The following is a 56,413-nucleotide window of genomic DNA, read 5'->3' as shown; positions in this document are numbered from 1 at the left end:
AACTTTTCTGTATGTTTTAGAGTGAAAAAGTATAATTACATGATAAAACTGTTTACATCTACTAGCTATGCTTTAAAAAATACATAGAACACAAACAGCTATGAACAACCTGAAATTTCATAAGAAAAATAAGTGACATTTTGATGATATTATACCTCAGTTTCTCAATTACACATGTGCATTTTAAGTTACAGATTATATACATATATGGGCCTGGTCAAGCAAAAGTGAACATCAGGGTCCATTTCTTTTTTCTCTAAAACAATATTTTTGATTACTCAGGATGAAAGACATATATCTCTAGTTTCTAAAACTGTGTCTTTAATAATATAAAATAATTTAATTTGTACCTGAATTATAACTGGATATATAAGAAAAATGTAAATTCTATGTAAATAGAATGCAGTGTAAATTAAAAACAGTAAAGATTGTAAAAACACTCACTTTATTTAAATCCAGGTTAAAGACCCACCTGTTCTCAGCTACATTTGAATAGAGTTTGTATTCATCAGTTCAGTTCTGCACTATTCCTTTTAAGCTAAAAGCTTTTGTCAGTTTTATCTGCTTGTCTGTTTTATGTTTATCTGATTTTTGTTTGTTTGTTTGTTTGTTTGTTTTTCTCATGCCTTCTGCTGTAATGCTTTTAATGTTTTACGTAAAGCACTTTGAATTGTCTTGTACATGAAATGTGCTATATAAATAAACCTGCCTTGCCTAAATTAATGTATACAGCATAAATTCAGAATGTAAATAGCAATGTGTAAATAAATATGTTCAAAATATATGCCTGTGTCTAATCTTATATTTCATAATAGTCATATACTATAATGACTTTGAATGTTATTTATTATAAAAACAGCAGAAAGATGTGTATTAAATATAGTGATGAAACATATGAAGCCAAAGACTGATCATTTTATCAGTGTCTGAAAATCTTTGATTATTATTATGATGTATCACTCTGAACAAACACCTCACTCTGTTACTTTTTTGGATTCTCACTGCATTGGCAATTGAATTGATATCTTTTTAAATTAAAATAAAAATGATATCAGGTTCATTTTTGGATATAATGTACTCTCATATATTAAGAAAAGTGTGGTATGCTAAATATTTGCTCTTTCCTTGAAGAACAGTTTGGGGTATTTTTTCCAAACCTTGAATAATTGCTATATATTTTTCCTCACTCCATAACTTTGCCAATGATAATAAATTCATGTTTTTATTAAATATTTGGTTATTACTCCTTAATAGTATGTAAAAGTACTTGCTTAGACCTACAATTTGAGCTATTATGGTTGCTGCTAAATTCATTTTTAAAAACAGATATGGAATGATTAGTATTGCTGCACAGTGCTTTCTCACTGTTACTCGCTTGGTCAGGCCCTTTTACTAAGGCACAAAACCTTTAGTATCAAGCAAAATATTGTCAATATTGCACTTCTCTTAATACATTTCAGGTTCTTCATATTTATTCAGGTTATTCTCATTTTTTGTGAAAGGATAGTTTGTAAATGTAAAAAAAATTTAACACTATAACAAAGACAAAAATTTGGAGTCGTCGATATTTATAGGTTCTCATGACAGTATTTTACTGGGCCGACCACTTGAGATCAAATTGGGCTGTATGTGGCCCCTGAACTACAATGATTTCAACGCCCTTAATTGTGAATATCTTCAGTGAAATTTTTGCATCTCACAAATTCATCCCACGATTGGACTTTTGGCAGGCTGGTTTTGCTCTTTTTTGTATGACACCCACACAAAGCGTTAGATCTTTAATATTCTGTTTGAAAGCATGGTATTAAATTACTTAAAATTGTTTAACTTCGCAAAAAACGAGTGTACCGATTTTCATGAAACATTGCAGAGAGGGTAGACAAGGACAAACTCCTTTACAGTCTGCTGGGAATTGTTCTTCACCTTCTTTTGCAACACTGACGACAGACCCAGGACTATGGCAACAGTGGTGAATAAGCGAACAGCTGATGAATTCAGTCTGAGCTATGGTTTCCATGGTAACATTCCATTATGTTAAAGCACTAACCGACAGGAAAAGTGGTAATAGTTCTGATTATTTCACTACAACGGCACATTCCACTGGGTTGGATGTATTAGACAGAAAGTAAACATTTAGTCCTTGAAGCTGATGTGTTGGAAGCAGCAAAATGATCACCGAAAGGAACTGAGTGACTTTGACCAGGTCCATGTTGTAATGGTGATGAGTGGGTCAGAGCATCTCCACAGCTTTAGGGTGAATATTCCTAATGTGGGACACTTAAGCTTTGCATTATATATTATTATTACATTACCATGTTGGCTTAACATTATAATATACTACAGAAGTCCGAAATACAAAAAATGTCCCACATTAGGGCTATCCACCGTAGGCGTTGCTTGCGCCTGGTCTGCAGTGGTTGGTGCCTATCATCTTTTTTGTGTTTCTAACACATCAACTTCAAGGTCTTCATGTTCACTTGCTGCCTAATATATCCCACCCACTGACAGGTCCCATTGTAATGAGATAATCAACATTAACACCACTTTGCCTGTCAGTGATCATGATTGATTGATTGGTTTATTTCGACCTTGTGCACTCTATGTAAAGTGTTGTTTCAATTTCACAGTAAGACAGAAATAGTATAACATCCACATATTATATATACACATCATAACGTGCGCACAAATATGCACAACTATACAATAATTCACTATTAATGTACAACTCTAATAGCTAAAAGGTAGTGAGAAGAAGTGAAATATATTTACTCCCACCCCCAGTTTAACTTTTAAATTGTATGGTTGCAGTTATATCAGAGAAACTAGTCGTAAACATACATTAGTAAATAATGACAATGACTAAAGTAAAAAATATAAGAGAAAAAAATCAAAGCAAAACACACACACGAGAAGAAACACCAAATGTCCTTCAAAGCCCGTCATCTATATATTGTTTTAAGACCATTTCCTTATATTTTGATTTAAATAGAATAGACTAGAATAGACCAGAATAGAATAGAATAGAATAGAATAGAATACCTTTATTGTCATTATACATATGTACAACAAAATTAAGAAGACAACTCTACTGTGGTGCGTAGTGTAAAAATAGTTTAAAAGAAAAGTGTAAATATAATATAAACTGCTGTATAGCATTGCTTTAGTTGAACCCCTAAACTGTTCCCCACACACAGACACACACAAGCTTTTCCTGCTGGTTCTCAAAGCTTTGACCTTAAAGTTACCACATCCCCTTAAGTTGCAACCTCCTTCTCATTCAGTGAAACACTTTTGAATGTTAGCCGGTAATGTTTGTTGACTTGCTTTGTATAAGATTTGTGCATTATAGAAATTGACTAAATCAGGGAGCTTTAATAGTTTAGAATTCAGGAAAAAAAAATATTAGTATGATATGTCAAACACTGTTATGAAAAGCAGTTATGATATGGACAGAGTTTATTTTTGATATGTATAATGATTTTGTGTTTTGTGCAGGATTGTTTAGAATTTGTTTTGGCATGTGTAAGATTTGTTAAGTTATTTTAGGGAACTGACATGGGACTTTGTGATCACTGGAAAAAGATGGGGTAAGGGGGCGGGAGTATATAAGTTGTACTTCATCCCACTCCTTTTTTAATGTTTTTTTTTTTTTTTCTTTTACTTTTTTCCCTTCTTTTTTTAATATTCAAAAAAATAATAAAAAACCCATAATGAATAAATGAAATAACCAGCCTTGAGAATAATCCGAACTGCTCGTTTTTGAAGTTTGAAGAGGGGATGCAGTCAACTCTTATAGGTGTTACTCCATATTACAATACCATAAGTTAAATACAGCAACACATGACACCAAAACAACATGTAGAGAGCATTATAATCTAGAAAATACTGTGCTTTGTTTATTATGAAGATATTTTTTGACAGTTTACCTTGCATGTGTCTGATGCGAGCTTTCCAGGTTAATTTACTATCTATAATTATTCTCAAAAATGTATATTCTGTCATTATTACAACACCATCTATATTGTTATCACAATGTTGTGTTTGCATAGACTACTTTGAGCACTTTGCCTTGTATTTGTGGAGACCAGGGGCATAACCAGGTGGCTTGATCCTGACCACCTTGAGGCTCAGACTGACTCATAGTTCACCATCATGTCTGAGAAATACTGGGGTGTAGCACGAAAAGAATCATCTTATCACCACTTACAGGTCCATTTACTGCAGGATGCTCTTTATCAGCAGATCAGTGCACTTGGATAAGGAAATGTGTTATACGTGTTTTTAGTTTCCAATTTCCATTTCCCTGAGCATCACTTTAAATATCTGTACCAACCCACTCGACTGAGTTAAATATTTAACATCTTAAATTCCCAGTGTTGCAAATGGCTGCACCAAATGATAACTTCAATTTCAAGTGGATCATTTTGATGTAATATATGTGGTACATTTGGAAAATCTGGCACGTCCTCCAAAGTTTAAAACAAATGCTTGAGAGTTCAAAGGTATTAGACAACCAATGTCAGCCTGAAAAGACTGAACCACAGCAGGTTTAAGAGAGTGCAACATCACTGCTCACCTTCATGAACACATTTTTTATCTTGTCTTTTTCAAATTATGTTAACAAGTTGTCGTCTTCAGTTGCTAATAGGATCAAGTAGGATTCACCATTTTCACTCCAGAAATCAGTGTTTTATTCATTGCGGTGTTACCTGGCTCCAGGTACCAAAGAGAATAAAATATGGATTCATGTCGTTATGCTGCATGATAATCTCTCTCCTGTGACCTGGACCAGAATAATCCTCTAATTAAGTCTGTTATACTTCCATAATGAAACACCAAGAACATCAGAGAAGGCATTTTTCATGAGGGCTTATGGCGGGGGAAAAAACAAAACAAAACAAAACTTCAAATTAGTAGCAGAAGTTTTAAATTTTGTACTTTTTCTCTGACAAAATTTAAGTTTAACATTTTCAGATTTCAGGACAACTCTGAGGTGCAGCAGAAAAACATCAACTGAATGTTTATCATTAAAGACATCTGAGTTTAATGCTATGATTAAAGTAATAATTTGAATGCATCCCACACGTCAACAGAATTTCCTTTGGAGGATGTACTTGTATAACGTTTAGTAAAACATTGCTCAGAATAAATAAGCTGCTGGCATCAGCAACTCATTTACATCTAATATCAAGTGCAAACATATTTCACTGACTCACTCTAAATGCAAGAAGCCAAAAAATATTCTATTAAAATAATTTATTTGGAACAAATTCAAATCATTTGACATTACACAACATGACTAAGTGCGCTTTGATAGTGAGTATGTCTATGTTTTGACATATTTAATTAAGTGATTATTAACCGTGTTAACAATATTTTTGACATATAAAACACTCATCAAATTATCAAATCAACCTGAATAGAAACACTCTCACCGTATAAAAAGTGCTCAAAGTGACAAACATATTTTTGGAAATTCATTCATTAAACTTAAAAAGGCCAAAGTCAAACATGGCTCCTCTGAGTTTATATTCAAAGCCAGCGCTGATGTTTTAATTTCACACTGGAATAAACCAGGATTAATCACATCAATAAATGAATGGGGATAAAATAAGAAAATAATCTATGCAAAGTAAAAACTGAAGGAATATTCACAGCATGATTGATATGTTTGAGGTAAAAACTGCAGTAAAGGCGCTTTGCCTTCATTTAATACACAAATGTTGGCAAATATTTTAAGGCATTTAAAACATTTAGTACATAATCTAAATGTAAAAGGTACCATTAAAAACATGATTCACAGATCAGATGTTGGTCACTTTCTGGAGGGCAGCAACGCTCACATTTACGAAATGCTCATTGGGGAGAAATTCCCTGAGTAGGAATGACAGGAGCATCTGTCAAAAAAGCAGTAAGAGAACAAGAACACAGTTTTACAGCATTAAATTAAATATTAACATGAAAAGTAGACTAGAGAGACAGAGTAAAGCTGAGCTACTCACATATACCAGAGTTTTATTTTCTTCACTATCCTGGAAAAGATTGAAAACAGCGTCCATATCAGTCTTCTTTAAGATGAGAACATTTGAATCTGCAGAAAGAGCATAACAAAAGTTTTACACAAATTTTACACGAGAACATTTCCTATTCAAGTGTGAGGCCATATGGATTACATCGGGCACTGATGAGGCTGTGCGCTCGTTCCCTGCTCTGATTTTTGTCTTCATCTGTGCGAGGAGGTGACGGAGCTGATGGTGGACTCTCAGGCCACTGTTTGTTTCTCAGAGTGTCGATGTATGCAGCCATCTGCTCCTCTGTTGGATTAACCTTGTTCAAGAAAGAGTTCACTTTCCTAAAGGGCAGAAAACACTCCATCACACACAGTAATTGACACACCAAGAGACACAGAGTCTAGTAATCTGCTATTATTTTAACAGCAGATTAATCCTTAGTCACTTTCATAAAAAAAAAAGGAGTCAGTGGTTTAAAGCAGGGGTCACCAATCCTGGTCCTCGAGGGCTGGTATCCTGCATGTTTTAGATATTTCCCTCTTCCAACATACCTGATGGTTATCAGGTTTCTGCGGAGCTTGATAATTGGCTTATCATTTGAATCAGGTGTGTTGGAAGAGGGAAATATCTTAAAGCATACACAATACCAGCCCTCGAGGACCAGGATTGGTGACCCCTGGTTTAAAGTCTTAAGAATAGCATTAAAATGTAAACTACGCAACATGTCTCACTTGTGTCTGTAAAGAGACAAGACCCTGGTTCGGCAAAAGAGGGAGAAGTGAGAGAAGAGAGGGAAAGTGACATGTGATACAGAGAAAAAAAGATGTAAAAGAGAAAAATCGAACATTATTACCTGACTGCAGTTATAATTTAAATCATATAACAACATGCCAAATATCACATAAGTCTACAGGCAGGTTCTAGAGGGAAAATCAGAAGAACACAGCTGTGTGACAGGCCAAGATATGTGTGTCATTTGCCCTTTCTCTCAGACGGAACACCACCACATTAAATTGTACAGTGAATGATAAGAACAGGATTAACCAGAGTAACTTCACATTTATTCTGGTCCGCATGTACATGATGTGATGTGGTGCTATTGGCTGAAGGCAAAAATTCACTGTTTATAAGTCGACACAGAAACATCCCTAACATAGTGAAATGAGGAAAATTAATGCATTGTCCACACATATTGTGCAAAACAGACATTTTCTTGCTCTTTGGGCCCATTGACCACACATTAAGAGTGATTCTGGTTACTAAAATGGAGACTTCTTTTAATGCCTTCCAAAGTAATGATTTTTTAAAAGGGTATTACAGAAAGATGCCATAATTCCCTGATTAACGCATGTCTATAATTGCTTTGTGTAAAGAAAATGCACACGAATCATCAAAAAAAACTCATATACATCTATAGATTAATCAGCCATAACATCCTGGCCACTGACAGGAGAAGTGGTAATAATATTGATTATTTCATTAGAGCAGTTCCTTTCACTGGGTTGGATATATTAGGCAGCAAGTGAACATTCAGTCCTTGAAGCTGAGGTGTTAGAGGCAGCAAAATGTTCAATGTAAGGAACTGAGTGACTTGTGTCATATTCCTTCTTGGAACAGTGATGACTGGGTCAGAGCATCTCCACAACTGCAGGTCTTGTTGTTTGTTCCTGGTCTGCGGTGATTAGTACCGACTAAGAATGGGCTAAAAACACAACCCAATATCAGGACAACTGAGCATCTGTGGGAGGTGTTGGACAAATATATCTGATCTGGTCAGAGCTATTTTTGTGGAAAAAGAGAGATCTAAACAATATTAGACAGGTGGTAATAATGTTCTGCTCCAATACAACTGGTTGAGATCTGGTTGTTGTTCTTTAGTCCACTTTTGGTAGGTACTAATCACTTTACATTGGGAATGAATAACAAGATTTGGACATTCTCTGGCCCAGTTATTTGGCTCTTGTCAAAGTTGCTCCCTTTTCTTGTCATTTTTGCTGTTTCTAACACCAACTTCAAGACTATAAACAACACATAATAAACCAAGACATCTGAATACATTAGCGATACCTGAGGAAAACTGTAGATAGAACTTCTCCTATTTAGTGAAATTTTAAATTACCTAAACTAAACCCATGATGGAACACTACTCTATCAAGAGAAAAAAGTGTTAGCAGACCCAAACTTACTTCTTTAAGATAGGCATAACCGGTTTCAAAATGGCATCAAATATGTTTATCAGGATGGAGTTCCCTGTAAAAATAAGAGAAATGGACATTAGGCTTTGAAGGTCATCTTATGAAAGGATCAAAGCACGGTACCTTTTCACTTTTATATTTACTATACACTTGCAATTACCATCATTTTCCCGAATAGCTCTTCATCTTTTTAATTGTTTTGTATCTAAAATTACATTACAGGAGATAATCCATCACAGTGATCCGATAATTTCATCATCCTCATTTCATTTTTTCATCATTACTCAGTGATGTAGTTCAGTAGATTATCTGACAAATCCTCCAAACATTTTTAGATAAAGAACAAAATGTCAGAACAAACCAGTCGTGATAAAACTTCAGATATCACCTTGGATGAGTGACAGACCTTTCAAACTGATAAAACTCCTACAATGACAGTTCTCTCTTTGTAGTTTTTGTTTAGTCTGGTGAGTTTCTTTACCTGAATCAAATGCTGCTTTGCCCTCTATCTGTCAGTGTCTTTTGACAAACATGTGAATGCATGACAAAGAACACAAAACCATCTTCACCTTTAATGCAATGTGAGGTTGAATAAAGACAAATGTGGAGGATTTATTTTTCTCTGATAAGTTTCAAGTCCCTGCAGCTTTACTTTTTCCCTAATAAAAGAAGTTACATTCACATGAAGAGAAAAGCAGATTAATCTGGATGAAAAGGTTCATTGTGCTTAAAAGAAAGTAAAACATGAATGTGATTCCAGCTCAAGGTTGACAGCTGACTGTGAAAAATGCACAAAACAAACCTGATATTTCTTTGAGTAGATCAAATATGGCTTTAGTAGTTTCCAGTTGCTCCCAGTTGGCTTGGCTCCTCTGGCACTGGGACTCCTCTCCTCTGGGTAAAGTGCCTTGGTCCTTCCCTTTGGTCTTGCTCGCTGCACCCGACACTTTGAAGCTCAATTTCTCTTTTTTGTTCCACCACGGTGGATGCTGTGAGGGAACATCTGTGCTTTCTGTCTGCGTGCCTCCGTTGTGGCTGCAGTGAGGGGTAGAGTCTGATTTACTCAGGTCTTCGACACTGGTGGTTTTTGACAGAGACTCCTGTGACCTGGACCGGCTCAGTCCTCTAAAGAGCATTTTAAAGTGAGAGGTTAAGGGGTTATCAGAGTCCTCTGTTTTATCCTGAAAAGAGTTAATGGAAGATTGTGACTCCTTTTCCTCTTCATCTTCTTCTTCTTTATGTGGTTCTTCAGATGATTCAAACTGGGAGATGATAATAGTTGGTAAAGAAGCAGCAGTAAACTCACTGACATTTTCAGTAGAGGCACCAGGGCTTTCTGAAGGTGGTGTTGTTGATTCTGGAGATCGTATCACAGGGCTTTTCGGGGCTTCTGTCTGAGGGCTACAACTCTGCAAAAAAAAAAAAAAAAAGAGCAGGGTATGAGAGCTGTAAACATCTGTGTTTACTTAGACTCATGATGTTAGGGTGAACAGTTATCGTGGTAAAGATTAGGTTTTCTAAGGATGAGGTTTATGTTTGTGTAAACATCATGCCTGGATAAGCTCTTATCCCAGTTTGGTTTACTCCGAAGGAAACCAGGATTCTGTTTTATGTACACACCTGTTCGCTTTCGACTACCTGTCCAGACAGGCATGTGTTTATAACCTTTATTTTATCAAGAAAGACATTAAGAACAGTTTGTCTTTACAGTGTCAGCCTGGCAAAGACCAGTTTCATAGGGAGAACAGGCAGATTTGGCCAAGTGAAGAGACAAAGACACAAACAATGGCAGCAACCAAGAAGTTTCACCTCTGGAAATTTGTCTTTTTGTGATGAAAAGATTAAAGGCAGGGCTGTGCAATGTGGCAACATTAAACAAAACAGTTTTAATTAAAACCATACACATGCAAAATCAATGAAAGCCACTACAAACAAACACCACTAGGGGACGTGTCTGTGTGCATTATTTTTTGAATAATAAAAATTATTATAATAAGGCACCACTGTAAAGCAGTTATTGGAGAAATGACAATTCACAATGAATAAATTGTTTACATTATAGTATAACACATTAAATTTATTCACATTTTCAATTTTTGAGGACTAAATATCTCCAGAGAAAGCATTAATATTGATTCTACAACATTGTTCAATAAAATGTAATTGAATTTGTTGATATATTGTCTAGTCAAATTCATTTGAGTTCCGTTACATGAATGTCAAATTTAATTTAGTTTTGATTTGTGTCATAAACATTACAAGTACCTGCACTAACATTGTACAATATTCTGTACCCACATTACAAGTATTTACTATATACATATAAATAAATATATCTGGGGGCACAAGCAAGTAGATTTCTCTGAGTTTCATGTAAACATCATATCCCCAGGTAATCCTCATGACAGGGATACTGATGCACTTGTAAATACAGAAAAAACAACACATGTATCTTCTGTAGTGCTCTGAAAATGCAATGGATAATATGAACATGACAAAAGTAACATTCACTTTTGGTTAACATGGAATTATCCACAACTGAGGTGATATTTCACTTGACACATACTTTCAAAACACATGACTGACGTTCCTGTCAAGCCAAGTGGATTCATGTGTACACTTTTCTTACAGTGAAATATCTGGACATATTTTATCAAATGTAAGTCAGTGGGAGTATTGTGTTTTATGATAGAAGAGCTCCATCAGTCTGCATGTAAGCATTGTTGATTTTTAGCCTTTTTACAATGGAATTTGTCAGACATAAAACAGAATATAGTCTTCTTTCCACTCCAGATGTTAACATGAGAAACTACTGTATACATCCAGTTTTACCTCTTCTTCTTCATGACCTGGTGTCAGGAAATAGGCCAAGCCACTGAGAATGCCCCACACTCCTCCATAATTCTGCTCCTCATTTAGCAACGTGTCAAGAGGACAGAGAAACTGAAACACCGGTTGAGTGTGGCCGATCAGATTATCAGAGACCAACTCCTAGAAAAGAAAGCAATACAATACTGAGTGAAGAAACTGCAAGTGTTTATCTGTCAACACACTTAGATGTTCCTGCTGTCGTCCACCTGCAGAAAGCGCTCCACTGATGCTCGAGCTTCCTCTTTAACCTCATCGTTGACCTCGTTTTCTTCAAGGACCAAGATGTTGGGCAAGCTGGTCGAATCCTGCAGACAACAGACAGAGTAAACAAGTGGTACCAGGCACAACAACCCCCGCCCATCACACATATTTTACCCATTAAATAATGGGCAAAATATGTAAATGGGAAGATTTTAAAAATTCATTAAAAATTTTAACTTTGACCTACTGTTCCCAAAATGTAATGAGATCCATTCTGGGTCACTGGCAATCTTTAGAGTCAATTTGGTATGAATTCACCCAATAGTTTTGCAGCTCCAAACATTTGAAATTTTGCCAATTGTAAGTAAATGGGGAAAAAAAAGATTTTAAGAATTCATTAAAAAAATGGTAACTTTGACCTACTTTTCCCAAAATGTAATGAGATCTATTCTGGGTCACTGGCAATCTATGATCAAATTTGGTATGACTTCAACCAATAGTTTTGTTGCTAGAGTGTTAAACAAATAAACTGAACCAAAAACAACACCCCTTGCCTCCTCTTCAGGGGCAGGATAATAAAAGAGCTCCAAGATGTAATCATCTGTAATTATCTGACAATAATATAAAAACCATGTCCATATGTACACTACTGTGCAAAAGCTTTAGGCATCCTTTAGATTTGTTGTTTTTGCAGCTTTGAAATGAACAAGCATATTTGTTTCTCAGTCCCTTTTCTTCAGATACAGCAAGAAAATACAGGAAATATGTGCACAGCCTTAAAAGACACATGAGAAATGGAACTAAATGGGTTCTAAAGGTTAAAGTCAATATTTAGTGTGACCCTTGACCCCATGACAAGAAGCAGCAGAAACCATTAGAAACATCTGGCATGTGTAAAATGAAATCTGGAATAAAAAAAATCTGGAAGTGAATGCCAAAAATTTCATATTGTCTGAACAAAAGGATTAAAGACATTAAGTGTAAAAGGAAGGTCATACTAAATATGACCACTTTGGTTTATTGAAGCTGTTCTTTATTTTCACTGAAACGTATGTTTTTACTGCTGTATATACTTTACTGTAGTATGGACAGCATGTGATTTTTTTTATTCCAAGTTTCATTCAACACATGCCAGATGTTTCTAACGGTTTCTGCTGTTTGTTGTCATGGGGTCAGAGGTCACACTAAATACTGACTTTAACCTTTAGAACCCATTTAGTTCTGTTTTTTTGTGTGTCTTTTAAGGCTGTGCACATATTTCCTGTATTTTCTTGTTGTATCTGAAGAAAAGAGACTGAGAAATAAATATGCATGTTCATTTCAACACTGCAAAAACAACAAATCTAAAGGCCACCTAAAATTTTTGCACAGTACTGTATCTAATCACATTTTGTAACACACAAGTTTCAAGACAAAGCTGTGGTTAAGTAATGCCTTTAACCAGAATATAATGGATAAATTCTTTATTTGTGACACGCATAATGCTCGTCTCTCATGGGGTTACAAGATTCCAAAACCAGACTGTAATGTTAAAACATTTCACTACATTTTATTATAAAACCACAGATTCTTCTATAACTCAGCCCTTGACAAGTACTTCATTTCCTCTCCCAAGTTTAGCAAATAATATCTACCACAAATAATGCACAACATGGAAGCATGAGATTTTGAGATGTAAAAAAACCAGCCCTACTTTTTTGTTATTTTATTCGTCTTTTAGGTTTAATGCTGATATTTATGCTATGTTATTTGTAATATAAATGTTTATCATCATTATTCAAACATGACATAATAGACCAATTTCAACTTATGTTTTCCAATAAAAACCTTGTCTTTAAAATTCAGTATTGTTGGCTCAGTCTGAAAAGAAATTACATTTTACTCAGAGGACACACTCTCCTTCCCACCCACTTACACTCATCCTGACAAGCATTTTCTAAATTATGCACCAACGAGAGATAAGATGAAATGGTGACTGCAATTACTCCTGGAAAAATGTTTCATGACAAGAATTATTTATTTGTAACCAGTTCCTTCGGATGATAGCTATCTTGTGTGCAACACAAACATTATGTCAGTCATTTAAGTGTTTATTTTAGTGAGACCGATGAAAAATAGTAATAAAAAAAACATCAGATGTAGTTCAGTGGATTCGTAAAATAAAGCCAAACACAAGAGTGTGACGAAGTGAATGCCAGATTTGTACTTGTCCTTTCACTTGTAAAAAATGTGGGTGATGTTAATATGTACAAAGTGGAGATCTAGGATGCTGCAAGTCTTTCCATAATTGTTGCTTACACTTCATATTGCAACAGAGCGAGAGATGAAAACATCTGGACTCAGTTTGATTTTAATGAAGCTTTGGCCTGAGTTCAATAAAAAACATCCCTTTGCTCTCGTTCAGGCTGTTTCCCCCTTTGGCAAACGTCTGCTCTTCACCACTGATTGAGTCTCTTCATCAGCTCCAGCTATGGGAGCTCAATTGATCAGTCTCCAATCCTTATCGGACAGTATTCGTTCTAAATACTTGAATCTCTGATGTCTATAGACACTGATCAGATGAGGCAAAAAGTAACATAAAGTAACTTCACTGGTTCTCAATAAAAAGCAAAGCCTCGTATTTACAATTATGAAAATATCTCTCTTAAAACATACTGAAAATGTTTCAGACCCCAATGAGATACTTCAACAAGTCTCACAAATTTACTCTAAGCAATGTAAGTCTACTATTTCTAAGCTCTATCAGGGCCCTTTGAAAGGCAAAGGACACTCAACAGACTATAGTAAAAAAAGAATGGAATTCTTTTATTTCATGTAAACAATGGGACAATATGCTTGAATCCACTACTTGAAACTCCTCCTCAGCCTACTGGTGAGAATTTAGTTGGAAAAATTTAGTACGGTTCTTTATAATGCCAAAACAACAGTTTTGTAGAAACTTAAATGCTTCTACTTGCTGGAGGGTTTGCAGGGACACAGAGGTAAACCACACCACCTTTTTTGGTCTTGTATGCAAATTACTACTTTTTGAAAAGATGTTGTAATAAAAGTCAAACAGATTCTGGATTTTAAAATACAGCAACCCACTTTGTCACAATTGTTAGGAGATCTTCCTCATGATTTGACAACAAGTGATAAAAGGGTGCTTCAATGAAAATGGTCCCTAAAAACAGGACATGGGGCTAAAAATTCAAACCAGATGGAGACCAATGTTATGAAGCAAATTTGGAAGCACTTTAGGTCTATTTTACAAATAAATATTTACTGAGATAAAAGAGAAACTATTTTTCAGATAAACATTTTAAAATTTTTTTCTATTATTTTTAATTAAAAAAAATCTGCATGTAACATGGTAAAAAGGACACAAAAATTATGCACTACTATTTTGTGGAATATCATTTTAGTCTCTCACAGGTACATTTTGAGAATCAAACTAATTATGAGAGGCAAAAATGACCGCTGCTGCAAAATCATTCACTATTTATTTGTGTTTTAATGGGCAGGTTCTGCATGTAACATGAGTGGAAACAATGGGTTACACACGAAACCTGGAATGAGACTGAGATTCATGAAAAAACTGCGTGTCTGGATTAGAAAAACTTCTAGGATTGTCAAATTTAACACAGTGTTTTTATTTATAGTGGTATATAAGACCACTTCAAGCCATGTATTCCAGATCAAATGCACTGACACCTAGGTAACTTTTCCTGTCCGAATATTGGTCCTATTTTAGGCCCCAATATTTTATTAAAATTTTGGGATGGCTCAGAGCAAGAATATAATTTTTTTTTGCATTTATTTGAGGTCATCATTAGGTACATCCTGGGGGGGGGGGGGGGGGGGGGGGGGTATGTCTAAATTTTTGTTTTATTATTGGGTCTAAAAAGCTGGCAAAGTGCCAGGTACCAAAATGAACCCAGTTTAATAGAAGCACCCAAATACCTTCTAAAAATCTTTGATGCTGCAGCAAAAAAACCCAATCACACATAAATGGCTTCAACTCGATCCATCGGTGCTGGAGGACTGGTTGAAAATTGTTGATGAAGTTCACAAAATGGAGAGATTAACATTTATACTGAGGCTGCCAGCTGAACTGTACATAATAAGATGGGACAAATGGATTAGTTTCTTTAAAAACAATTAATGTGCGGTTTGTCTCAGTCCTGTGAAATGCTACATAAACTGCTACTCTAAAAATTAATTGGGTAACTTGATTGCTATTTCATAACTGTAACCTAAATTATGATTACTGTTAGACTGTGACTATTATATGTTGCCAATTGTTGTTTATGTTCTGTATGACAAAATGATAAATGACAAATAAAACTAATTGTCAAAAAAAAGGCAAAGCCCTAGTTTAAGTTGTCTGATAATTTCATGCTGTAATGAATAAACTGTTGCCAATTTATTCATTATTTATTTTAATACTAATTATAAATCAGTGTAGGCTATATACAATCATGATGGAAAAGTGATTTTATTGACTGTGAACTAGTGACACTGCACTGCACCAAGAGTCAATTATTTATCTTAACTCCCAAAGCCCTAAACAGACATCACTGGCCAAAGGATCTACTGATCTAAAATGTTTAATAACTTTTGAACCCCTAATCACATCAATACATGTAAATTATTCAGGTAAAATGCAGTTTCACAGCTTCTCAGTAGCATCAAATGTGTCTTTTTTTTGGATGTCCACAGGCTCTGTAGTCTGGCCGTGCACCGTGATCTTCTGCAACATTAATTTACCATGTAGTTTGACAAATAACAGTGGTTGTAGATGCTCCTTTTTTTGTTCACTTAATGATATATTTTGCAGAAATTGTCACTTTTTCTTCAGTTTTCTCTGTTTCAATATAAAAACCTTTGAATTCACTCTGAGCTTTTATGATCGTCTACATAATCAGTATTAAATATAAGAAAATACCGGATTTTCACTGAAAAATTATCAGATCATATGAAAATAGATGGTGATAAATCACTTTGGAAATGTTAAATGTTAAGAACAATTCATTTGATGGTTGAAAGAAAAAATTGTTCAATGTATTTTATATTAATGATATTGTTGCTATTGTTTGGTGTGTTTGGTGATATTAGCATACATGATACTAACTTGTATATGAACTAAATGGGCCACTCATATGTTAGTTGATTTATTATTAGTTAGTGTCAATAATGAAATGATTGAATATCTCATTAAAATTGTTTTTGTGATATTAACCAGGAAATAGACTGCAAGTATATTTTTCATTTATTTTTTGGCTGTCATCAGTAATGAATGTGTTGATGTTTTTGTTAGTCAAATATGTAAATGCTCCACAATAACATCAAATCTTCAAATAAGCCCAGTGATGAGTATTAGCCAAAGCTGGTTCCTGTGATCTATCCTCTTATGGAAATATAGAATGCAGTTATTTATAAAAACAAAACTACATTTGAGCTTGGTGCTGATTCTGTTTGAGTGATACTCTGCAACGATCTGAACAAGAAAACCACAAACAATCCAGCAGAGCAAAGAAGATAATTTTGTTAATACAGGACAAGGCTGGGGAAGTGGAGGAGATAGTTAGCAGAGTTATAGTGGGCCGATGAGTGGGAGTGATGCGGTGAGGGCAGAATGAATGCTGGCTCAGTTGTAAAGTGTGGCAGTTGGTGTGGGGCACGCTGAAGTTGTGAATTATTGGACACAAAGTGGCTTGTGACCAGATCTGAATCCATTCCTGCCTGAATTAATTCTAAGATCAGTGACTTGTGTATTAATGGAAGATTTGGAGATTTTAATGTCTGCTCTAAGATGTCCAAGCTGCCTCTATCAGATTTTACTATGTTCAGATCCAAGAATGTCCTCGATAAGTCCAAACTTTTACAAATTTGCCACCAAAGATAAGGTTGGATAACATTTTGCTATCCTCCCACACATACAAAAGGCTCTAATATCTCTTAGAAACCCATTTGTGGATTAAATTAAAGCAAACTGTTACTTACTTATTTACTTTGTTTATATTACACCTTGTTTTTTTTTTTGCATGCGTGTGCTTCATGGACACATCCACAATCATTTATACATGCAGATAAATGTAAGTATGTGTAAGTAAATGTAAATATGTTTGTTTGCATATATAATCTTTATTACTATTTATGTTCTTGCATGTTATTGCACTGCAAAGTCTATGTTTATATGACATTGTTTATGTAACAAAGATTCACAAATTACTTTTTTTTTTCCTTTCGGTGAGCAATACTGACACCCTTTTTTTTTCTTTAAAAAAAAAAAAAAAAAAAAAAAAAGACAGAACAGTGTACTTTCTTCCAATGATGTCCTGTGCAATATGTTATGAGACTGTTCTGAATAAAAATTTGAAAAAAATTAATTAAAAAAAATTAATAAAATTAAGGCAGACTGGACAGGAGAATAGTGTTTGAGATACCTGAGGAGTGAATGGTACATCTACATGTGTACACTTGATATTAACAAAATTAAAAGCTTTATACTGTATTTATTCATTTCTGCAAGGCCAGAGTTGCTATAATGCTCTCACATAACATAAGGATGACAAATATGATCATTGTTACATTTTAAGACAGTCCTAGCCCACACCAGCCCTAAATCAATGTGGTTCTGGGTTACAGTGTTCAGTAGCCTGTCTAATTCAACACTGACTTACAACCTAAAGCCCAGATAGCCATGTTTGGGCTATCAGGCAATGCCATATATCTGAACTACTTCAAAGGTCCAATTCATTCTGACTATTTGTCTGCCAGACCTTTCTCTAACAGTGTTATCAGCTTCGTACGCTCAGCTGCTGTTGTCTGCTTCTCACTATTTCAGACAGCACACGGCTGCCCTATCCCCACTGGGAGACAAGTAAAAGTTTCAATCAACCACCTGCCACCTTTAACTCCATCACCACCAGCGCCCAGACTCTGATCCTATCCTATTTCCCATCTTCACTTCAGTCTGGTGTTAATGAAGACGCTACACACTGATAGAGTCTTACCACAAAATAACTTTTTTAGCCATTGACCTCAATGAATGTCCTTCACTTCCAACTCAACTCTCCTCACACTATACTGAAGGGGACAACATGGTTAAAAAACATGGAAAAGTCACAGTTTGATCAATCTTTTGTAACAGTGATATCCAAACTGCATTTCTATATTTTTTCAGAGCATTCAATTTCAAAACTGCAAGCCAAACGAATAGAAGTCACCAAAACTCTGACCTTACATTTCCCCTAAAGCCAGTTCACACTGTGGGATTGTGGCGTGTCCAAGATGACATAAGAGAAAATATAACTATATATTTGGTTGTGGCGAAACAGACGGCTTAAAAACTCAGTGTGAAGCTGCTATGACCTACATCTTCTTAACAACCAATAGGAATGAACCATGAAATGACACATTAACCAACTCGACTGGTGTGTTTATGTCACTAAAATTATTAACCTCAAGCTTTCTTTGCAAAATTGTCATCCCAGGTTGTCTTCTTTTCCCAAGTAAAAAACAGCTCCACAATCCAATTTCCATTCACATACGCAAACTGGCCACTACATTAGGTACACCAGCTTAAGTGCTTGGTAACATAAATATCCTTGATGTCAATCACATGGAAACAACTCAGTGCATTTAGACATGTAGACATGGTTCTTGATGCCAGATTGCTGTTGTAAGAATTTCAGAAACTGCTGATTGACTAGGATTTTCACTCACAACCACCTCTAGGGATTACAGAGAATGGGTCTGAACAAGAGAAAACATCCAGTGAGTGGTGGTTCTCTGGGTGAAATGCCTTGTTTATACCAGAGGTCAGACTAGTTCAAGGTGACAGAGAGGCAACAGAAACTCAAACAACAACTAGTTACAACCAAGGCGTGCATAAGAGCATCTGAATCCACATGGTAAACATTGAAACAGGTGGATTACAGCAGCAGATGTCCTCACTGGCCACTTTATTAGGTACACCTGATACTAGGGACAAAATGGCTGGTGAGTGTAAAAAACACTATTGTGACAGGGTATTCATTAGTGTAGCGACATTGTCTACCTGCACTTATATTGCAGATAATGTTCACTTGTGACATTTAATTCTTGCACTTTTACTTGAATCATGGCCTGAAATTCAGTAGATTTTGTCAGTCTGCATGTGTTGCAAGTTTATTACATCAAATCAAGTCTGTAGGATTCTTAAAACACGTCAGACAAATTCCTGTAGGTTGAAGTTTCTAATCAAATAGTTACTGCTGATGGATATAAAAGAATCACTATAAATATACTTATATATTGTTAGCTGAGAAACATTAAAGTGACAAATTACCCATGTTGCAAAATACTATATTTACTCTTATAGTCATTTAGCTTATAGACATTTTAGTTTATGACAAGGAGAGAGGCATAAGGGAGAACCGAGGAGTAACGCCAAAGTGTGTCTCAATAAAATTACATCAGAAGTTGTATTCAGTGTTGGCAATAAACTCAATTACAACAGCCTGGGTGGAACAAGTCATGATGTATCCAGTGTATTGACAAGATGTCGACTGAAATTAGGTTTTTCCATAGACCGTACATTGACATGGACGCTACATAAAACACTTGAAATCTGGAGCGCTCTCACAACATCCGTCTTTATAAACAGTCTACTCTTTTTTTCAATGCCAGACAGTTACTTAGACAGCATAGCTGCAGATATCTGATGTATAATGCAATGTTGCTGTGGTTTTCTGCTAAAATACAACAATATAATGAGACCCATAATTTCTGAACTTACAAAGAGCATTTATGTATATTATCATGTCTCCATTGTTTCTTTTTGCTTCACTAGGTGTATCTGGCAGTATGTCTGCTAATTTTAACTAAAAATATAAAGCATGGGTGTCAAACTCATTTTGGTTCAAGGGCTACATACAGCCCAATTTCATCTCAAGTGGGCCGGACCAGTAAAATAATGACTTTAAAAAACGACAACTCCATAATTTCTCTTTGTTTTAGTGCAAAAAAGTAAAATCAAATTATGAAAATATCAACATTAAAAAAATATCCTCTCCCAAAAGAAAAAGTGAATAAAATGAACAACCATGAACGACCTGAAATTTCTTCCAGTAACAATATAATCACTCAACGTATCATTTGTACATGTACATTACAGATTGCAGTGGATCTACAAAGGCACAAAACATTTAGTAACAAGGATAATATTGTTAAATTTGGAGTTTGGAATTTCGAATTGGCATTATTTATAGATTATGTTATTATTTTACTGGTCTGGTCGACTGGAGATCAAATTGGGCTAAAATGACTTTGACATCCTTGACCGTTAACGACTTCAGTGTAATTTTTGTACTTTGCAAATTCATCTCACGGGCCAGATTGGAACGTTTGGCAGGCTGGTTTTCACCTGCTTAACATCAATGTCAAATAATTCATCTTTAATACTGAATGTTGCCCAAAAACTCAAGGTGATTTAATTTGGTTCAAAGCAGAAGATTAAAGCAAAACAGCAGTGTTAAATTTGCCATTTACCTGCCATCTGTTGCAGAAGTATATGACATCCATGTAGGATTTCCTGATGTCCCACTGCAGGTTCTCAGGGCTGCCTTTTTCCTCCAGGTGAACTGTGAACACCAGCTCCTCATTGTCCCACTCAGCCTGTGACACAATCAGCTCCCACTCAGACTGCAGCTCAAACATTAACATACCACCCAAGGACAGACTTTTACAGAGTCTCAGGAGGCAGATGGATAACAAGCCTTCAGGACATTTCACACTGTCACTGATATTTATAACTCACATGAGGGATGCTGACAGCCCAGTGGCCGACGCGCCACATCTCATACGACAGCTTGAATTCCATCATGTCCTCTTGGACGCTTGTCAAGTAGTTCTCCAGATCGCTGTCCTCCTAATCGGCCAAAAAACGACAATGAATCTCTCATGCTTCACAAATTGTCATCTTCGGTTTAATATAGTGAGTTACGAGGCATCTCACCCTGTCAGAGTCCTGCTGGCTGTGGATGGAACCCTCTCGACTGCTCACATCGTCATCATTGGACATGTCACCCTGTATGACCATGATCCTCCTCACCAACTCCTGTTCCATCTGCTTCATCTTCTTCTTCTTGGCTTTTTTAGACTTCATTTTATCCACAAATTTGTACCATCCTTTTTTTAATTTGCCTAAAAATGACAATAGTTACATGTTAAATTCAGGGACATTGTAACAGTTCTTATAAGTGTTCTGATGGGCTTTTTATGGATTTCTATATTTGTATTAATTTTCTATTGTTTGTTATGCATACAGTACTAAGAAAACACATATAGTGCAAAGGTTACAGAATGCTTTAGATGACAATATGACAAAAATAAATAAGAAAATGAATTATAAATCTTCTCTGCATCATAAAAACTGTGGCCACTAAGTGAAGCTACTTAAGATAATTCCGTTTTTCTAGTTTAATGTTTCTAATCCACTATATTTATTAAGTCATGGACTAAACTCAGTCATTTGTGGCGATTTAACATTTCTTTCAACTAATGGCTGAACAACACAAGCAAAATCAAGACATTTCTTAACTTTTCCACTACATTTCCTAGATTTTATGACCAAAGAGGTTGTTGCTCAAGGGTATAATCTGCTCTTTAACTAATAATGATGATAACTGCAGCTCTAAAATTAAAAATGACTGAATAAAAAAAACATCAATAACTCAGTTAGACATGGCTCCACATACAATATTAAAATTGTGATTACGTGTTACTGTATCAGCTAAAATAATTAAACTTCTACAGCCCAGTTCAGACCAAAGATTCATGCTGAAACAAGCTTTAACCTGCAACTTCCTGCAAAGGTTGAGCCTGGAATATTCTGAAACTCTGCGAGTCCAGACCAATACAGCAAGACAAGACAGTATTGTTTCAATTACAACAACTCTGCATAATGATAAGTGGTAGCTTTTAAGGCTTTTCTATAACTTGGCAGAATTTGTTGCATCTTAAAGTATGAATATGGCTTCGGTAGCCATAACAGCAGCCAAAACCATCTAATCTTAAATCTTTAGCTTTTCAGGTGCATGATATCAATTGTCTCTGGACACTGACGCTCAGTAGTGAATGTGGAAACACTGTCATCTTCCACAGCATTGACTCACCAACATAACCCAAGTAGTTTGACAAATGACAGTGGTTGTAGATGCTTGTTTTTGCATCAAATCAATAAAATACTACTATGTTAAAGTCTTGGGAAGCATTCAGGTTAGGTGCTTTTTCAGGGTTGCAATGAACGTTGTAAAAGTTATGTGGGATCATTTTTACAGAGAAAAGAATAAAAGACCACAAAGTCCTCTGGAACATTTTGAAGGTGGAGAATATAACACAAGATTATTTTAAAAAAACACCCAGACAGGTGACCCAAGAGAGCTGAAGTTTAACTGAAGCAGAATGGAGGTCACACAAAGTACTGATTTTACCTACAGAAGCTGTTAAGCTCTGATTCTTTTGTATGTGCTTCAGTACTGTGCACATATTCCCAGCATATTTCTTGCTACAAAAAAGACACATGCACATTACAACCCTGCAAAAACAACAAAGCTAAAGACGACTTAAGACTTTTGCATACTGCTGATTTTGCTGACTTTTTCATTAGATTTCTTCGTTTTGATACAATAACCTTTGAATTTGCTCTGAGATTTTATGAACATCTAAATAATCTGTAAATTAAATATAGGAAAATACCCGATTTTCACTGAAAAATACAAAATGCAGAGAATAATATTGTAATAAATGGTGATGAATCACTTGGTAAAGGTTATGTGTGGAGACTGAACTTAATTTGCAAGTCACCACAAAAATAGTTCTAAGTCTTTAAGGATTAAAGGAGTTGGTGTCACATCTAATGAGGTGAGAAACCACAGACTATTCAGACAGGATTTAAAAGAACCAATTTTCACTTTCTGACTGTTTACTTTTCATCCTTATGAATATTTTGCTGCTAGTACTTGATACATTTCCTTAAAACATTTATAAAAGGCAGGACTTTGACTATTATCATAGTCCTTAAGAATTTGAGCTCCTCTATCGCTCTCTATTATATTATTGACAATGAAAAAAAAAATACAGTTTTATTTTAAATTACAACCTGACCCTGATGCCCAAACCTACAGTGACTGAATCTGCACCAGATTTAATGCTCACATCATTAAGCCTCAAAGCACTAAGCATGATTAGTAATAGCCTCACAATGTTATGATGTATATGATGGATTAACAATTCAACAAATTGGTTTACATGTCCTTTGTGAATTCAATAGAACTTAAAATTATGACAAATTAACAAATGAGCATGTTTTTCTACTGTGTATTGTCAAATCAATACAAAGGATATGCATGCTTATTATATTAGAAGGTTCATTATTTCGGCATAATCAATTTTTATTTAGTGATCATTACTGTTGCACTGTTGGCAATACAAAGAGAGATGAGTAGCTTGAAGACGGGTAAGGAATTATTTGGCATTCAGCTTGCTGTTTGTGTAATTGGCTGTCTCGACAAGAAAACAAAATAAACAGAGGACTAATTATATGCTGGTAAAGAAAATGATAATGTCATGTAACTGACAACACACTGTTGTTGTTGTTGTTCATCAAGCTGTTGTGTAAGTTTTTATGCAAGTGTGCTGTTCTGTTCTCTAACACCTCTGAACATTCATCTGCTGCTCTAAAATTGAAGACATCTCCATCTGAAATCTGTCCTCAAAAACTAATCTGTGCTGATCTGAATAAATCATAAACACATGCAGGTTGAAGCTTCACAGCTCTGAATTTTAAAAGAAGTTGTAAAGGTATTAGAAATCAAAACATACCTCTCTTTTTGCCCTTGATACTGTTGTTGGATAAAAATACAGCTCCCTCCAAGCTCCTAGAAATCCAAAAACCAACCACCAAACAATACCCCGTCAGTTCTAATTTCAGACACAGAAGGTGGTCGTTACAGTCTATGCTTTGAGGCTCAACATGAGTAGGTCAAAGCAGTGGGGTGCTAAAGATGACAGCCACTCACACTTCGCTACCCTCTCCCTCACGTTCCACTTCGCCCTCGCCCTCCTGTGAAGCCAGAGATGCTTGTTCAGGGTCTGATCCACTCAGCTCCTCCACAGAGCCTTTGGGGGTCACGCTGTCGAGCTGGCTCACCACCAGCTGGTTCAGGTTGTCAGGGTCCGACAGCCATGTCACCAGCAGCCCCAGCCCTGAGGAAAACAGACAGCGTACTAATCCTACACACTTCGTTTGTTATGGCTGTAAACACACGGAAAAAAACCTGAAACCAGGTGGGATCATTTTGATACAGCTGCAAAGTCAACATAAAAGGCTTTCACAGTGTAAAATTTTAATAAGGCCTTTTCGGTTTTTAATGCTCTTTTTTTTTTTTTAGAGTAGAGTTTGTCAGGTTTGCTCTGAATGGTAGATCTGTAATGTTTTAAGCTATGCACCATGATTATTAATAGATGTGTTACTTTGTTCTGTTTTTAACCAGCAATACAATGTTCAAGCTTTTTTTAAAATTCTAATCTTCCTATAAAAATAATCCATATCAAACGCAACACAAATATCCATTACAGGATTTTCTTCTAGGCATATGTTCATGTTAAAGATGAAGGAATGTCTTCTAGTCTCATTGGGTAACTCCAGCACATTGACAGTTATTTCTGTTCTACTGAGCACCACCAATGTCAAGTAAATTAATTAAATAAATGAAAAGATAAGTAATTGCTTTTCTCAAATCATCAAAGATGAGTAACACTAACATTAAAAAGAGCAATCTTTGCAAAAACCTATTAATAAAATCCTCTTATCAGGAATGAGGTCTTTGAAAAATCCCAACACCTCATCAAGGAAACTACAGAACTGTGGACATTCTGATAATTCAACAGCCGTGTGAAAAAAAAAAAAAAAATCACTTAGTTCAAATGGGCGAGGTGAAAAATGTCATAATCGAATGCACTGAAGTACTGCCACCATATAAACCATTTTATCCATTTGTAAAAAAAATAAGAAAATAACCAAATCCCTGTAGAAGGACCCAAAAATCACATCCTAAGATCTGTAGAGCCATTGATAATATGGGATTACATACAGTTCACATTAGTAAAAGTAGCCATGGGAGGCTTAGCCCTTATATAAGACGCTTCCTGCAGGGAGTGAATTTAATGGTTCCTTACCCTTTAAGGCAACGATCTCATTTAAGGCACAGCGGTTGACTTGTTGGCCCCAGAGAGTCTCTGAGAAAAGGTTACGTACAAGTGCATCAGAAAACTCTCGCAGGACTGCCATCTCTTCAGCTCTGGAACTGAATGGAAGCTCTCTGAAAAACAGAAAACACAACAGGAGCAGAGAAGTAGAGGTGAATCCAGCAATTAGAGGAGATGTTTATCACCATGCATTTCTCATTTTCACTACATATCTTGAATTTAATGTGATGAACCAGCTTTTAGATGCCATTAAGCAAAAGAAAAATATCATTAGAATGTCACTGCAGGTTCATCCAACAAAGGAGCGGTAAATTATTCATAAGTGTTAAAAATTACTGAGGTATTTATAGAGTTCAAACACTTACTGAACATAAAGGGTATCCAGAGCAGCACAGACAGGAACTGAGTATTTTCAAAGAGAGAAGTTCTCACCTGTCACTTTGCTTCGCATTGTGCAAGTGTTGGGTCAAAATGCGAATTGAGCCCACGACGGCCTGGCACACATCAAAGTCTTTGGCTCTCTCAATGATGCGGTCAATTACGAAGTCAAACTCCCTGCTGAGCACCTGGTGCAGAGGCTGGTTTTCACAAGGTTCAGGGACGACGTACCAAGGCAGAACCAGCTGAGCGTAGGCACATTCAAACACTGAAGAAAGCAACCACAACAAAAGGGATTTTCACTTTTTTGCTGAGCTCTCACGCTTCTGTCCTGAACAAACTCAAGGCCCTCTGAAGCTTTCAAGTATGTCTGTTGAAATTCTGATTATTTTCATTTCTAATCTCTCCAGGTAAAGACACTCTGGGAAAATAATTCTTGTTAAGCTCAACACCAAATAAACATTAGAGGATTTCTTCTGGACATGTTACAAGTGGAGAAAAGATTGACTGCTCATGCATTTGCTGAGTGCACTATATTTAGAGCAGGACAATGAAACCGTTCCTTTTAAGCTGAAATCATTACAGACAGCTTCCCATTTTTGTGACGGGTTTCAACTCACTTAATGTTATGGAAACTCTACACAAAGGGAACACAATGTTTTAGTTCCCCAGAAGCGGAGTTCATTTAGAGTTGTATAAATACAGGTGGTGCTTAGGTCAAAACAAAAGTGATCAAATGTGTCTAATCTTCATTTAAATCATCCAGTATTGTTTATTTAAATCCTAACCGACTTTTCCTACTCATAAGTAAAGCTTGAGTTTTAATCCTGTTTATCATCTGCACACTAAAAAATTAATTTCATTGTTTTTAAGGGTCAGAATAGAATCAAATCCTCTGACTGCGCCTTTTGGCATGATTGAGTAGAATGTACGATCAAGTTCGTAAAAGCGTTACACTGTGGATTTGGCCTCACTCTTGGTCAGGCTGGGTGGTTCAAGTGGAGTGCACACTTCCCACTAACATTACAGTGGTTGAGAGACCTTATGTCTTCCTTAAACTTGTGAAAATACTCGCTTCAATATTCCAGTTAGGAAGTTCAAGAAATACACCCCCCCCCCCCCCTTTTTTTTTTTTTTTTTTTTGGACAAATTCCGAATTTCGTAAAGGTGAGGCTGCTAAGTGTGGCTTGATAACTCTCCTACACTATTATGAGGATGAAATCTCTATTGGGTTAGATAGATTTAACCTTACATTGCTTGATGGCAGCGAGTGGGAAGGGATTTCATTTATTTATTTTTCCCTTTCTTTCTCTTTCCATTTGGATTTTTGCCTTGTCCTATTGTGTTCATGTTGGATGCATATACATTTCTATATTCATGCACACACATTAAACCAAGACCTAAAGATCTCTAGATTTGAGATGCTTAACAACTTTCGATCCACTAATCCTATGAACAGAATGACATAATTTGTATAAAACGTAGTTTCTCAGGTTTTCTGTGGCAGCAGATATGTTTCCTTAAACTCTCAGTGAACATGGAAACACTGTCATCTTCTACAGCATTGATTCACCACTAAAAACCCACATGGTTTGACAAGTGACAGTGGTTGTAGACGCTTGTTATCACATTCACTTAACGATATAGTTTGCTGAAAAAGTCACTTTTTCTTTAGTTTTCAGTTTCATATAACCTTTGAATTTACTCTGAACTGCAATAAACATCTATATAATCACTGCATTAAACATAAATTAAATCCCAGACTATAAAATGCAAAATGTAGAGGATTCTTTAGGAAAGGTTACATGTAGAGAAACTTCGAAGTCACACTTGTTGCACTTATTTGCACTCATTGGTCACACAAACACAAAGACACAAATTAATGTACTTTGTAAACACAAAGTACATTAATATACCTGCTTTGGGGTCAACTCCTACTATAATAAATTCATATTTTCAATAATTCACCTGATTATAGGCTTCTTATGCTAAATTGTGTAAGAAAATCTCCAGTGATATCTTTCACATACATGCCACTAAAACCTCCTTGATGAAATAGACTCAGATTGATAATCAGTGTAAACTTAGACCTTATGAATCAATTCAGGAAATCAATGACCTGACCTACAGGCAGGTGACAAAGCCTCCATCCATAAGGAACAATGGTCCACTGAATGGTTTGTTGAGAATGAAAATAATGCGAGTCATAGCGGCTACAGTTGCAGTCAGTGCTGTGGTTGCCGTTGTGTTTTTCAGTGTTACTGTTGGTACCTGTTGGGTGGAGCTGGAAGCCATCAGGGATCTGCATAAAACCTACCTCATCCCAATAGTCTGGGGATTCCTGTCCCCTGAGTGTACACCTCTGGAGCCTCCGGTGTTAGTTAACTTGGCAGTATATATACACATCCCTGCCAGGTTAATTTATTATTAAAAACTACTTTTACTAAAATGTGTTTGAATAAGTTAAAGCTGCAGGAGCTGAAGGAGAAAAACACAAGAACTCCAAATCAAAAGACTAATATAGGTGGTCTGATTCCATTTTCACATCACTGTGAAAAGACAAGATCTTTTACTAGCGTGCATGTTGAGCTTCAAAGTAGAACAGTAGCTAAAGTTGTATCTCAACAGTGACTGGTGCTTACAGCTTTCAGTCCTGTATTTAACCCCCTACTGAATGAAAACACATATGAACAGCCACGTGAAACACAACGGAGCCAAAACCTCAAAAAGAATATGGTGATCAATGCCCCATTTATACATACAACGTTTGTCGATGTAAATGATAATTTTATGAGCCAACAAAGTCTCGGTTCATGACAAAGATGGCAAAGAAACATTTAGTTATGTGTAAAATAGTTTAATGGACTACTTTATCGTCACAAGTGATTTACTGTACATCACCAACACCAAAACAGCTGCTGCCCTGGCAAATTTTACCGCAATCTTTAAGAGAGAGGTGAAAAAGTATTAGAAAAGGTGAAAGTAACTACATTCAGGTCATGTTGAAGCAGCAGAGACAACCTCAGCAACTCAACAGATTGTGTAGAGATAGCTGTGATGACTTCAGCTCTGCAGGTGTGTAGACATTATTTTTAGACTTCACAATCCTTTTACCACAAACTATGATTTTCTTGACTTGTAAAATTATCATTTACACTGTCAAACACCATATGTGTAAATGGCACATAGTCCAAAGGGGATCAAATAATGGCTTATACATATAATTTTTTTCTGAAGTTAGGTCTCATGGGGCACAACCGGAAACTTCTGCTCTCTATAATCTCTAAAATTATGTTGATGTTAAAACACTTTTTGCCTAGTGACACCAAAAAACTATGAAGCACTGCAGCTTCAACTTCTGTTCGATAAAACTGAAGATCTGGACACTTATGGAAGATTTTGAATCAATGCGTTAAACAGCGCTCTTCTTCACTGACACAAAAACACAAATGAGGGAATATATTTTGGATGAGTGATGTTCATTCTTCCAGTAGAGTTAACAGACTTGTAGAATCAATGCTAAGGAGCAGGGAGGCTGTTCTGGAAGGACACGGTGGACTAAGCCTTTACAAAGACACCCTGGCTGTGTCCCAAATCACACATATTTTCCTTGAACTCTTAATAATACTGCACCTGCTAGTATGCATACAGTTGGGATAGACTTCATCACAACATTGCAACTTGAACACTGACCTTCTCACCACTACCTCCTGGGCTGTAATAGCTTCACTGAGGATTGTGGTAGGAGCAGCCTTAAAAACTTGCTGGTTTACATACAGTAAAATAAGACCACATGCAGATTGAAAAGCATGTTTTATGTCAGTTTTTCTTCTAATTCAGTGGTTCCCAACCATTTTTTAGCTTGTGACCCCATTTTAACGTCACAAATTTCTGGCGACCCCAGACATTCAAAATGGAGACTTTTTTTTTTTTTTTGCTAAAATGAATTTGTTTTTGATCAAGTAATAGTTTGCTACACTATGTTGCAAGTAATCATTAATTTTAGACAACATTTAGGCTATATAATATATATTATTATGGATGGAGGCAGAAAAGCCAGGTGTAGATTACTGCACAAAGTGAGAATTTTATTTTCCTTAGTCAGATTATGTACAGTCAGTCCAGCTTGTATTTACAAGGCTGACAATTAATACTGAACAAACAATAACTCAAACTATGAATTATGAAAGAACTGCAGCATCTGAAACTGACCACAATGAACATCTGAAAGATAAACAGTACCACAGTGCTTCAGTTTCAGCTTCAGACTTTGTCATGTCTTTTATGTATTGTCATTGTCTCTCTCACCTCACCATATATTTTTTTTATTAATAAGTTTTTATCAATTACTAGAAATTTCAGGTGACCCCATTTAAATTCCAGGCGACCCCATGTGGGGTCCTGACCCCAAGGTTGAAAAACACTGGTCTAATTTGTGACATGTCTGTTGATCTTAAAGCTTAAGGAAAACAAGATAGATAGATAGATAGATAGATAGATAGATAGATAGATAGATAGTAAAACTGGGAAATTGTAGTGCAAAAGCAGCATGACAGGCAGCATAAATAGAATATATAGAATAAAGAGCAAACACACTATACATCATAACTTAGAAGTATGTAAAAAAATGTTAGAAAAACAGTAATGTGCAACAATAAACTGTAATGTGCAAAGTAAAATGGAATTGCTCTGTAATATGGGCAGTAAAGCTAGTTTAGCCAATAGCTGTGCATGAAAATCAGATATGTTACTTCCTGTGCAGCACATGTCAACCACATTCAACAACGGAGTGTGTTTTCATATTTCCTCCGCTAAAAGCTCCTCCTCACTTCATGTAACATGACACTTGCCCTGCAGCTGTGTCTATGCAAAACTGTCCTTTTCATAGTGTCATGTAAAAACACAGTTGCTATGCGCTGACAAAGCACGCCCAGAGGATTCACTTAAAACCTCAATGCTAAGTGTTTTCAGCTTGTAAAAGCAAATGAGTTTACTCAGCCTAAAAATGCCATAACTGACATTTTTCTTCGGCACAGTAACATGCCTCACCTTGCTGCAGAGACCTCTTCACATGTGGATACTGACACTCCAAAGGTTCAGTCTGGCTGCTGCTTTCTCCATCAGTCAAGTCAGGAAACAGATGCTCCTCTATTCGTTCCTTAAAAAAAAAAACAAAAAAAAAACTGATATGATGACATGATAAAAAAAAAAAATGCAATTGTGAGAGGAAATATTGAGACAAACAAGAACATCAAGTATGTCAGGGTCTGTATGAAGTGAGTAAAACAGGTTTTTCAGGCCTTAAAAGAAAGTGCACCTCAGTCTATTGCTGATGATCTGAAAGTTTACATTTTCTTACTGCTTGTAACCTTCTACTTAGGACTAAAATCCTCTACCTCCTAACACCCAGGACTGCATTTTTGTCTTCTGCAGGAGGTAAAAGCAATCATTTAAAGTGAATAATCCAAAACTTTTACTTTCCTGGATCTCAGGAGGCTATAGACTCAACATTTTACTACTTAACCTGCTCATTAAACTTTATATGAGTTGTCATCACATGATCCACATGCGCCCACTACTAACCTCAGCCCACTAGAAGCATGATAATTCAGAGTTCATCCTATAAAACAACAAATAAAAACCTGTAAGTCCCTTTGCGTTTTATTTATTACCAGGAGCGTCTTTTCCTCCGTGTCTTCGTCTGTTTGCGTGCTGCTTTCTCGCCCACTGTTTCCGAGTAACAGTGGAGTGGAAAAACAAAAGAGGATACATAAAAAGTATTGTGTCACAGTTCGACCGCATTCTGAAAAATACCAAACCAAGCCGAGGACCAGGGCGATGGAGAAGCGCCATACGTACATCTTCTTCTCTTACAAAAGCCTGGTTCCGGTGGTGTGTTTGAGTTTGAGCCGGGGAGTGTTTAACCGAACACTCATCATCTTCTGCAAACCACACGAAAACAGTTTGCCCGAAAGTGAAACGGGCAGAGGAAGAAAAAAGCGAAGTTTATGATATAGTGTATGAGTCGCTGCTGTGATTGGTTGTAGATAATCCGACCACGAGCGTCTGCTGTTAATTATAACAGGACGCCATCTACAGGCCACAGCTGCACGTGACAGCAGGAAGCACTGAGACATGAGCAAAGGCTCATGGGAAACAAACATGCAACTCATTAGTTTTTCCTTGTTTATTTTCACAAAAGTTGTATTTTATTGACAAAAACCATAAATATCTAACTAGTTAAAACATAGAACACAATAAAACGATACCACTTTAATAAATAAATAAATAAATAAATAATGGGACAGTTAATAAAGACTATTCCTTACACTATTTATAAAAATTGGAAAGAAAAATATATTCAAGATTATTTGTCAGACTGTTGTAGTTTCACAGAATAGAATATTTCATTCTACAGATGAAGAATATCTTATCAATAAAGTATGTATCATCTTAGCTTAAAATAATCAGAAGCCAATAAAACAACACCACTGCAAAAAATAAATAAATAAATAAATAAATAAATAAATAAATAAATAAATAACTAAATAAATATAAAAAGTTCATGATGGCATCAGTACTCCTTTACTTGTGACTAAAACCAGTGTTTAATTATATCCCAATCTTCATGTTCAAATAAATAAACATTTCTGCATTTTCACTTAATCATATTTCAAAAGATTCTGGCAGTTTACCCTCTGTGAGTTGTGATTTGACACCCTCCTGGGGCTCACCTTGATAAAAGTGTGAATGAATGTGAAACTGCTTGCGGATGATGTCAAGCCATTGTTGGATGTGGCTGACAGGTGGTGCTGAAGCCCACCACCTGTGATTCTCTGTCCAGAGTGCGACTATAGATGCCCTCAGAGGAAGGTTGTCTTACACATTAGATGCAAATGAGAAGTTGTCCCACGTACTTACGAAGCAGTTTTCCTCCTTATGTAGGTATATAATTTAATGCAGAGCCTAGACTGGATTTGGATGTTTTATCCTTCATCTGTCATAAACAAGCTGAGTAATGGTGTTTCTGCAGTCCTGCTCATATCTACGACACAACACTGGTTAAATACCTGTAACTCTACAATTGGATGACAGAAGCTGGATTTTACTAAAGCATTTAGGCTAATCAGCTGAGATATACTGCATATACTCTGAAATTATGTAAACAGTGTAATTTTGATGCAAAACATAGCCTTACGTTTATTGATTTTTATAAGTTAAAATGGACAGAGGCTGACTTAAGATGCAAGAATACACAAAAACAAATGATTTATGCAACTGTGAATATTGTTTCCAATAAAGCCATCCTCTATTCTCATGAGCAAATGCTTTTCTTTACCGTTTACTGTATAGTCTTTCAGTGGTGCATTGTATGTGCTGTTGTATATACAGTATCTCAAATTTATATTACCTTTCACTATATTTACAATTATTCCTGTATTAAACCACCTAATTAAAATGGTTGTGGTTGAATCCGTCTGCACTTTATATTGTGTTTCACTGTTTTCTGTTTATATTGCTCTCCAGTGTAGGACTATAGAATGATTATCTTATCTAATCTTACCTTTTATCTTATCTTTTGAACTTTGTAGTGTTTAATATCAAATTGGAGACATTTGTGAGGATATGTGCATGTCTCAGCACTTAGAAATGATAAAAGTTGACATTACAAACATAGTATAAAACCCTTCAAAAGTGTACATAATTGTGGGGTATGAAGAGAAACCTTTTAAACTCTTTCAATGTGTATAATATCATTATCAATTATAACTTTACCTACAGCATGAGTCTCTCAAAAGAAGAAACTGTACAGAATATACATGATATTATCAGGAAATTCTCTACACAGATTGACATTTATTACTTATTTATAGTATTCATAGATGATGGATAAATAGGCATATGTGCCCTCAGCAGTGAAAAGCACTGAGGTCACGACCCAAAGGAGTGGTGATGTAATTCAGTGTAACAGCTGAAATTATGTAACATCTAGTCTGACAGAAGGCTTTTAGTAACAGTGTGAAGAGTAGTGCCAGCAATCCGTGGACCCTCAATATCACACACACACTCACTTAATACAGAGGCGTTCATTTACATTCCAAATGTACTTGAAAATTAAGGAATATCTCATCATCAGTTGGACAAAAATTTTTACTGACTTGCACCATTATTAGTCTGCAGACTGACTCTAAACATGTAAATAAATATACTATCAGCTGCTGTTTACTCTTAACATTGAAATGTATTGCAGATAAAAGTTGTCTGGGATGTTAGACTCAAGGCCTAGCCTACAGAATGCTACCCAGACATTCACCCAGTGCAATCCCCATTGCTTCAGATTCACTAATCCTTGTTAAAGTTGTAATGGGACAGCTGTGGAGAGACTTGTTGAATTAAAGGATTAACAACGTGCTACCTGCTGTGAAGAGCTTTTGCAGATCAAATTGTCAAAACAGTATTAAAACTCGTTTTCTCTGGGTCAGGGGTTATGTCCGAGACTTTCTGAATACTGAAAGGAAGATTAGACTCCATCCAGCTGAGTAAATCGTGTAATCTGATAGTGCTGCTAAAATGAGGCTCTGTCGTCCATTCAACTTTGGTCTGGGATAAATGTCCAAGAGTGTCCAAGATGCGACGATGTGTCTGAAAGCTCATCCTGGCATTCTACTCACAAAGCTTTTAAAACACATAGAACCACCACGTTAACCTTTCTCTTACAGTTTCAGACATGAATTTTATATTTGTGGTTCTTCCTTATTTTTTACTGGCATGCAGCATACTGACTAAATTCACATTAAATACAAAGAGTGCTAGATTTATTTACCCTGTCACTGACACATTAATGATCTTGCCCTAAGGTTGTCATTTATGAAGTGAAGGTTTGATTTGGTGACTTTTCCCAGTTTCCATAAATGAAAAATACTGCAGTGAAATATCTCTAGGGACTGAATTATGATGAATAGTGAGTAGAACAATGGCTCAAAGCTAAACTGAAATTTTAGATTTGATATAACACCCATTTTTATTATGTAGTCATGTTTTCAAGAAGTGTAATTACAGCTGCAGTCACTGGTGAATGCCATGGATGAACTATGATGTTAGTTCTACAACCTACAGTAAGAACTGACTGTAATTAGTCTGTAACCAGGGTTAGAGTGGACATTTACAAGTCGGTGCTAATGAGAATTTGTAGCCCCACACTGGCCTGTGTTTAACAGTACCGTCTTAATTTAAACAGACTCTTTACTCCATTCACCCTGAAATGGTCGTGTAACGTTCACAGGGGGCAACAGCTCTATAGTAATGGTTCAAAAGATTGATTAAACTGCAGAGTGTTTCTGTGACCTTATAGTTAGAGAGCCATGCAGTTAAGAATACAAAGTGACAGCATCATTATAGCCCCAAATAATGAAAAAAGTGTCATTGTCCATTAGTTTAAAGGACACCAGTGTACATGAAACACTACACACTGAAGCACTTATCACAGCTGTCCCATATTTGGACAGGCTGCACAAGGACAAATACCAGTCAGCTGTTAACGTAGAGAGGCCAATAACTGCTCTATGCCGTGTCCTGTTCAGGCTACAATCATGTGCTTCTTTACGGCTGGCAAGATCATGTATCAGAAGGAATCCCAGTTATGACATGGCTGGAAAATCATCACCACCAGCCCAACACGGACAACCTAACTAGGACCCAGTTTAGGTTAACGTTTCTTTAACATCCTCGCAGGATAAACAGAGTAAGACATTAAGTTTTGGCACATCAAAAGCAGACAGACCGTCTGAATGTGTTGGTAAATAGCTGGAGCAGGTGTATCGGCAGCTCAAGGTTAAAGTCGTCAGTCACAGTAGTAGAGTCAGAAGAGGCTTGGCAGGAGATAAAAGTATATTTAAAGGTCGGAATAATCCACCTCCCTACAGGTAATCCTGGACATTTCCCTGCAGCAAGACACCTAAACCAAACTATTAATGTGCAAGTAAGATACACCACTAAAGCTTACAATTTCTTAGACAGTATGTTTGTTCTCCTAGTATGCCTGAGATGAAATGCTGTCAGCAGGTCAGCTTTCTCAGCTTATTTTGGCCCTTCCCCAGCTACAACCTGGGAGACGTCTGCAGCTCTAAGCTCACATTTCACAGGAGGAGGTGCCAAATGGCTTCCTGCACCAACATGACTGAGGGACACATGGCTGCCAGGACACTCGTTTACATCAACAGGACCCTTCACACATGGTGTTAGATTTCAAAACCAGGCGGGACTTTACTCAGTAGGTTGCCTTTATTTCTCTTTTATCCGGCAAGATTCCTGTGTTCAGGGAATGACATTCTGGAGAGGGGCAAAACAAAAAGAAAAAAAAGCATGGGCCAAGAAAGGAGTATGTAACAGATTCCCCCAGTACAACTAGTAGCAAAATACTAGTTGGTCCCTATAAATATATCGCATCATTTAAGTCCTTCCAAATGTACAAGATATGTTACAGATAACTTCACAACATTACAGTGGATGTACAAACTTAGATGATTTTCTTAAGCTCATCATACAAGACGAGCACGAAAGCACCACCCATGCCTCTAAGAACATTTGACCAGGCTCCCTTGAAGAAAGCCTTGGAGCCCTCATCACGGGCAATCTTCCTCCAGCAGTCAAGGGTGCCAGTGTACATGATGTCAGCTAAAAGAAAAAGAATGACAAAACTATCATACCTCTTTCTACTAACACACTTATGATGCGTTTATATTTTGTGTTTTTTTTTGTACCTCCTTTACGTCCAGACTGCATCATCATACGACGACGGACAGTATCGAAAGGGTAGGACGTAAGACCGGCAACTGCAGTCACAGTCTGAGCAATCATCCAGCTAACAACAATGTGTGTGTTCTTGGGGTCTGGAAGCATGCCTGTGAAAGAAACATCAATCCAGAAGGTTAATGACAGGTGAAGAAGGTCCGGAGACAAACACAAGCAGCTATGTGAGGTTTGATAGAGAAAGCTTACCCTTTGCTGTGTCATAGATGCCAAAGTAAGCAGCTCTGTAGATGATAATGCCCTGAACAGAGACGTTGAAGCCCTGGTACAGACCTCTGATGCCATCAGACTTTGAGATCTTTACCAAGCAGTCTCCCAGACCTTTGAACTCACGCTCACTTGCACCTTTGCCAACATCAGCGGCGAGACGTGTTCTGGCGAAGTCAAGTGGGTAGACAAAACACAGGGATGTGGCTCCAGCGGCACCACCAGAGGCCAGGTTTCCTGCAAAGTATCTCCAGAACTGTGTGTGCTTGTCCACACCATCGAGGAAAATCTTCTTGTACTTGTCCTTGAAAGCAAAGTTGAGGGCCTGAGTGGGGAAGTAACGGATCACGTTGGCCAGATTCCCTCTCCAAAATGAGAGGAAGCCCTGCTCCTTGGGGATACGGACGATACAGTCGATAATACCTTTGTAATGCTTGTCAGCTGAAATCTGTTTGCTGGCATGTTGCACCTGTAATCAAGCAGACATCACAGTATATTAGGATACACTTTTAAACAAATGCATGTGTTACTTCTGAGAGTTTATTCCTCTCTTTTGCAGACATAAGTGTTGATTACTCTCACTAGTTACCCCCCATGCTTCCAACATGTTTACATCCATGTGCAGTGAGTACAACCCTGACGCCATTCATTCAACAATCCACAGCCCCTCCTCTTCTTCCTTTTCCTCCTCCTCTTCCTCCTCCTGCTGTTGTTGGGCCCAGGCCCAGTGCTACAGAGCACAGCCATGGCGCAAACCTTGCTCTGACCTTGATTGTTTGTTGTCAACCCAAACTAAACCACTAACACTTTAGAGGAGAACCTTTACACCACAGATACACACTTGTTGGTGAGTTGTGTCTATTTTAAAGCTGCTGTTTTTGATGCTCGATAAGGCTGCAGCTTGCTGGTCGGTCTATTACATAATACGTCTGATACGCCTCGGTTATGCTCATTCCTCATCTGTGCCTGCAGCAGCATCTGATGGCTGCTCCGATTTACTATATTTAGAAGCAAAAGTCAGCCTTTAACATCACAGCCTCTATCTCCTCTGTAACATCTCGTTGCATCTTGGTAAATCCTTCCATCCCTTAGAAATGACGCAGTGACGCGCTGCAGATGTGCGCATCTACCAGATCAGCAACTACCAGATCAGAAATATATGTTCAAAGTTTACAAAACAGAAGCATAGGATCATCCCACTGACCTGAAGAAGAAGCTTGACTCTCTCGATGGGGGCTACAGCTGTTTTGGAGATGGCAGCGGCAATACCACCAGCCAAGAAGTCCTTGGCGAAAGAAATAGCCTGTTCACTCATGTTCGGGTGGTGTCCGTTGTCGTCCCGGTGCCTGGTCGGTGGGGTTTGCCGGTGGAGCTGAAATGGCCGAACCCAATCTGCAAGTGAGGGGATTTAAGAAGACCGAACGCGAGAAGAAACGGTAACTTCCACTCTGGAGTCTGATTGGTGGGCTGCTGGGAAAGTGGGCGGGGCCAAGTGATGTCCTCTGATTCAGATTTGGTGTTCTCCCTCATCACTCAAGTAAATCATAGCAACTTTAACCTCTTAGCAGTCTACAACACTGAACTTTAACTCTTTAATTTAACGTTTTGGATTGATATGTCACTGAATCACACTAGAACTTAGCTGAGAATGTTTATGGTAGCTTTTAACCGGGGTTTGGTCAGTTTTGGGCTCAAGGTCGAACTAAATGTCACTTTAAAACAGCTGAGACCTAAAGGGCCCAGACTATGGCGGGTAAAGGTCATCCCATCTGTTTATGTCCTTTGGCTGTCACTCAGTTTCCCACAGTGTGGAACATGATTGAATCAGCTGACTTATTTCCACGCAGACCTGGTGTCAGCAGACTGATCAAAGACTATCCACGGGTCTGCTGCCTTATAATTTAATATCAACCGCACTAACTGATCCTGTGGTTCTTGTTAAAGTAAAGGACAATGTATCTTAAATCTTGACGGGAAAAGTGGTCTCTAATTCAGTCAGAAGGTATAACAGTGAGGGTCTAACAAATTATGGTGTATAAAACATACAAAAATCTTTAGTTTTCTTGTTTTTGCAGGATTGTAATGTGTCTTTATTTCTAACACGGATTACACAATAAATATGTGCAGAGTACTGTAACACACACACACATACAAAGCGCAACTAAACAGCTTCTGCAGGTAAAGTTGGTGTTAGTGTGATTTGGATTAAATGTTCAACTCTTGTGGCTCAACTTTATAGATGTTTTCCTAATCCTTTGTTATATCACACACTTTAGAATGTCCCTGTGGCTTTCATCGTCTTCTATTCTTTTCTCTGTCCAGATGATCCCATATGGCTTTGACAATGATCACATTTTTTTATCTAATGTTTTACATATTTGCTGTATATTACACTTGTACATATACTGCTACAAAGACTGAGAAATGCATGTGTGGCCATGCATTTCATGACAGCCAACCGATGAGAGTTGAAGATTTATTGGATCCACACCAAACTAATACCAACTTTACCTGCAGAAGCTATTAAGTTCTGATTGTGTGTGCGTGTGTGTGTATACAGTATATGTGTGTATGTGTGTGTTTCAATACTGTGCACATATTTCCTGCACATTTCTTGTTATAAATAAACACACATACTTCAACCCTGTAAAAACTACAAAGCTAAAGGTTGCCTAAGCTCTTTGCACAGTACTGTATATAGAAGATGCCTCAAGGACATAAAGTTTCTTTGGAAGAAAATTTTAAGTTAAACATCCATTTTCCATCACAATCCATCTTCAAACTACATGATTGTTCATAACTTATAAACCCATGAAGCCTCAGACATTTACAGCTCTCATACATAAAAAAAATAATAATAACTTAGCAGAAACACAGTCATACAACAATCTCATATGGTTATGATGCTCATATCTGATTTTTAGAGCATATAAGAGCATTTGTAAAACACTATGGCACTATGATGTGTTAATGCAAAAATATCAGAAATATGCCCATACATAAATAGGTAATTATAAGGCACATGTCATCAAGTGAAATACATTGTGGAAGAATGAAAGCAAATGAAAGCAAACAATGCTTTCAGTTACGATAACAGTGTTCTGAAAGAGGTAGACCTTTGCTGACAGGATATACTGTAAATGTGTTTTTTTTTTCCTTTATGAAGCCATCAGAATCTCTTTATGGGTTAAACTGTCATTGTTTTCATACAGAACATCTTCACCAGCGGTTTCCAAAGGAGGACCCTCCTGATCCAAAGTTCCTGTTTTTCAAGTAGCGTTTCACCTCTTCGAGTTCATTCGGCCCGAGGCTCTGGTCGACGCCTGGTGTGAGTTTATAGCTCAGAGGTGAGACAATGTACCCGTTGCGGTAAAGGCAAACCTGCTTACATGTCTCAAAGCAGATGAAAAGAAGGCCGAAGTAGGGAACGATCTATGAAGAAATGACAGAGACGGAGTAGAGATAAGTGTATTACAACACAATATTCAATAAATTAATGTCAATAAATGCCAATAGTTTCATGTGGCGATGGTGGTTGTTTGGTTTGTTTATGACAAATAGTTGAGTACATAATGTTTCCAAGTGGATGATAGCTTTACTCTCTCATATTTTAGTTTTGTAACAGACTGTTCACAACAAGGCCTTACATGAATCAAACTAATGCTGCCATTATGACATTTGCAGCTGAAATACAGCAGTGGAGCATGCTGTTCCAACACTGACCTTGTTCACTTTGCTCATAATATTCCTGCTATGATATTCCCACCCCCTTCATCTGCCCCTTTCAGTGCGTAGGCCACAGGTTACAATTCATTCTCTGCCATGAAGAAACTCACGCTCCTGAGCACGTGCAGTGTGGTTATTTTAGTTCCTATTATAGCCGGTAACATGATAAGGCAACCACTACTGTGAAATCACTGATAAAGAGCACAATTATTGCTGTGATTATGATGAAGTATAAAATAAATAAGTTACAGCCATACCTTTATTGTGTTTGCAGTAAGGCCATTCCAGAGTGAGAGGATGCCCTTATTTCTAATAACCTGAATAAAACAGTCCATCATTCCACTGAAATGAACGTCAGCGCCACCAAAATGTGGAAGCCGTGCACTCTGCGCCTAAGAGAAGTGAAAAAGAACACCTATTAATTATTAACTCATCAAATGTTGAAGGAGAAAAAAAACTTATAACCACAAGAAAATCAAATGATGCATGACAAAGCAGACAACAGAGCTGTCTCTAATTTTATAGCAGATGAAGTTTGGAAATACACGTTTCAACAATGTCTTGCAAATGCACGAATAGAGTAAAAGGTAAAGTGACACTGATGTAAACAGGTGCTTGACTAGAGATTATTTTATGTGTTGTTTAATGTTGGTAGGCCGTCTTATGATTTACAACATTTAATTTTGCACAGCTACTTATGAGGACAGCATTTTATTAAAAGCAACAAAATTAATTTTAATATTAAACAACCAGCTGATAAAGTAATGTAATAATGTAAGAAAACACTGTGGAAGAAAACCTGGTTAAAAGTAAATTAAGCAATTTACATTAAAACACATTTCAGATAAGTATGGTTCACAAGACCCTCCATGTGTGAGACAAGTGCCTCTGTGTCCTTAGGCTGTCCCTGTTACCACACTGACGACTTTACAGGCTACAGACTGTCATGTGACAAAGTATCTTTAGAAGTTTCAAGGTTTCAAAGGGAACATGCAACCATAAAGCTTTTAGACTCTTCAAACAGTCTCTTCTAGTGATGGAACATTAAGCTAACACAGAGTTAAACAATACTTATCCTCAAATCATTACCCAAAGCTTCTGCAAACATTTTCACTAGCTCATCTATCATTCATTTTCTGCTTGATATTTAATGATTACCTATGGGATTTTAAAAGCAAAACTCTGAACTATGTCATTATTTATTCCATGCATTAAAGGGTTTCTTGTTATTGTAATGAAGGTGTTGTGTTTGACATAACACTGTACTTGCCTGCTGTCTGATAGTTACAGTCTAACTTTAGAGAACTTATCTAGCTTCTGCAGGCCTGGGACACATTCACATTCCCAGCTGCTGCTGAACCTTGTGGTGGCTAATAATAGGCTGATGAAACCGGATGTAGTATTTTGCCCTTTGCTGCGCCATTGTTATGCATGTGTCCTTTTTAACATACAGAAGAGGAGCAGACAGATCATGTTTTTATTGACTGTAGAATTTAACTCTACATACAGGAAAGATCCAGACACTTCAAATGCCCATAGGCTGAACTGGAAAGGTAATTTAACAACTAATGGTATTCTGATCAGAGAATTTGACTTTCTATGTCCTAAAACTGTGACCAGGAAAGGTCAGACTCAAGCCCCACATAAACACACACATACTGCCCCTTGTGGACCATAGGTGGCAATCCAACCGGTGTACAAGAAACAACACAAAGCACTTTACAATGAACGCCTACAGTTAGAATAATGATAAGCATTTAATTTAGACTCAGAATGAATTTTGTTCAATTACGTTAGCTGATTTAAGTGAACAAACATAATTTGTCTCTTGTCCCTTAGCATCTGCAGCTGAATTCAGTTGAGCTCACTAAAGAACAGTAACTCAAATGCTTGATGCCCAATTATTTGACTACCAGCAGGATAATCTGTCATAATCTTATATCTTCTTTCTAAGTAAACAAAAACACAACGATTCTTCAAGTGATTGTACAGTAATGTATATATTTATCACCATTATATTCTATCTTCAGAGTAAGAGTTCTAATACACTGAAGCTTTTTTTTTTTTGATTTCTCAGTTTCTTTTGAAGAAAGAGCCTACATGTAAAAAATGAAATGTTTTTGGTGGCAACTTGCCTGCATCTTCCGCTTTACAGTTTCAAAAGGGTATGAGAGGGTCTGGGCCACTCCCGCTGCGAGACAGCCGTTAATGAAATTCTGGAGAGGAGTAAAGCGAAAAGGAGGCTCCTGCCAAAGCTTGTCCAAGTTCATGTAGACAGCGTAGCATCCAACAGAGAAGGGAAAAGCTCCTGTGAGCAAATAAGATGCACTCATAAGTTACACTAAAATGTGAAATTAAATAATGTATAGCACATGACATTGGACTTTTTTGTGCAATATGGAAAATGGCAGGAATTTTCACCAGATGACTTGAGTATCTTTACTTTTGAAGAAATAATCATTCTCTCTGCACAGAAAATTAAAGCTGAAAATTTGTGGTTTTTTTTACTTTAATGCTGTACTATTTTCAGCAAAAAAGCAGGTAAGCATTGTGACAACCTTGAAGGAAATTATGTAGCTTCATACACTGGTTTTGTTGAACATCATCCTTTCTGTAGCTAAAATAATTCCATATAATTGCATTTCTTTTCTCAGTTTTCTGTGTCTCTCTTCATCACTCAGTTTTAGTTGGTACTGGAATTAATTTCCATCCCTTGACATTACACATCACCATAATATGATTATTGCACATGCAGACATTGTGATGACGATGCCTGAAATTATATTTGCTCAGCCAACATTATGACAGGTAGATGAAAAAATCTGTAAAAGAATTCGTTTTAATAAGGGGTCTATGTCAAATTATAGTCGTTCACCTGAAGTCGTTGACTGTGCCAACTTAATTGGCTTCATTAAAATTCTGGCAGGTGAATTGAACAACTGAAAAAACACAGCTTATATGAACAGCGCCATTAATGTTTGATATTGTAACACTGTCCAACAGAAGTGAATTATTTATGCACACATACCTAAAACTGTCAGGGAGAAGCCCCTGTAGAGAGCAAAGAGCCCTTCAGTCCTGTAGATCTTTGACAGAGTGTGGACCACCCCGATATATGTGGGCTCTCTGCAGTTCTGAACAATGAGCCTGGTCTCGGCCACCTCCAGAGGGTACGTGACCAGGGCAGCAGCCACTCCAGCCAGACCTCCAGCAAATATGGCCCTCCACTGGGAGATGAAGCCCAGCTCATCCATGTGAAGGTCGACTATCCTGCAAACACAGGGAGGTGGAAATAATTGATGAGACATTCAACTTTTCAGTGTTTTCATTCAACTGTGTATTTTGCTGGTGTTAATAAAAAGATCAATGCTGAGAGAAGGCAGTGTTTTTATATTTTGCTTATTATGAACATGTTTGTACTTATCATAATCGACATAATAAATCATCCTTATTGGCTGTTATTGTGAGCATGAATTTCCTTCAACCCTTAAAAAGGTCTAAACAGCCTCCAGTGACCAAAAGTATCTAAAAATCTTTTTTTTTTTTTTAAATATCTGTTGATCCACTAATCTTATCAATATATGTAAATAATTGAGGTAAAATGCAGTTTCTCATCCTTTAATCATCATCAGATATGACACATTTGGATGTTCAGAGGCTCTGTACTGAACGTGGAAACACTTATCTTCTGAAACACTGATTCACCAATAAAACTCATGTAGTTTGATAAATGACAATGGTTGCATACACTTGATTGAATGATACATTTTACTGAAAAAGTCACTTTTTCTTCAGCTTCCTCTGCTCTGATATAATTACCTCTGAATTTACTCTGAGCTTAATGAACATCCTACACGATCAGTGAATGAATATAGGAAAATACATGATTTACACTGAAAATGCAAAATGCCGAGGATAATATTAGAATAAATAATGATAAATCACTGAATATGGGGAAAATTTCATTCAGAAGTTGTCACAAAATAGCTGCAGGGTCTTTAACGATTAAAGAACCACAATTTCCTGTATGTGTGTATTTTTCAGTGCATTAGAATATTCATCCATCAGATAGCTGAATCCATGATCATAAAAATTAAGAAATTTTTCAAGCAAATGCCAAACTTTTGAGTGTGGACAAAGGGCAAGGCAGGCTTATTTGTATAGCACATTTCATGTACAAAACAATTAAACAGAATAGGACATAAGAATAAGATATGATAAAATGCAAAAAATAAGTTACAGTGCAGTATCGGATATTAACAATTTTTATTCTCAATGAAAGGAAGCAAGCAGCAAATAGAAGTCCTTCAATGTTGATTTTAAAACAGCTGAGAGCTGCAGTAAACGTGCAGGTTTCTAGGAGTTTGTTCCAAATATGTGGAAACTGTAGAAACTGAACATTGTCCTTCAATGTCTAGTTCGATTCTGGGAACAAAAAGCAGACTTGTCCAAGCTGTTTAAGTGCTCTACGTGGTTCATAACACATCAGAGGGTCAGAAATTTATTTTGGTCTCACACCATTCAGTGCTTTATAAACCAACAATAGTAATTTGAGAACTGGAGTCATATGATCCCCTTTATTGGGCTTTGAATTCATCTCTAATGTTAGAGTTTAGATAAATGCTCATTAAAGGAGACACATACTTATAGACTATATACTTCTGTTAATAATAGGATTTTCAGATCCGTCACGTTGAAGTATTTTTCAGGACCGTGTTTCTGTCACTTAACAAATGAAAAACAATGTGGAGCACAAACAGAGGTGGGTTTTCTTTCCTGGAACATGATGTACAAAACAGGACAGAGGTTCACTGATGAACACGTGTCCTGGCGCGTGAGACCCCATCTACTGAGAGCAGCGGCTTTTTCTGCACTTTACAGTCTGGTGTTTACTGTATTTATGACTTTGCGCTGATGGACTCGTGTCACTGCTGCGGGTTTTTCGCTGCTCTGCATGTTAATTGATCACTCATGCTGTCGGCCATTGCGGTAGGCTTTGCCCTGTAGTAACCTGACAGAACTGTCAAGCTGTTTCTGCCTGAGGTTAGGACTCCCAGGCAGCACCGTCTCCTCCATCCCCCTCCTGTTAACTCCCAAAGAAGCATTATGAGAAGCTTAAAACCAACAGATTTTAGAGATTTTTTTTTTTTTTTTTTTTAATATTTGCCCCTTTAACTTCCTGCCAATAAGCTCAGAATTTGATTTTTATTTTAATAAGTTTAGTGAAAACATCTTAGGCATACATTATATAATAAATATCTTCTAATAATAGGAGTAGAAATTTGAATAGCTTGGGTTTTTTTTTTTTGTTTTTTTTTTTTTAACTTTTTTTTTTTTTTTAATATAAATTATCACATTACGTCAACATTCTAGTAACTTTATTTTTTTTATTCTAACCCTACATACCTAGAAATATTTTTTGGGGCTTCCAAATTGATTTGCCTCTAAATATAACCTTCCCAAAACGATTTATCACTATATAATCTAATATGATTCTCTGCATTTCACATTTTTCAGTGCAAATCAGTATTCTTTTATATTCAATGTACTGATCATGTAGATGTTTCCTAAAAGTTCAGAGTAAATTCAAATAAAAACAGAGAAAAAATTAAGAATAAGTGACTTTTTCACCAAAATATATGAAAAAAAGACAAAAAGAGAAGAAAAACAAGCATCTATAACCATCGTCATTTGCCAAATTACATAGGTTTTACTGGTGAATCAATGCTGCAGAAGATGGCGGTATTTTGACATTTAATACACAAACACCACACACAAATGGACTGCATCTGATGATTGTGAAAAGTTGTGAAACTGCATTTTCACTGAATTATTTCACGCATTATTATTTCAATTGTATTATTTCAGTAGATAAGTGGTTTGAAGGTATTGAACATTTTAGGTCAGTATGCTTTTGGTTTTAAATAATTAAAAACTTCAACAAGCATGAATGGAGTAAGAAACAACTTTGAGCAAATACACATATGTACACTTTTTCTTACATATGTGATTATTTGGATATGAATTTAAAAAAATTAATTCATCAAGCTCCACTGTCAGATCATCCCTAATTTAAGTATGTATACGTCCTTAAACCTTCAGACTACCTGTCAGGCCTCACTCGGGGAATACATGACTACTTGCCTGAACAAATCGAATGAGGAAAATAGAGCCTTCTGATTGGCTGAAAATACAACATGAGTGAGAAACAGGAAGTGCTACATTTAGAAACAAGGAAACTCTAAATATGCGAAATAAACAACCCGGTCACTGTTAAAATAACATCTTACAGTGTAAAACACAGACTAACTTGAGTGAATGTACTTTTAATTCTACTTCCTTCGATAAATTACGTGGGTTTTTTTTGGTTTTTTTTTTTTTTAACTGCGTTCATCAGATAAACTTGCTAAGCCAATGTTAGCAGACTGAATATTAGCTACAAAACAAAGCAGACAGAGTTGACAAAACTGATTAAAACAACAGAATACACAAACCTTACATCGGTTTTACTTACTTTTTATATGTTGTAAGATGAACTGCGGTGTATGGAAACAACCGGAGACATGAGACGAGGTTTCCTTTCCAAAATCCTCGAAGCCCTTCATGTTGGTAGATGAGCATAAAACTTTGGCACAAACCTCTCTTGGTATGGAAAGTCCCCACCTGGCTTTTTATTTTTACCACCTCCAAAGGCGACGTGATGGTTTTACTGAAAATCCCGGCGAAACCGACACACACAGAGCTTTGTGAACTGGTCAGTCTGTTGTCCTTTTTGACTGAGGCCATTACTATTTGGGCCCCTGAAGAAGACTTTGGTTCTCTCTGATGGATCTGGACTGTCTGAAGCGCAGGAAAAGTATCTGTTTATGTAGGTTACACATCTAAATATAGAGCCCTACAGCTACACGTCTCCTGTCCTGACCAACGGTGTTGAGTGACAAACAAACTCACGTCATGTTTTTACAGTAGAGGAACTGAAGTAGCGTTGCATGGACACTAGAGGGCGCCCTTTGACCTTTAAAACGAACCCTTAAACTGTGTTAACTCTGACCTGGCAGGTTTGTCTTCACATGTTCAAAGTTTTTTATTGTCAGTTCACTAGATGCACAGGACATACAGAGAACTGAGATACTGTTTTCTCTCTGACCTTGTTATTTAAATGCCATGCAATTAAAAACAGAGGTAAAAATAGCATATGAATGAATAAAATAGTATAAAAGATCAACTATAACAGAATATAAAAGATATAAATCAAACCTATTTACAATAACAGCGGTAGAGCAATACAGTAACGATGATGAAAGATGAGGAGGTGTTTAATGGAATGTGGAGGACCGAAGACAACTCCACACAAGTACACATTTGGAAAGAAGTTTTTGGACATACATGTATTTGTGACATAGTGCATTAGGAATCACTTATAGGTCACTGATGTTTGCCAAGTACTGTGCCATTCTCGAGACCCACACACTCCCTTTTACACATCTGCATGTTTCAGCAAAATAATGCATCCAGAGCATGACATGTTGAAACTGTCCAGAATAGGGTGCATCAAACCCCTCATTTTTTTTGCAAAGTGTTTGCTTTTTACTTGTCCCTTGTCTAACTTTTTTCCATTTAGTGAAAAAGTAATTCCTGCAAAATTCCTGCAAAATTTGTTTTTCTATTTAGGTGGGCCACTGGGCATTTGAAAATTTGACTTGCAAGGCTGCCGAATTCGGCAGGTTCAAAAATCCAAAGTTTTGACTGGTTTGTTTTTTCATTCCTGTTTGCTATAAAATCATAAGAAGTAAATAAACAAAAAATGGCAAGGTTTTAGTAGATTCGAGATGAATTTGAAACTTTCGACAAACTTTCATTCATATGTTTTTACATGCATTTATTTTAAAACACATACTGCAAATGGGCAACTCATCAGACATCAGTTTGGCACTAACAAGAGATTATGGCATTTTTAGGTCTTTTTCCGATAATTACTTTGAAAATTTATTGTATTTTTTTTTTTTTAATTTCTGTTTTAATTAGGGCTTAAACTATTGATAGTAAGGTTTATAAAGCATATTTGAACAACTTAGGAAGTTTTACTTGACTTAAGCGTATTAAACGGTATATTCACTTTCTGGGCCTTCTGAGTTCGGCAACCTTGCAGTTCAAATTTTCAAACACACGGTGGCCCACCTAAACATGGTCAAAATTAATTAATATTTTACAGGTAGTGTTTTCTACTCAAATGAAAACTTTTTAGACCAGGGACAGGAAAAAACTTGACAAAAGGGGGGTTCGATGCACCCTAGTCCAGAATGTGATAATATTTGAGATTGTGTAAAATTTTAAGGGTGTCCAAAACCTTTTTTTTCTACTGCTATATTTATATCCTTTCTTTTACTAAAAACAGAGGTATAAGTATTTTTTGCTAAACCACTGTATTTATGTGCACATTTGATGTACTTTACTTCAGTACTTCACTTCTGCTCCACTATCTCAGATACAAATATTGTACTTTTTATTTCTCGACATTTGTCTGATAGCTTTGGTTACTTATCAGATTACTTTTTTTTTACTCCCCATCTGTCCAGTACAAACCATGCATCTCCAAATGTGGCAAGGAAAAGGTGTTTTTACAAGTTGAGAAGACTCTTCTATTTCTTAAGGTAAATACATTGTCTCTACCCTCTACCCTAAATGCATTGTTATTAAACCTAAACAGGACTGTAATATCAGAAGCTTATGATGATTTTATGTGATGTGTCACTGTAGATTAAACTGTATACAGCAGAAAAATATAATATATACATTAATTCAGCAATAAAATAAATCCAAAACATCATATAATACTGCAGTACAACACTAACAGGAATGATTTCACTGCACAGTAAATACATTTTATTTTTTTATTCATAAGATACAGACACACACAAAAAATTGCTTCTTACATGTCAGCAAAATTATCACATGATGAATGAAAAGGAGCACAAAGTAATATTAATATCTTGTGGATAATACTTTTACTCAAGTAATGTTGGAACTAGAAGTTGTTTATAGTGGAGTATTTTCATAGTATGGTATAAATACTTTTACTTAATTAAATTATCTGAAAACTTCAGATCTTTTATTTTAGTAACACTAGCAGACACAGTAAGAAATACTTATTATATTTTATACATTTAATCTGTTGACTGTATTATAAGACAAACTTTACATTTAAGCCTCAAACAGAAAAGAAATGAAAAGATAGAAAATACACCATAGTACAATATGACAAAATGGTTGAAATAATCAAGTAAAACAATAACACAGGGTAACCCTATAGATAATGATTAGAGACATTCCTAAATATTTTGTAACATAAACTGTTAAACTGCTTGGATTACACTTAAATTGTAGATGTCAGCCTTTAAATACAGGGCGTCTATGTTTTAATGTGTATGAATTTATTAATACTTAAGACAAGTGTAAACCATCTGTCCTGTCTTTAGCCTTTTAACCCATAAAAACCCAGTGCTAATTTTGTGGCGGTTCCCAAATGATTTTTTCTCTATATTTAACCTTTCTTAAGTGATTTATCACCATTTGTTATAATATTATCCTCTGCATTTTGCAATGAAAATCTGGTATTTTTCTTGCATTTAATTCACTGATCATGTAGATGTTCATAAAAGCTCAGATTAACGGTGAAGGTTATTATATCAGAAACACAGAAAACTGAAGAAAAAGTTACTTTTTCAGCAAAGATATCAATAACTCAGTGTAAAAACAAGTGTCTCCATCCACTGCCATTTGTCAAACTCCATGGGTTTTACTGGTGAATCAATGTTGTAGAAGATGATAGTGTTCCCATGTTTACCACAGAGCCTCTGAACGTCCAAATGTCATATCTGATGACCATGAAAAGATGACAAACTGCATTTTACACCAATTATTTACATGGATTGATAGGATTAATGGATCAACAGGTATTAAACATTTTAGATCAGGAGATGCTTTTGGTCGACGGTGAATGTTTGGGTCTTTATGGGTTAATGTCTTTGCACCTCACTTTTAGTTGTACATGTGTTACGTTTATGCTTTATTACCTCCGCCAGGGAGGTTATGTTTTTGCCAGCGTTGGTTTGTTTGTCTGTGTGTCTGTCTGTCCGTGTGCAAGATAACTCAAAAAATTATGGATGGATTTGGATGAAAACTTCAGGAAATGTTGATGCTGGCACAAGGAACAAATGATTAAATTTTGTTGGTGATCGGGGTGGGGCTAATCTGCCTTGGCGGAGGTCTGCGCTCTCCGAGTGCTTTTCTAGTTTGATGATATGGAATTAGTGCCTGAAAATGTCACTCATGTAAATATTACATTTAAAATAATAAAACATATATTTGACCACATAATGGACATTTTTTACCTTAGTTTAGTTGTATTTGTCCAGAGTATTGTCAGTGCATGTTGAAAGTATTTCAAAGTTTACTATGGAGAATGCACTCAAACTGAATGTCAGTGATGGTTTGAGAGATTTTTTGTGAGTGCTATTGTAAATTATTGATAAATTATGAGTTATAGTTTTCATTATTGATTACTCTTCTTTAAAAAAAACAAACAAACTCTTGTCTTGTGTCAGTTCTGAATTTTTCAGTATAGCTCGGATACTTTTTATTTTTCTTGCACAGTGAGGAAACTTCAGGTTGGATTTATTGTATAGCCAGAATTTCTCAGCAGGACTTTGTTGTTGCTGTCTTGTTTCAGCTGAATGTTTGTTTTTTCCTTGTCTTCGCCTGCCAGGAGTGCCTCCCTCCCCTGCCGGGATGACAACTTGGATACATGCGAGTAGCCCACCTTCTGTCTGCGACTGGACCACTTGGCTCCCTTGCAGAGGAAATGACAGGCTGATCACAAGAGGCTTCCTTCACTCCCCCTCGAGCTGCCTGCTGGGGGTGGTAAGGGTGTGGTGCTGTGTGTGAATCTTGTACCAGGTTTCACCTCTGCAGATACTTCGAACTCATCTTCAGAGGGCCCTCAGAAGAATATCAGAATCAGAATCAGCTTTATTGGCCAAGTATGTGAACACATACAGGGAATTTGGCTTTGGTTTTTCATTCAGATGCCACAGACATAATTGCAGTAAGGGCTAAGATGGGAGTTCAGAAATTATTACTGTGCACTGACATGTTTATTCCTGTTAGGTGCTCATAAAGTTAGTTTACGACCCTACACTTCTAAGCTTTTTCATGTTTATAGCTGCAGCAATTATTCAATTAATCAATTAGTTGTCAACTACTATATTAATTGCTAACTATTTTGACAGTTGAGTAATTGGTTTGAGTCTCCTTTTTTGTGGAAAAAATAATATTATTGGTTTCCAGCCTCTTAAATTTGGAGAATTTCTATTATCCTTCCTCCTGTATGACAATAAACTGCACATTTCCTAATTGTGGACCAAATTAAACCCACTGATTAACATTTTTTTTGTATCATTTACTAATGTTCTTGATAGATAGATAGATAGATAGATAGATAGATAGATAGATAGATAGATAGATAGATAGATAGATAGATAGATAGATAGATAGATAGATAGATAGATAGATAGATAGATAGATAGATAGATAGATAGATAGATAGATAGATAGATAGATAGATAGATAGATAGATAAGCTTTATTACAGACTCATGGTCCACATTAAAAAGCAAACAGATAAATACAAACACAATAAAATAAATCTCTATACTTTAAAGAGGCAATCATACCAGTGTTTCCAGAACAGAGATGTGTAATGTACAGCACTATACAAGATTAGTCAGCAATAAAATTACAGTATTTTCTGAATGATTCAGGCAACAAATAAATTTAAACATCAGATTTCTCAACACAGCACGCAATGAATTTACATGATTTGACATAAACAATTCACAGGCACTAGTTCATCTGGGAAACCAAACAATCAAGAAAATAATCATTAGTTGCAGCTTCTTTCATACTACTTGGCAGTATGTAACAATTATGACAAAAATATCAAGTGTGCAAGAGGAACTAACCTCAGCACTTCTGTGTAGTTGAGGAATGTCAAAGTAGTCATGCATTTTCACCTCCAAGGTTTTGAAAAAGACTTTTAATAATGCATTAGATATTGTCTTTGATCCTGTTTGTGTGTAGTTTTAATACACAAGACAATCGGATTCTTTATAGATAAGTGGTGTGACATGGATTCATGCTGTATCTTATCAATTAATGCTTCAGCAGTCAAGCAGAGCACCTTGAATCTGCTGCCACTCTGTCTCCTGCATGTGCTGTCCTTCCTTTGCCCTCTCTCTGTACCTTATTCCCCACCCGTATTTGTCTTGAATTCAGATAGAGCACTGCCTTCTTCCTGTATGTGCTGCATACCCCCAATGAGTACTTCCTCCAGAGTAGTGCGGGAGCTGCCTGCCTGCCTTTGTGTCTCTAGAACGGGCACGTAGCAGTAGTTGTAGACTGACTGAGGCATTGTCATTCTCTGGATGTCATGCGCAAGTCAACCCTTGATCTCCCACTTTGAAGTGCATTGCTGGGAGACCTGGGAGAGAAGAGCGTGTATCCAGTTCAAAATCTCAGCGGTCAACAGAGGGCGCCTGAGACCAGTGAGGACTCACTGAGGTCCGGGTCTGTTATCCTCACAGACTGGTGCCAGGCTCACAGACTGCTGCAATAAAATTCTCACCTCATTATCTAAGACAGTCACATCACAGGCTTATGTTGGCAGGAGAGAAGAAAGGGAAGAAAGGTGTGGGGGTAGGGAAGGGGAATGGGAATGGGTTTGAATTGGTGACACCAGAGCCTGTCTGTATGTGAGTGTGTCTTTTAAGGGTGGGGGGTGCACTGGTGAGAAAAATGAGGCATGGTCTTATTCACTGTGGCACCATGTCGACACCTCTGCCTACAAGGCTGAGGCCAAACTGCCGCACTCTCCGGCTCACTTAACAGGAATGAGCGACTTGTTATGCATAAGAGCCTAATTTTGAATTAATGGTTACTGTGATGGGTTAAACTGTGAAAGGTTGTCAGTGTTTGTTAGGAATAATAAATGCACTTTTGCACCTCATTACTGGGAACAATCTTTATTACAGCAAACATTCAAACTGCTGTTATCTCGGCACTCCAGACCAATAAATATGCTAAAATACAGTGTATAAAGTGTAACATTGCCCATAAATGTAGCCTTACAGACTTAATCTGTGTAATGATGAATTAAAGCACTTAGCCATAAATTATAACACTAATTTTGCATTAATATGTCCACATTTGATGCTTCTATTTAAAAAAAGTCTCCTGCATGGACAAGAAAAATGCATTTTTGTGTCAACATTAACAACATTTTAATTTGAACCTATTTAAAACGGATTATTGTTGATTTATTTATATACATTTACTTGTAAAACTTCACAAGGGCTAACACATCATTTATTTAGGGAGGATGTAGATGACCAGGAGGCCCATTGTTTGTGAGGATGTAGACAGAACTAAGAGCTCTGGGCTTCTGGCAGCTGGTGCCCCCTTATCTTCCCATGTACAGCCAATAAATCAATATCAAATCTAAGGAACAGGAAGCCAGATGGCCTTCCCCACGACTGACCAGCACAGGGTCCTCTCTGGGCCTCCACAGCTACTGTACCACTGCTGCATGCAGCCCTCCTTTGAAGACATACACATTCAACAATGAGCTCAATGAATGACTAAAGGGAACAAATAAGCTGTTACGACTCTGCTCAAATCAGTGTTTGTGTTTCCATCCACATCAAAGGGGCCTGTCTGTTTGATATGCAGCCCCCACACCTTGATCCGAGCCATGTACAGGTATAAGGGAGGAGCAGTCCATTGACTAGAGAGAGGGTCATGTGGTCGCTCTTCTCAGCCCTGGCTTGAGGGTAGTTGACCCAGACGAAGGGTCTGCTGATGTCTCTAGTTCCCCAGGGAGCTATTGCCCCTAACACCCATCACTAGACACATTATTTATTGGATGGCTATTGATTACATGCTTTTAAGGAATCTACAGATATGATGAGACATGTAAGACTGAATTCAACATAATCCTAGCTGATGTAAATACAACAGCAAGTAAAGGCTGTGGAATGACGTGGTTAATTTAGAGAGAGGTCGGTCAGGTCATTTATCTAAATACATCCTGCCAGACTCATCTTGATTTCTGTGTAGGCCAGGGGTCAGGTTAAACAGTAGTTTGATTGAATGGCTGTTCACAGGCCAGTGTGAAATGCCAGCTCTATTGCAATGTGGGAGAGGGAAGGTGGGGGTTTCTCTAGCCTTTGTGTGGCCCATGGTCTTAGAGCACGGACCCATTGTTAGAGGCTGACCAGCCAGCCCCTCAGACTCTCCTTTGCCCTGCTTTGTCTGAAGCAGTGTGACCATTTCCTTCATCCAGGTCAGGGCAGGGTCGTGACTTTGGACACCAGTCTTCCCTGTCTGTCTGCCCCGCCGGTAAAAATGCAGACCAATACAGATGCTCTTGTCACATGTTAGTGCTAAATATGTAGCTGCGTTGGGCGGTTGTGGAGTTTTAAATATAGAGAAGATCAGGTGCATGAAACTAAAATATAATAACAATCATAAAAAAAACTGAGACTGATTTTGTCCTTTTGGATCTACTGGAAGATGTGGTGGTTTGTAACATAGTGTATTTACTCAAACACGATAATTACATCCAAATTTGAGGCACTTGTACTGTTGTTTTAATGCAACTTCTGCTTATACTCCACTACATCTCGGGCAAATATTGTACTTTTTTCTCCATTCCATTTGTCTGACAGCTTAGGTTATTTTTAAGATAAAGATTTTACACACCTGATAAAATAATAAATTTTCATATTACAACACATTATTCCAGTATTTTTTGGATTTCGTCATCTTTCAAGCAGTTTGTAGTCTCTTTACATGTCAGACAACAACTCCACCAATAGTGAGTTTACCTCTCATCTTTCCTGCCTCATTAACTATGTGACAAGTCCTCAAATTTATCTGCATATAAACTAACTCCATTTTCTGCAAATCCAACTGTAACACAATGAGATAACACTAACAGTGCAAAGATGTCATATATATATTCATAATATTTCAGTTGGACCACTGGATTTACTGATATTTTAATACTCTACATACATTTTTTGCTAATATGTATTTTTACTCACTTGGGATATTTATGCAGGACTTTAACTTGTTAATATTTCCACGTTGTACTGGTGCGTAGCTTAATTTGTTCTTGTAATGTACTTGTGAAGGGAAGTATAGTACAAGACAGCACAGCACATGGAGCTGGAGATAACTCTTTATTGCCCTGAAGTGTCTAAGTTATGCAGCTGAGGAGGTTTAAAAGAGTGGACAGCACCCTCCTTCTATCCCGAGGCTGGACCTGCCTTATCATGGCCAGGCCATCACGGTGATAAGACGAGGAAAGGCCAAAGGGCCATGAGCAACAGTGTGCATGGTCCAGGTCAACAGTGTGAGAGGCCGGACTCAAAGGGGAGGGATGGCTGACAAGAATATTATCTGATAAGAATTACCGAGGTCTTTTGATGTTTGAGAGGCTGATCCTGGGCTACAGGGTATCATGCTGGGAGGACAAGCAGAACGACACGGCAGGTACAAACAAGCAAGCCATTGAAGATCATCTGGGGTAAAACATATTTGCACAGGACAAGTCGGAAAGAGTCTTTTCATATATACACAATCAGACTTGTTTTCCTCAGAATTGAACAAAATAGCAACATCTTTAATCAAAAAACAGAAAGAATGTATGTTTTCTGTTTCA

The 56,413-nt window shown here is 36.8% G+C and overlaps 3 protein-coding genes across 3 annotated transcripts; all 3 read right to left on the bottom strand.

The window, feature by feature from the left end:
• Positions 1-3,616: 3,616 nt before the first annotated feature.
• LOC115427677 (uncharacterized) lies at positions 3,617-31,917 on the bottom strand. The gene is made up of 16 exons (XM_030146321.1): positions 31,564-31,917; positions 30,941-31,049; positions 25,946-26,159; positions 25,484-25,626; positions 24,325-24,511; positions 24,128-24,183; positions 21,261-21,448; positions 21,063-21,173; positions 20,795-20,920; positions 11,284-11,382; positions 11,039-11,197; positions 9,009-9,615; positions 8,198-8,261; positions 6,174-6,352; positions 6,003-6,091; positions 3,617-5,897 (listed from the first exon to the last, which is right to left on the bottom strand). The coding sequence occupies exons 1-16, from the start codon at positions 31,750-31,752 to the stop codon at positions 5,805-5,807; spliced, it is 2,613 nt and encodes an 870-aa protein (XP_030002181.1). The 5' UTR covers positions 31,753-31,917; the 3' UTR covers positions 3,617-5,804.
• A 4,236-nt stretch (positions 31,918-36,153) lies between these two features.
• On the bottom strand, positions 36,154-38,316 carry slc25a5 (solute carrier family 25 member 5). Its single transcript, XM_030145328.1, has 4 exons — positions 38,112-38,316; positions 36,890-37,376; positions 36,652-36,792; positions 36,154-36,565 (listed from the first exon to the last, which is right to left on the bottom strand). Exons 1-4 carry the CDS (start codon positions 38,220-38,222, stop codon positions 36,408-36,410), a joined length of 897 nt encoding a protein of 298 aa, XP_030001188.1. The 5' UTR covers positions 38,223-38,316; the 3' UTR covers positions 36,154-36,407.
• Positions 38,317-39,630: 1,314 nt separating this feature from the next.
• On the bottom strand, positions 39,631-47,570 carry slc25a43 (solute carrier family 25 member 43). The gene is made up of 5 exons (XM_030145327.1): positions 47,148-47,570; positions 43,662-43,903; positions 42,769-42,941; positions 40,891-41,025; positions 39,631-40,339 (listed from the first exon to the last, which is right to left on the bottom strand). Exons 1-5 carry the CDS (start codon positions 47,417-47,419, stop codon positions 40,127-40,129), a joined length of 1,035 nt encoding a protein of 344 aa, XP_030001187.1. The 5' UTR covers positions 47,420-47,570; the 3' UTR covers positions 39,631-40,126.
• Between the last annotated feature and the right edge of the window lie 8,843 nt (positions 47,571-56,413).

Source organism: Sphaeramia orbicularis, chromosome 10, assembly GCF_902148855.1.
Source record: "Sphaeramia orbicularis chromosome 10, fSphaOr1.1, whole genome shotgun sequence".
Lineage (NCBI taxonomy): Eukaryota > Metazoa > Chordata > Actinopteri > Kurtiformes > Apogonidae > Sphaeramia > Sphaeramia orbicularis.
Note: the sequence above shows the minus strand (reverse complement) of the source record. Positions and strands in the feature narration are given on the sequence as shown.

Excerpts from the sequence above, each read along its gene's own strand:
- slc25a43 (XM_030145327.1), bottom strand. The coding sequence starts at position 47,419 with ATGGCCTCAGTCAAAAAGGACAACAGACTGACCAGTTCACAAAGCTCT. Across the intron at positions 42,942-43,661 it reads CTTCTCCCTGACAGTTTTAG|GAGCTTTTCCCTTCTCTGTT; the intron begins GTATGTGTGCAT and ends ATTTGCTCACAG. Across the intron at positions 41,026-42,768 it reads CTGTAAAGCGGAAGATGCAG|GCGCAGAGTGCACGGCTTCC; the intron begins GCAAGTTGCCAC and ends CACTTCTCTTAG.
- slc25a5 (XM_030145328.1), bottom strand. The coding sequence starts at position 38,222 with ATGAGTGAACAGGCTATTTCTTTCGCCAAGGACTTCTTGGCTGGTGGT. Across the intron at positions 36,793-36,889 it reads CATCTATGACACAGCAAAGG|GCATGCTTCCAGACCCCAAG; the intron begins GTAAGCTTTCTC and ends TTTCTTTCACAG. Across the intron at positions 36,566-36,651 it reads GCAGTCTGGACGTAAAGGAG|CTGACATCATGTACACTGGC; the intron begins GTACAAAAAAAA and ends TTTTTCTTTTAG.
- LOC115427677 (XM_030146321.1), bottom strand. The coding sequence starts at position 31,752 with ATGTACGTATGGCGCTTCTCCATCGCCCTGGTCCTCGGCTTGGTTTGG. Across the intron at positions 21,449-24,127 it reads TATCAAGGGCAAAAAGAGAG|GCAAATTAAAAAAAGGATGG; the intron begins GTATGTTTTGAT and ends TGTCATTTTTAG. Across the intron at positions 11,198-11,283 it reads CAGTGGAGCGCTTTCTGCAG|GAGTTGGTCTCTGATAATCT; the intron begins GTGGACGACAGC and ends TTTCTTTTCTAG.